Here is a 72,089-nt window from a genome sequence, read left to right as displayed (position 1 = left end):
GTGGTGAATGGGCAGGAGTGGATCATGACTGGGTATAGTGGTGAATGGGCAGGAGTGGATCAGGACTGGGTACAGTGGTGCATGGTCAGGAGTGGATCAGGACTGGGTACAGTGGTGAATGGGCAGGAGTGGATCAGGACTGGGTACATTGGTAAATCGGCAGGAGTTGATCAGGACTGGGTACAGTGGTGAATGTTCAGGAGTGGATCAGGACTGGGTACAGTGGTGAATGGGCAGGAGTGGATCATGACTGGGTACAGTGGTAAATGGTGAGGAGTGGATCAGGGCTGCGTACAGTGGTGAATGGGCAGGAGTGGATTAGGACTGAGTACAGTGGTGAATGGGCAGGACTGGATCAGGACTGGGTACAGTGGTTAATGGTCAGGAGTGAATCAGGACTGTGTACAGTGGTGAATGGGCAGGAGTTGATCAGGACTGGGTACAGTGGTGAATGGACAGGAGTGGATCAGGGCTGGGTACAGTGGTGAATGGTCAGGAGTGGATCAAGACTGGGTACAGTGTTGAAAGGGCAGGAGTGGATCAGGACTGGGTACAGTGGTGAATGGGCAGGAGTGGATCAGGACTGGGTACAGTGGTGAATGGGCTGGAGTGGATCAGGACTAGGTTCAGTGGTGAATGGACAGGAATGAATCAGGACTGGGTACAGTGGTGAATGGGCAGGAGTGGATCAGGTCTTGGTACAGTGGTGAATGGGACGGAGTGGATCAGGACTGGGTATAGTGGTGAATGGTCAGGAGTGGATCAGGGCTGGGTACAGTGGTGAATGTTCAGGAGTGGATCGGGGCTGGGTACAGTGGTGAATGGTCTGGAGTGGATCAGGGCTGGGTCTAGTGGTTAATTGGCAGGAGTGGATCAGGGCTGGGTACAGTGGTGAATGGGCATGAGTGGATCAGGACTGGGTACAGTGGTGAACGGGCAGGAGTGGATCAGGACTGGGTACAGTGGTGAATGGTTAGCTGGAGTTGATCAGGACTGGGTACAGTGGTAAATTGGCAGGAGTGAATCAGGACTGGGTACAGTGGTAAATGGGCAGGAGTGAATCAGGACTGGGTACAGTGATGAATGGGCCGGAGTGGATCAGGGCTGGGTACAGTGGGGAACGGGCAGGAGTGGATCAGGACTGGGTACAGTGGTGAATGGACAGGAGTGGATCAGGACTGGATACAATGGTGAATGGGCAGGAGTGGATCAGGACTGGATACAGTCGTGAATGGGCAGGAGTGGATCAGGACTGGGTACAGTGGTGAATGGTGAGGAGTGGATCAGGACTGGGTACAGTGGTGAATGGGCAGGGGTGGATCATGACTGGGTATAGTGGTGAATGGGCAGGAGTGGATCAGGACTGGGTACAGTGGTGAATGGTGAGGAGTGGATCACGACTGGGTACAGTAGTAAATGGGCAGGAGTGGATTAGGACTGGGTACAGTGGTGAATGGGCAGGACTGGATCAGGACTGGGTACAGTGGTGAATGGGCAGGAGTGGATCAGGACTGGGTACATTGGTAAATCGGCAGGAGTTGATCAGGACTGGGTACAGTGGTGAATGTTCAGGAGTGGATCAGGACTCGGTACAGTGGTGAATGGGCAGGAGTGGATCATGACTGGGTACAGTGGTAAATGGTGAGGAGTGGATCAGGGCTGGGTACAGTGGTGAATTGGCAGGAGTGGATTAGGACTGAGTACAGTGGTGAATGGGCAGGACTGGATCAGGACTGGGTACAGTGGTTAATGGTCAGGAGTGAATCAGGACTGTGTACAGTGGTGAATGGGCAGGAGTTGATCAGGACTGGGTACAGTGGTGAATGGGCAGGAGTGGATCAGGGCTGGGTACAGTGGTGAATGGGCAGGAGTGGATCAGGACTGGGTACAGTGGTGAATGGGCTGGAGTGGATCAGGACTAGGTTCAGTGGTGAATGGACAGGAATGAATCAGGACTGTGTACAGTGGTGAATGGGCAGGAGTGGATCAGGTCTTGGTACAGTGGTGAATGGGACGGAGTGGATCAGGACTGGGTACAGTGGTGAATGGTCAGGAGTGGATCAGGGCTGGGTACAGTGGTGAATGGTCAGGAGTGGATCGGGGCTGGGTACAGTGGTGAATGGTCTGGAGTGGATCAGGGCTGGGTCTAGTGGTTAATTGGCAGGAGTGGATCAGGGCTGGGTACAGTGGTGAATGGGCATGAGTGGATCAGGACTGGGTACAGTGGTGAACGGGCAGGAGTGGATCAGGACTGGGTACAGTGGTGAATGGTTAGCTGGAGTTGATCAGGACTGGGTACAGTGGTAAATTGGCAGGAGTGAATCAGGACTGGGTACAGTGGTAAATGGGCAGGAGTGAATCAGGACTGGGTACAGTGATGAATGGTTAGCTGGAGTTGATCAGGACTGGGTACAGTGGTAAATGGGCAGGAGTTAATCAGGACTGGGTACAGTGGTGAATGGGCTGGAATGGATCAGGACTGGATACAGTGTTGAATGGGGAGGCAGGAGTGAATCAGGACTGGGTACAGTGGTGGATGGGCAGGAGTGGATCAGGACTGGGTACAGTGGTGAATGGACAGGAGTGGATCAGGACTGGATACAATGGTGAATGGGCAGGAGTGGATCAGGACTGGATACAGTCGTGAATGGGCAGGAGTGGATCAGGACTGGGTACAGTGGTGAATGGTGAGGAGTGGATCAGGACTGGGTACAGTGGTGAATGGGCAGGAGTGGATCATGACTGGGTATAGTGGTGAATGGGCAGGAGTGGATCAGGACTGGGTACAGTGGTGAATGGTGAGGAGTGGATCACGACTGGGTACAGTAGTAAATGGGCAGGAGTGGATCAGGACTGGGTACAGTGGTGAATGGTCAGGAGTGGATCAGGACTGGGTACAGTGGTGAATGGGCAGGAGTGGATCAGGACTGGGTACATTGGTAAATCGGCAGGAGTGGATCAGGACTGGGTACAGTGGTGAATGTTCAGGAGTGGATCAGGACTCGGTACAGTGGTGAATGGGCAGGAGTGGATCATGACTGGGTACAGTGGTAAATGGTGAGGAGTGGATCAGGGCTGGGTACAGTGGTGAATGGGCAGGAGTGGATTAGGACTGAGTACAGTGGTGAATGGGCAGGACTGGATCAGGACTGGGTACAGTGGTTAATGGTCAGGAGTGAATCAGGACTGTGTACAGTGGTGAATGGGCAGGAGTTGATCAGGACTGGGTACAGTGGTGAATGGACAGGAGTGGATCAGGGCTGGGTACAGTGGTGAATGGGCAGGAGTGGATCAGGACTGGGTACAGTGGTGAATGGGCTGGAGTGGATCAGGACTAGGTTCAGTGGTGAATGGACAGGAATGAATCAGGACTGTGTACAGTGGTGAATGGGCAGGAGTGGATCAGGTCTTGGTACAGTGGTGAATGGGACGGAGTGGATCAGGACTGGGTACAGTGGTGAATGGTCAGGAGTGGATCAGGGCTGGGTACAGTGGTGAATGGTCAGGAGTGGATCAGGGCTGGGTACAGTGGTGAATGGTCTGGAGTGGATCAGGGCTGGGTCTAGTGGTTAATTGGCAGGAGTGGATCAGGGCTGGGTACAGTGGTGAATGGGCATGAGTGGATCAGGACTGGGTACAGTGGTGAACGGGCAGGAGTGGATCAGGACTGGGTACAGTGGTGAATGGTTAGCTGGAGTTGATCAGGACTGGGTACAGTGGTAAATTGGCAGGAGTGAATCAGGACTGGGTACAGTGGTAAATGGGCAGGAGTGAATCAGGACTGGGTACAGTGATGAATGGTTAGCTGGAGTTGATCAGGACTGGGTACAGTGGTAAATGGGCAGGAGTTAATCAGGACTGGGTACAGTGGTGAATGGGCTGGAATGGATCAGGACTGGATACAGTGTTGAATGGGGAGGCAGGAGTGAATCAGGACTGGGTACAGTGGTGGATGGGCAGGAGTGGATCAGGACTGGGTACAGTGGTGAATGGACAGGAGTGGATCAGGACTGGATACAATGGTGAATGGGCAGGAGTGGATCAGGACTGGATACAGTCGTGAATGGGCAGGAGTGGATCAGGACTGGGTACAGTGGTGAATGGTGAGGAGTGGATCAGGACTGGGTACAGTGGTGAATGGGCAGGAGTGGATCATGACTGGGTATAGTGGTGAATGGGCAGGAGTGGATCAGGACTGGGTACAGTGGTGAATGGTGAGGAGTGGATCACGACTGGGTACAGTAGTAAATGGGCAGGAGTGGATCAGGACTGGGTACAGTGGTGAATGGTCAGGAGTGGATCAGGACTGGGTACAGTGGTGAATGGGCAGGAGTGGATCAGGACTGGGTACATTGGTAAATCGGCAGGAGTGGATCAGGACTGGGTACAGTGGTGAATGTTCAGGAGTGGATCAGGACTCGGTACAGTGGTGAATGGGCAGGAGTGGATCATGACTGGGTACAGTGGTAAATGGTGAGGAGTGGATCAGGGCTGGGTACAGTAGTGAATGGGCAGGAGTGGATTAGGACTGGGTACAGTGGTGAATGGGCAGGACTGGATCAGGACTGGGTACGGTGGTTAATGGTCAGGAGTGAATCAGGACTGTGTACAGTGGTGAATGGGCAGGAGTTGATCAGGACTGGGTACAGTGGTGAATGGACAGGAGTGGATCAGGGCTGGGTACAGTCGTGAATGGTCAGGAGTGGATCAGGACTGGGTACAGTGGTGAATGGGCAGGAGTGGATCAGAACTGGGTACAGTGGTGAATGGGCAGGAGTGGATCAGGGCTGGGTACAGTGGGGAATGGTCAGGAGGTAGGCAGAAAGCAGGAAATTATAGGCCAGTGAGCTTAACTTCGGTAGTCGGGATGATGCTGGAATCTATCATCAAGGAAGAAATAGCGAGGCATCTGGATAGAAATTGTCCCATTGGGCAGACGCAGCATGGGTTCATAAAGGGCAGGTCATGCCTAACTAATTTCGTGGAATTTTTTGAGGACATTACCAGTGCAGTAGATAACGGGGTGCCGATGGATGTGGTATATCTGGATTTCCAGAGAGCCTTTGACAAGGTGCCACACAAAAGGTTGCTGCAAAAGATAAAGATGCATGGCATTCAGGGTAAAGTAGTAGCATGGATAGAGGATTGGTTAATTAATAGAAAGCAAAGAGTGGGGATTAATGGGTGTTTCTCTTGTTGGCAATCAGTAGCTAGTGGTGTTCCTCAGGGATCCGTGTTGGGCCCACAATTGTTCACAATTTACATAGATGATTTGGAGTTGGGGACCAAGGGCAATGTGTCCAAGTTTGCAGATGACACTAAGATGAGTGGTAAAGCGAAAAGTGCAGAGGATACTGGAAGTCTGCAGAGGGATTTGGATTGGTTAAGTGAATGGGTTAGGGTCTGGCAGATGGAATACAATGTTTACAAATGTTAGGTTATCCATTTTGGTGGGAATAACAGCAAACGGGATTGTTATTTAAACGATAAAATATTAAAGCATGCCGCTGTGCAGAGAGACTTGGGTGTGCTAGTGCATGAGTCACAGAAGGTTGGTTTACAGGTGCAACAGGTGATTAAGAAGGCAAATGGAATTTTGTCCTTCATTGCTAGAGGGATGGAGTTTAAGACTAGGGAGGTTATGTTGCAATTGTATAAGGTGTTAGTGAGGCCACACCTGGAGTATTGTGTTCAGTTTTGGTCTCTTTACTTGAGAAAGGACGTACTGGCGCTGGATGGTGTGCAGAGGAGATTCACTTGGTTAATCCCAGATCTGAAGGGGTTGGATTATGAGGAGAGGTTGAGTAGACTGGGACTGTACTCATTGGAATTTAGAAGGATGAGGGGGGATCTTATAGAAACATTTAAAATTATGAAGGGAATAGATAGGATAGATGCGGGCAGCTTGTTTCCACTGGTGGGTGAAAGCAGAACTAGGGGACATAGCCTCAAAATAAGGGGAAGTAGATTTAGGACTGAGTTTAGGAGGAACTTCTTCACCCAAAGGGTTGTGAATCTATGGAATTCCTTGCCCAGTGAAGCAGTTGAGGCTCCTTCATTACATGTTTTTAAGGTGAAGATAGATAGTTCTTTGAAGAATAAAGGGATTAAGGGTTATGGTGTTCGGGCCGGAAAGTGGAGCTGAGTCCACAAAAGATCAGCCAACATCTAATTGAATGGCGGAGCAGGCTCGAGGGGCCAGATGGCCTACTCCTGCTCCTAGTTCTTATGTTCTTATGTTCTTATGAGTGGATCAGGACTGTGCACAGTGGTGAATGGGCAGGAGTGGATCAGGACTGGGCACAGTGGTGAATGGGCAGGTGTGGGTTGTGGCTTTGTCCAACTGCTTTGATTCAATCATTAAGGAGAACTGTTACTGGTTTAGGAGAATATCACAGCTGTAAATGGTGGATACCTTGGAGGGCTTATTCAGCGAAGCAATATGTGTAGAGCTCAGGAATAGGAAGGGTGCAATCACAATGCTGTGGGTTTGCTACAGTCCTCCCAACAGTCAGTGGGCGATAGAGGAGCAGATATGTAGACAGATTTTGGAAAGGTGTAAAAGCAACTTTGTAGTTGATTTTAACTTCCCCTATATTGACTGGGACTCACTTAATGCTTGGATGGGGCAGAATTTGCAAGGAGCACCCAGGAGGGTTTCTTGAAACAATATGTAAATCGTGCAACCTGGGAAGGGACCATGCCTGAACTGATATTGGGCAATAAACCCAGCCAGGTGGTCGAAGTTTCAGTAGGGGAGCATTTCAGGATCAGTGACCATAATTCCATAAGTTTTAAGGTACTCTTTGACAAGGATAAGAGTTGTCCATGTGGCCGGAACAGAAGAATTTAGATTGGGGGTTATGTTTTTGGTAAATCAACATCTGACATGTGGGAGTCTTTCAAAAGTCAGATGATTAGAATTCAGGACCGGCATGTTCCTGTGAGGAAGGATAAGTATGGCAAGTTTCAGGAACCTTGGGTAACGAGGGATATTGTGAACCTAGCCAAAAAGAAAAAGGAAGCGTTTCTCAGGTCTAGAAGGCTGAGAACAGATAAAGCCCTTGAAGAATATAAAGGAAGTAGGAAGGAACTTAAGCAAGGAGTCAGGAGGGCCAAAGGAGACATGAAAAGTCGTTTGCAAACAGGATTAAGGAGAATCCCAAACCATTTTAAACATACATAAAGAGCAAGAGGGTGGCCAGGGAAAGCATTGGCCCACTCAAGGGCAGAGGAGGGAATCTATGTGGAGCCAGAGGAAATGGGCGAGGTACTAAATAAATACTTTGCATCAGTATTCACCAAAGAGAAGGACTTGGTGGATGATGAGTCTCGGGAAAGATGTGTAGATATTCTGGGTCATGTAGATATCAAATAAAAGGTATTGGGCGTCTTAAAATGTATTAAGGTAGATAAGTCCCCAGGGCCTGATAGGAGCTATCCCAGAATACTGAGTGAGGCAAGGGACAAAATTGCTGGGGTCTTGACAGAAATCTTTGTATCCTCATTGGCTACAGGTGATGTCCCAGAGGACCGGAGAGTAGCCAATCTTGTTCCTTTGCTTAAGAAGGGTACCAGGTATAATCTAGGAAATTATAGGCCAGTGAACATTACATCAGTGGGAGGGTAATTATTGGACAAGATTCTGAGGGACAGGATTTACTCACATTTGGAAACAAATGGACTTATTAGTGATAGGCAGCATGGTTTTGTGAAGGGGAGGTCGCGTCTCATTAACTTGATTGAGTTTTTTGAGGAAGCGACTAAGATGATTGATGTAGGAAAGGTGGTGGATGTTGTCTACATGGACTCCAGTAAAACCTTTGACATGATCCATCATGGCAGACTGGCACAAAAGGTGAGTTGACAAGTTGGATACAGAGCTGGCTCAGTCATAGAAGATAGTGGTGGAAGGGTGCTTTTCTGAATGGAAGACTGTGACTAGTGGGATTAATACTCGGACCTTTATTGTTCGGGGAATATATAAATGATTTGGAGGAAAATGTAGCTGGTCCGGGTAGTACGTTTGTGGACGGAAGATAGATTGGTGGAGTTGGGGATAGTGCAGAGATTGTCAGAGGATATAGCAGGATATAGATTGGTTGGAGACTTGGGCAGAGAAAGGACAGATGGAGTTTAATCTGGACAAATGTGAGGTAATACATTTTGGAAGGTCAAATACAGGTGGGCGTTATACAGTAAATGGCAGAACTCTTGAGTATTGACAGACAGAGATCTGGGTGTACAGGTGCACAGATCACTGAAAGTGGCAACGCAGGTGGAGAAGGTAGTCAAGAAGGCATTCAGCATGCTTGCCTTCATCAGTCAGGGTATTGAGTATAAAAATTGGCAAGTCATACTGCAACTGTACAGAATGTTAGTTAGGCCACATTTGGAATATTGCATACATTTCTGGTCGCGATTCAGAAGGATGTGGATGCTTTGGAGAGGGTGCAGCAGACGTTTACCAGGATGTTGCCTGGTCTGGATGGAGGTGGATAAACTGATTGTTTTCACTGGAACAACGGAGGTTAACGGGTGACCTGATAGAGGTTTATAAAATTATAAGTGGCATGGACAGAGTGGATAGTCAGACGCAGATGTGAGGGGGAAAGTTTAGAGGAGATATATTCGAGGCACGTTTTTTACATAGAGGGTAGTGAGTGCCAGGAATGCGCTGCCATGGGAGGTGGTGGAAGCAGATATGATAGTGACGTTTAAGAGGCATCTTGACAAATACATGAATAGGATGGGATTAGAGGGATATAGAAGGTTTTAGATGAGACAGGCATCATGATGGGCGCAGGCTTGGAAGGCCGAAGGGCCTGTTCCTGTGTTGTATTGTTCTTTTCTCTCCTCTCATGCTCAGTAGTCGGTTGTAGTAATTGTGCCTACAGCCTGCAGTCCATGTGTTACTCACAACTGAAAGATGGTAAGACTGCCTCCCAAATGAATTCGAAAGGAAGGAATTAAATCAGCCAAATGCTTATTTGTTTAATGCTCCCGGCTGTGATATGGAGGATGACAACCTGCAGCAGGAGAGGAGCTGGCCTCCTTAGCACAGACCTGAGGCAGTCGCTTTGATTGCTGACTGCAGATTGGTGAGCTTAATCCTTCAACTCAACATCGAGAACAATCAGGAATCTGTGTGAAAGGGCTGCAATAGATTAAATCCTCCAGTTTTTAATTACAAATATGTACATTTACCCGGCAACCTTGAATTCGAGCTTTCTTCCCCTCCCCCAATCCCTTCAGTAACTCCTTCCATTTTTCAAAATTAAATTGCATTCGCAATCTCATTGGCATTGTTTTATAATTGCAGGCATCTCCATTATGAGTGGCATCGTGACAGTGGGGTATTCAGACCCGCACGGCAATGAGATGAATTGCGTTGTCACTCACACTGATTCACTTCAACTTCAAACAGAAATTGCCTTCAGTCGGTGAGGGGGTTCTGAGCACTGTCACAAATAGCAGGCACATGGCTGCCGACTGGAACCTATCTTTAAATATCAGCAGCCCTCAGTATATAACCGACGGCTGCTGAAAGGGGGAAGCTTGTTATGCCGGTCAGGTTCCCGAGCGGGATAGAACTTGCACACCCAGCTGGGCTGTGTTTATTCAGTGATTCCTTCCTCATTGTTCCTGTGGGTCAAAGGACTCGTCTGTGGCAAATGATTGTTTTTATGTCATTGCTCTCCAGACCACGACCATCTGCTTTCTTGTTAATTTGCATGTTAAGACATCAGACACAAAGCGTCCTTGTGAATATTTCTCTGCATTTTAAGAGCAGCGGGAGGAGGAAGGCAAAATAATTTACCATTGGAATGAAAACGATCATCGAGTCAGTCGTCTCTGCTGGTTCGAAACGTCTGCACATTCAATGAAAATATTGCTGCACCCTCTCCAAAGCATCCACATCCCTCTGGTAGTGTGGCGACCAGAATTGTATGCAATATTCCACATGTGGCCTAACATTCTGTACAGTTGCAGTATGACTTGCCAATTTTTATACTCACTACCCCGACCGCTAAGTGCAGAAAGCAGCAGTAGGGAGATCGCCTCAATCTTTTTCAGAGTGTTCTTAATTCTTTTTTAATTGTCTGGTTATGCTGTCCTGGTTTAAACAGGGAGGAGGATGACAGATACCTTTCACCATGGGCGACACTTGATGTTCTTCTGTGTGATTTACCTCACTGCACCACAGAAACAAATAGGAATAAAGTTCATCGGGTATTTTTTAGTCATGATTTTAAAATCTTTTCTCATTCGTTTGATTTGTGAAACTTTAAAAAATAAATCGCTATCTTAATACTTTTAAAACAACAACCAGGTGGTAAATTCATGAAGCGTTTTTTCCAGCCCTTGGGACTGACCAGCTTTGGCCATAGACTGGGGAGCTCCTGTTGAACAGCAGCGGAATGAATGCATGATCTGTACTTACAGTTGGCCAATACTCACCAGAGCAAAGGAAAGAGCCGAATTGCTTGGGCACTGATTGCATCAATGATTAACAACTGCAGTTGGAGCTCTGTGATTGGGGTTAATCCTTGTAGGACTGTTTTGCATGTCACAAGCGAGCAAAGCAAAAGCGGTGAAGACAGCACTCTGACAGATGATGGATCAGCCAGGCTTGTGGCCTGAATATTGATGGTTTGTTTCGGCTATATTCCCAAAGGTGAGATGGTGGATAGATCGGATTTTCCCCACAGATTTGGAAGCTGCAGAATTCAAATGCACTAAACAGGTTGGGCAGAAGAGAGGGGAGATTCCATTGCACCAACCCAGCCTCTGAATAGAGCTCCAATAGTTCGCAAGGGAAAAGGTAACCTGCAACTGGACAGTCGGAAGTCATGTTCAGGAGACTGAAATGCTGAAGGGTTTTTAAACCACATCTCAAATAAAATGGGGAAACAGGCAATGGGAGGAGGAAATCAGCAAGCATGAATGGCAAAATGAGCAGGGAATAGGTGCATTTTGTAATATTTAAACTACTTGGCCTGAAGAGGGTACAGAAGAGGTTTACCAGGATGAGACCAGGGATGAGGAACTTCAGTTTGGTGGAAGGGTTGCAGAAGCTGAGATTGTCCTCATTCGGGCAGAGAAGGTGAAGGGGAGATCTGATAGACGTTTTTAGAATTGTGAGGGGTTTCAATCGAGCAAATAAGGAGCAATTGGGTCCTCACACACAAGTGAGTCAACAACTAAACATCGTCCGTAATTCGCCGGCTGTTGCGAATCTCTGATCCCATCGGCAGCCCTCCCCCACCCGTGGGTTTCTCGGTGGTATGGGGTGGCTTCAATGGGAAATCATTGACAAGCGGCGGGAGTAGAGTATCCCGTTGCCGGCAAATGGCACGCCGCTGAGTAACACAGAGCTGGGAGAACGGAGAATCCAGCCCGTCATAGATTTAAAATAATTGACTAAAGGGGAAGGGAACTAGTGATATCATGGGGGGTGGGGGGGGTTGAAACTAAGTTGGTAGGGGTGTTAGAACAAAGAGGTAATATCTAAGAGGAGTACTAAGATGTACCGAATACTGGGAGAGGTAGGCAGCAGAAGCATAGGGAATAGTATGGGAGAACAAAATAAAATTTAAATCAGGGTTACTGAATGTGAATGCACAAAGTCTAATAAATAAGAAGATGCTGGAAAATCTCAGCAGGTTTGGCAGCGTCTGTAGGGAGAGAAAAGAACTAACGTTTGAGTCTGATGACTCTTTGTCAAAGCTAAAGACAGAGAAAGTGGGAAATATTTATACTGTGGAGTGAGAATGAAAGATGAGTCATAGCCACAGAATCCCAGGAAAATGGGGTGTTAATAGCCACAGAAATCAAGGGAGCAGATGCTAATGGCAGTCCCCAGAGAGAGAAAAAAGAGTGAAAGGCCAAACAGCAGAGAAACTAAAATCAGAGGGTAAACTGTGACAGATGTAGATGTGGGGGGAGGGGAAGGGGGAAGCAAAGGGGAGAACGGGTAACGAAAGGTGGATAAGATGGGGGCAGTGGTGAATACATATAAAAAAAGACAAGAGAGAAATAAATGGTAAAAAACAGTTAAAATGAATTGGGATGAAAACAAAAGGGTTGAGGTGGGATAGAGCTAATCATCTGAAGTTGTTGAATTCGATGTTCAGACCGGACGGCTGTAGCGTGCCTAACCGGAAGATGAGATGTTGTTCCTCCAGTTTGCGTTGAGCTTCACTGGAACATTGCAGCAGGCCAAGGACAGACATGTGGGCATGGGAGCAGGGTCTTGTGTTAAAATGGCAAGCAACGGGAAGGTCAGGGTCCTGAATGCTTTTGGTCGCAGACTGGGTGATCGCTTTGCTGAGCACCTTCGGTCTGTGCGCATTCAGAACCCTGACCCTTCATGCCAGCTCAAGGACACCCATGTGTCCTTTCTAATCCCACCTTCCTGCACCCGCTCCTTAGCCCTGTAGCTTATTGCACTTAAGTTGCAGTTCCAGATACTTTAAAAAAGTGTCTAGGGTCTCTACCTCCACCACCAACTCGGGCAGTGAATTCCAGACTCCCACTACCCTCTGCATAAAAAAGTTCTTCCTCATGTCCCCTCTACACCTTCTGCCACTTATCTTGAATCTATGTCCGTTGGTTCTAGAATTCTCCACCAAGGGAAACAATTTATCCTGTCCACGCTCTCTCTTCCCCTCATAATTGTGTACACCTCAATTAAATCACCCCTCAGCCTTCTTTGTTCCAAGGAAAATAACCCAAATTTATTCAATCTCTCCTCGGAGGTACACTTTTCTAACCCTGGCAACACTCTTGTAAACCTCCTCTGCATTCTCTCCAGAATGATTACGTCCTTCCTGTAATGTGGCAACCAGAATCCCACACAATACTCCAGTTGTGGCTTTACCAGTGTTTTATACAATTCTAACATTATATCCTTACTTTTATATTCCATATTTCTGCCAATGAAAGAGAGCATTCCATATGCTTTCTTTACAACCTTGTCGAATTGAGCTGCTGCCTTTCGGGGCCTGTGTACTTGTACGCCAAGATCTCTGACTTCATCTATCTTTCTTAGGACATTCCCATTTATTGTGTACTCCCGACAACTGCTTTGTTATGATATGCATGTTGATTGGGATGTAAAGAGTTAACAAGTTAATGATAGTGCTTCTTACCACTAGAGGGAACCACAGAACAATCAAATATATATATATCTTGTGACTTCTGGGATTCTGGGTAGAAGATGGTTTGGCATGAGGGAGATCAGTTGTGTATTTGAGAGTTCTGTAGTTAGAGATAGCATAGCTTAGTATAGTAACCTTGTACTTTTGGAATAGGTACAAATCTTATTTAGTAGTGTTAATAAATTAGTTTTGTTTGTTAACAAAGCTTGTTGTTCTTTGTTCAACACTACGCATGCAAGCCATCCAGGTAAAGCAAAGCAGAGAACAACACATGCTACCAGGAGTCGACAGCTTTAAATTGGATTGGATTTGTTTAATGTCATGTGTACCGAAGTAGAGCGAGAAGTATTTTTCGGCAAGCAGCCCTCTTCCAGACCCTTCCATCAGGCAGAAGGTACAGAAGTCTGAAGACCCGCACATCCAAACATAGGAACAGCTTCTTCCCCACAGATAGTAGACTCCTCAACGACTCTCCCTCGGACTGATCTGTTCCCTGTAAGAACACTTTTTACGACGTCCTATGTTGCTCTTGATCATGTATTGCTTTGTTTGGCCCTTGTTCCGCACTGTAACCAGTCACTGTTTGTCGACAGTGGGTGGGATTCTCCAATCGGGCGGCTAAGTGCCACGCCGCTCCAGCTGCCGATCCCGGCCTGAACCCGGCGCCGCGGGGTCCACGCATGCGAAGTTGGGCCGGCGCCGACTACCACATGTGCAGTGGCCTTCTTCCCCACGCCGGCCCCGATGCCTAATGGGACAGGGCTACAGGAGCCGGCGGATAGGAAAGGAGGCCGGGGAACAGAGAGGCCGGCCCACCAATCGGTGGGCCCCAATCGCGGGCCAGGCCACTACGCCGACCCCTCCCGGGATCAGACGCCCCTCCCCCCACCACAGGCCACTCCCAGACCCTTCAACGGCGAGGTCCCGCCGGCTCAGAGGATGTTAGAACGCTGCCGGCGGGACTTGGCTTTTTGATGACGGCCGCTCGGCGCATCCGGGCCAGAGAATCGGCAGCCGCCTGGTGCCGCGCCGACCACGCCGGCCCCAATGGCGGAGAATCACGTCCCAGCATCTGGACGGCGTAGCACAATTCGTGCGGCCCGCCGGCGATTATTCAACCCAGCGGGGGGGGCGGCGAATCCCGCCCAAAGCTTCTCACCACTGGAGGGAACCACAGAACAGTCATATATATATATCATGTGACTTCTGGGATTCTGGGTAGAAGATGGGTAGACATGAGGGAGATCAGTTGTGTATTTGAGAGTTCTGTAGTTAGAGATAGCACAGTTTAGTACTGTAACATTGCATTTTAGGAATACATACAAATCTTATTTAGTAGTGTCAATAAATTAGTTTTGTTTGTGAAAAAAGCTTGTTGTTCTTTGTTCAATACTACACATGCAAGCCATCCAGGTAAAGCAAAGCAGTGAGTAACACATGCTTGACCTCCCTAAATGCATAACTTCAAACTTGTTAAATTCCACTTAATTGCCCACTGCACAAACCCATTATACACCATCAATAACACACGACGAGTGATAAATGTAACTGAGGCTTAATACACTAAACAGCAAGCCTCCTGCCTCTGTACCCGAACTGGGTCCGGAGGCGGAGACTTGCCACATAAGCCCGAGGGGAGGAGCCACAGGCGGAGCCATCCTGGACAAGCCCAGGCATGCACAATACAATACAATGCCATATAATGCAAATTGGTTTACCAAACCCATATATATTATTTTGGAGATCATGACTATCCTCTGCACTGTCCACCACTCGGCCAATCTTTGTGTGGTCTGCAAATTTCCCAATCGTGCCTGCAGTTGCATCACGTGATCATTGCTGACTAAGCACAGCAATTAATCTCCATAAATTAATCCACAACTCTCACAGGCATGATGCAAGGAAAACATTGAGCGTTACAAAGCTGTGAGAGTGATAGTTTCAAGATGCCATCAAGGTAACTAAGTTGCACAATACTCTTCAGGATATGTTCAACTATTTCATTTCCACTAGAACCAGGGTATTCAATTGTTTTGTACTGAGGAACCCTCTTGTTTATTTCTGATTAAACAATCTGCGTTGCTCTGCACTGTATTAGTTGGGTGGCCCTGCGGAGAGCCAGGGCTTCAGTAGCACAGCGAGTGAACTCACTGTGACAAGCTGCAATTCTTTGGAAGCTTCTGCCTCACAGGGTTAGTGATAGTCTTTCATGTATTTGTGGCTGTTAAAATTAGAGAGAAGGTCCTCATAAATCTGTGGCAGATGTTAACATGTGCTATCTGCGTCAGTGACATAATATCAGGGTCATGTTTAATATGCAGCCAGGGCTCCCGACCCTCACTGTACTGTCAGTGCCCAGACCGAGACCCTCAAAGTACGGTCTGTGCCCAGACCCAGACCCTCACTGTACTGTCAGTGCCCAGACCCAGACCCTCAATGTACTGTCTGTGCCCAGACCCAGACCCTCTCTGTACTGTCAGTGCCCAGACCCAGAACCTCACTGTACTGTCAGTGCCCAGACCCAGACCCTCACTGTACTGTCAGTGCCCAGACCCGACCCTCACTGTACTGTCAGTGTCCATGACCAGACCCTCACTGTACTGTCAGTGTCCAGACCCTGACCCTCACTGTACTGTCAGTGTCCGTGACCCAGACCCTCACTGTACTGTCAGTGTCCAGACCCAGACCCTCACTGTACTGTCAGTGTCCAGGACCCAGACCCTCACTGTACTGTCAGTGCCCAGACCCAGACCCTCACTGTACTGTCAGTGCCCAGACCCAGACCCTCACTGTACTGTCAGTGTCCGTGACCCAGACCCTCACTGTACTGTCAGTGTCCGTGACCCAGACCCTCACTGTACTGTCAGTGTCCGTGACCAGACCCTCACTGTACTGTCAGTGTCCATGACCCAGACCCTCACTGTACTGTCAGTGCCCAGACCCAGACCCTCACTGTACTGTCAGTGTCCAGACCCAGACCCTCACTGTACTGTCAGTGCCCAGACCCAGACCCTCACTGTACTGTCAGTGCCCAGACCCAGACCCTCACTGTACTGTCAGTGTCCGTGACCCAGACCCTCACTGTACTGTCAGTGTCCAGACCCAGACCCTCACTGTACTGTCAGTGTCCAGACCCAGACCCTCACTGTACTGTCAGTGTCCATGACCCAGACCCTCACTGTACTGTCAGTGTCCAGACCCAGACCCTCACTGTACTGTCAGTGTCCATGACCCAGACCCTCACTGTACTGTCAGTGTCCGGACCCAGACCCTCACTGTACTGTCAGTGTCCAGACCCAGACCCTCACTGTACTGTCAGTGTCCATGACCCAGACCCTCACTGTACTGTCAGTGTCCAGACCCAGACCCTCACTGTACTGTCAGTGTCCAGACCCAGACCCTCACTGTACTGTCAGTGTCCAGACCCAGACCCTCACTGTACTGTCAGTGTCCGAGACCCAGACCCTCACTGTACTGTCAGTGTCCAGGACCCAGACCCTCACTGTACTGTCAGTGTCCGGACCCAGACCCTCACTGTACTGTCAGTGTCCAGACCCAGACCCTCACTGTACTGTCAGTGTCCCGTGACCCAGACCCTCACTGTACTGTCAGTGTCCAGACCCAGACCCTCACTGTACTGTCAGTGTCCGTGACCCAGACCCTCACTGTACTGTCAGTGTCCGTGACCCAGACCCTCACTGTACTGTCAGTGTCCAGACCCAGACCCTCACTGTACTGTCAGTGTCCATGACCCAGACCCTCACTGTACTGTCAGTGTCCAGACCCAGACCCTCACTGTACTGTCAGTGTCCGTGACCCAGACCCTCACTGTACTGTCAGTGTCCAGGACCCAGACCCTCACTGTACTGTCAGTGTCCAGACCCAGACCCTCACTGTACTGTCAGTGTCCGTGACCCAGACCCTCACTGTACTGTCAGTGTCCAGACCCAGACCCTCACTGTACTGTCAGTGACTGACCAGACCCTCACTGTACTGTCAGTGTCCGTGACCCAGACCCTCACTGTACTGTCAGTGTCCCAGACCCAGACCCTCACTGTACTGTCAGTGTCCAGGACCCAGACCCTCACTGTACTGTCAGTGTCCAGACCCAGACCCTCACTGTACTGTCAGTGTCCAGACCCAGACCCTCACTGTACTGTCAGTGCCCAGACCCAGACCCTCACTGTACTGTCAGTGTCCCGACCCAGACCCTCACTGTACTGTCAGTGTCCAGACCCAGACCCTCACTGTACTGTCAGTGTCCGGACCCAGACCCTCACTGTACTGTCAGTGTCCAGTGACCCAGACCCTCACTGTACTGTCAGTGTCCAGACCCAGACCCTCACTGTACTGTCAGTGTCCAGACCCAGACCCTCACTGTACTGTCAGTGTCCTGACCCAGACCCTCACTGTACTGTCAGTGTCCAGGACCCAGACCCTCACTGTACTGTCAGTGTCCAGTGACCCAGACCCTCACTGTACTGTCAGTGTCCGAGACCCAGACCCTCACTGTACTGTCAGTGTCCAGACCCAGACCCTCACTGTACTGTCAGTGTCCAGACCCAGACCCTCACTGTACTGTCAGTGTCCGGGACCCAGACCCTCACTGTACTGTCAGTGTCCCGACACCAGACCCCTCACTGTACTGTCAGTGTCGTGACCCAGACCCTCACTGTACTGTCAGTGTGCAGACCCAGACCCTCACTGTACTGTCAGTGTCCAGACCCAGACCCTCACTGTACTGTCAGTGTCCAGACCCAGACCCTCACTGTACTGTCAGTGTCCAGAACCAGACCCTCACTGTGCTGTCAGTGTCCAGACCCAGACCCTCACTGTACTGTCAGTGTCCAGACCCAGACCCTCACTGTACTGTCAGTGTCCAGACCCAGACCCTCACTGTACTGTCAGTGCCCAGACCCAAGACCCTCACTGTACTGTCAGTGTCCAGACCCAGACCCTCACTGTACTGTCAGTGTCCTGACCCCAGACCCTCACTGTACTGTCAGTGTCCAGGACCCAGACCCTCACTGTACTGTCAGTGTCCCGACCCAGACCCTCACTGTACTGTCAGTGTCCATGACCCAGACCCTCACTGTACTGTCAGTGTCCATGACCCAGACCCTCACTGTACTGTCAGTGTCCAGACCCAGACCCTCACTGTACTGTCAGTGTCCAGACCCAGACCCTCACTGTACTGTCAGTGTCCAGACCCAGACCCTCACTGTACTGTCAGTGTCCATGACCCAGACCCTCACTGTACTGTCAGTGTCCTGACCCAGACCCTCACTGTACTGTCAGTGTCCGTGACCCAGACCCTCACTGTACTGTCAGTGTCCAGACCCAGACCCTCACTGTACTGTCAGTGTCCAGACCCAGACCCTCACTGTACTGTCAGTGTCCCGGACCCAGACCCTCACTGTACTGTCAGTGTCCATGACCCAGACCCTCACTGTACTGTCAGTGTCCGTGACCCAGACCCTCACTGTACTGTCAGTGTCCAGACCCAGACCCTCACTGTACTGTCAGTGTCCGTGACCCAGACCCTCACTGTACTGTCAGTGTCCAGGACCCAGACCCTCACTGTACTGTCAGTGTCCAGACCCAGACCCTCACTGTACTGTCAGTGTCCAGACCCAGACCCTCACTGTACTGTCAGTGTCCAGACCCAGACCCTCACTGTACTGTCAGTGTCCGTGACCCAGACCCTCACTGTACTGTCAGTGTCCGTGACCCAGACCCTCACTGTACTGTCAGTGTCCGTGACCCAGACCCTCACTGTACTGTCAGTGCCCAGACCCAGACCCTCACTGTACTGTCAGTGTCCAGACCCAGACCCTCACTGTACTGTCAGTGTCCAGACCCAGACCCTCACTGTACTGTCAGTGTCCGTGACCCAGACCCTCACTGTACTGTCAGTGTCCAGACCCAGACCCTCACTGTACTGTCAGTGTCCAGACCCAGACCCTCACTGTACTGTCAGTGTCCGTGACCCAGACCCTCACTGTACTGTCAGTGTCCAGACCCAGACCCTCACTGTACTGTCAGTGTCCCAGACCCAGACCCTCACTGTACTGTCAGTGTCCAGACCCAGACCCTCACTGTACTGTCAGTGTCCAGACCCAGACCCTCACTGTACTGTCAGTGTCCGTGACCCAGACCCTCACTGTACTGTCAGTGTCCAGACCCAGACCCTCACTGTACTGTCAGTGTCCGTGACCCAGACCCTCACTGTACTGTCAGTGTCCAGACCCAGACCCTCACTGTACTGTCAGTGTACCAGACCCAGACCCTCACTGTACTGTCAGTGTCCATGACCCAGACCCTCACTGTACTGTCAGTGTCCAGACCCGACCCTCACTGTACTGTCAGTGTCCGACCCAGACCCTCACTGTACTGTCAGTGTCCAGACCCAGACCCTCACTGTACTGTCAGTGCCCAGACCCAGACCCTCACTGTACTGTCAGTGTCCAGACCCAGACCCTCACTGTACTGTCAGTGTCCCAGACCCAGACCCTCACTGTACTGTCAGTGTCCCAGACCCAGACCCTCACTGTACTGTCAGTGTCCGTGACCCAGACCCTCACTGTACTGTCAGTGTCCTAGACCCAGACCCTCACTGTACTGTCAGTGTCCGTGACCCAGACCCTCACTGTACTGTCAGTGTCCAGGACCCAGACCCTCACTGTACTGTCAGTGTCCAGACCCAGACCCTCACTGTACTGTCAGTGCCCAGACCCAGACCCTCACTGTACTGTCAGTGTCCAGACCCAGACCCTCACTGTACTGTCAGTGTCCAGACCCAGACCCTCACTGTACTGTCAGTGTCCAGACCCAGACCCTCACTGTACTGTCAGTGTCCAGGACCCAGACCCTCACTGTACTGTCAGTGTCCAGGACCCAGACCCTCACTGTACTGTCAGTGTCCAGACCCAGACCCTCACTGTACTGTCAGTGTCCAGACCCAGACCCTCACTGTACTGTCAGTGTCCGTGACCCAGACCCTCACTGTACTGTCAGTGTCCAGACCCAGACCCTCACTGTACTGTCAGTGTCCAGACCCAGACCCTCACTGTACTGTCAGTGTCCAGACCCAGACCCTCACTGTACTGTCAGTGTCCAGACCCAGACCCTCACTGTACTGTCAGGTCCATGACCCAGACCCTCACTGTACTGTCAGTGTCCAGACCCAGACCCTCACTGTACTGTCAGTGTCCAGGACCCCAGACCCTCACTGTACTGTCAGTGTCGTGCCCAGACCCTCACTGTATGTCAGTGTCCGGACCCAGACCCTCACTGTCTGTCAGTGTCCGTGACCCAGACCCTCACTGTACTGTCAGTGTCCAGACCCAGACCCTCACTGTACTGTCCCAGTGCCAGACCCAGACCCTCACTGTACTGTCAGGCCCCAGACCCAGACCCTCACTGTACTGTCAGTGTACCAGACCAGAACCCTCACTGTACTGTCAGTGTCCGGGACCCCGACCCTCACTGTACTGTCAGTGTCCAGACCCCGACCTCACTGTACTGTCAGGTCCAGACCCAGACCCTCACTGTACTGTCGTGTCCGGACCCCAGACCCTCACTGTACTGTCAGTGTCCAGACCCAGACCCTCACTGTACTGTCAGTGCCCAGCCCCAGACCCTACTGTCAGTGCCCAGACCCAGACCCTCACTGTACTGTCAGTGTCCAGACCCAGACCCTCACTGTACTGTCAGTGTCCAGACCCAGACCCTCACTGTACTGTCAGTGCCCAGACCCAGACCCTCACTGTACTGTCAGTGTCCGTGACCCAGACCCTCACTGTACTGTCAGTGTCCATGACCCAGACCCTCACTGTACTGTCAGTGTCCGGACCCAGACCCTCACTGTACTGTCAGTGTCCGTGACCAGACCCTCACTGTACTGTCAGTGCCCAGACCCAGACCCTCACTGTTCTGTCAGTGTCCGTGACCCAGACCCTCACTGTACTGTCAGTGTCCATGACCCAGACCCTCACTGTACTGTCAGTGTCCAGGACCCAGACCCTCACTGTACTGTCAGTGTCCGGACCCAGACCCTCACTGTACTGTCAGTGCCCAGACCCAGACCCTCACTGTACTGTCAGTGTCCAGGACCCAGACCCTCACTGTACTGTCAGTGTCTAGACCCAGACCCTCACTGTACTGTCAGTGCCCAGACCCAGACCCTCACTGTACTGTCAGTGTCCAGACCCAGACCCTCACTGTACTGTCAGTGTCCAGACCCAGACCCTCACTGTACTGTCAGTGCCCAGACCCAGACCCTCACTGTACTGTCAGTGTCCAGACCCAGACCCTCACTGTACTGTCAGTGTCCGTGACCCAGACCCTCACTGTACTGTCAGTGCCCAGACCCAGACCCTCACTGTACTGTCAGTGCCCAGACCCAGACCCTCACTGTACTGTCAGTGTCCAGACCCAGACCCTCACTGTACTGTCAGTGCCCAGACCCAGACCCTCACTGTACTGTCAGTGCCCAGACCCAGACCCTCACTGTACTGTCAGTGCCCAGACCCAGACCCTCACTGTACTGTCAGTGTCCGTGACCCAGACCCTCACTGTACTGTCAGTGTGCCAGACCCAGACCCTCACTGTACTGTCTGTGTCCGACACCCAGACCCTCACTGTACTGTCAGTGACCGACACCCAGCCCCTCACTGTACTGTCAGTGTCTGTGACCCAGACCCTCACTGTACTGTCAGTGCCCAGACTCAGACCCTCACTGTACTGTCAGTGTCCAGACCCAGACCCTCACTGCACTGTCAGTGTCCGTGTCCCAGACCCTCACTGTACTGTCAGTGACCGACACACAGACCCTCACTGTACTGTCAGTGTACAGACCCAGACCCTCACTGTACTGTCAGTGCCCAGACCCTCACTGTACTGTCAATGCACAGGCCCAGACCCTCACTGTACTGTTAGTTTACAGACCCAGACCCTCACTGTACTGTCAGTGTCCGACACCCAGACCCTCACTGTACTGTCAGTGTCCAGACCCAGACCCTCACTGTACTGTCAGTGTCCGTGACCCAGACCCTCACTGTACTGTCAGTGTCCGTGACCCAGACCCTCACAGTACTGTCAGTGTCCGTGACCCAGACCCTCACTGTACTGTCAGTGTCCAGACCCGGACCCTCACTGTACTGTCACAGCCCAGACCCTGACCCTCACTGTGCTGTCAGTGTCCAAACCCAGACCCTCACTGTACTGTCAGTGTCCGTGACCTAAACCCTCACTGTACTGTCGGTGTCCGTGACCCAGACCCTCACTGTCCTGTCAGTGCCCAGACCCAGACCCTCACTATACTGTCAGTGTCCAAACCCAGACCCTCACTGTACTGTCAGTGTCCGTGACCCAGACCCTCACTGTCCTGTCAGTGCCCAGACCCAGACCCTCACTGTACTGTCAGTGTCCAGACCCAGACCCTCACTGTACTGTCAGTGTCCAGACCGAGTCCCTCACTGTACTGTCAGTGCCCAGAACCAGACCCTCACTGTACTGTCAGTGTCCGTGACCCAGACCCTCACTGTACTGTCAGTACCCAGACCCAGACCCTCACTGTACTGTCAGTGTCCAGACACAGACCCTCACTGTACTGTCAGTGTGCGTGACCCACACCCTCACCGTACTGTCAGTGTCCGTTACCCAGACCCTCACTGTACTGTCAGTGTCCGTGACCCAGACCCTCACTGTACTGTCAGTGTCCGTGACCCAGACCCTCACTGTTCTGTCAGTGTCCAGACCCAGACCCTCACTGTACTGTCAGTGCCCAGACCCCGACCCTCACTGTGCTGTCTGTGTCCAGACCCAGACCCTCACTGTACTGTCAGTGTCCATGACCCAGACCCTCACTGTACTGTCATCGACCGACACCCAGACCCTCACTGTACTGTCAGTGTCTGTGACCCAGACCCTCACTGTACTGTCAGTGCCCAGACTCAGACCCTGACTGTACTGTCAGTGTCCAGACCCAGACCCTCACTGTACTGTCAGTGTCTAGACCCAGACCCTCACTGTATTGTCAGTGCCCAGACCCAGACCCTCACTGTACTGTCAGTGTCCAGACCCAGACCCTCACTGTACTGTCAATGTCCAGACCCAGACCCTCACTGTACTGTCAGTGCCCAGACCCCGACCCTCACTGTGCTGTCTGTGTCCAGACCCAGACCCTCACTGTACTGTCTGTGTACGTGACCCAGACCCTCACTGTACTGTCAGTGCCCAGACCCAGACCCTCACTGTACTGTCAGTGCCCAGACCCAGACCCTCACTGTACTGTCAGTGTCCAGAACCAGACCCTCACTGTACTGTCAGTGTCCAGACCCAGACCCTCACTGTACTGTCAGTGCCCAGACCCAGACCCTCACTGTACTGTCAGTGTCCTTGACCCAGACCCTCACTGTACTGTCAGTGTGCAGACCCAGACCCTCACTGTACTCTCTGTGTCCGACACCCAGACCCTCACTGTACTGTCAGTGACCGACACCCAGCCCCTCACTGTACTGTCAGTGTCTGTGACCCAGACCCTCACTGTACTGTCAGTGCCCAGACTCAGACCCTCACTGTACTGTCAGTGTCCAGACCCAGACCCTCACTGCACTGTCAGTGTCCGTGACCCAGACCCTCACTGTACTGTCAGTGTCGAGACCCAAACCCTCACTGTACTGTCTGTGTCCAGACCCAGACCCTCACTGTACTGTCAGTGTGCAGACCCAGACCCTCACTGTACTCTCTGTGTCCGACACCCAGACCCTCACTGTACTGTCAGTATCCGTGACCCAGACCCTCACTGTACTGTCAGTGTCCAGACCCAGACCCTCACTGTACTGTCAGTGTCCAGACCCTGACCCTCACTGTGCTGTCAGTGCCCAGACACAGACCCTCACTGTACTGTCAGTGTCCAGACCAGACCCTCACTGTACTGTCAGTGTCCGTGACCCAGACCCTCACTGTACTGTCAGTGTCCGTGACCCAGACCCTCACAGTACTGTCTGTGTCCAGACCCAGACCCTCACTGTACTGTCAGTGTCCGTGACCCAGACCCTCACTGTACTGTCAGTGACCGACACCCAGACCCTCACTGTAATGTCAGTGTCCGAGACCCAGACCCTCACTGTACTGTCAGTGTCCAGACCCAGCCCCTCACTGTACTGTCAGTGTCCAGACCCAGACCCTCACAGTACTGTCAGTGTCCAGACCCAGACCCTCACTGTACTGTCAGTGTCCGTGACCCAGACCCTCACTGTACTGTCAGTGCCCAGACCCAGACCCTCACTGTACTGTCAGTGCCCAGACCCAGACCCTCACTGTGCTGTCAGTGTCCGTGACCCAGACCCTCACTGTACTGTCAGTGTCCGTGACCCACTACCTCACGGTGCTGTCAGTGCCCAGACCCAGAACCTCACTGTACTGTCTGTGTCCAGACCCAGACCCTCACTGTACTGTCAGTGTCCAGACCCAGACCCTCACTGTACTGTCAGTGCCCAGACCCAGTCCCTCACAGTACTGTCAGTGTCCAGACCCAGACCCTCACTGTACTGTCAGTGTCCAGACCCAGACCCTCACTGTACTGTCAGTGTCCGAGACCCAGACCCTGACTGTACTGTCAGTGACCGACACCCAGACCCTCACTGTACTGTCAGTGTCCAGACCCAGACCCTCACTGGACTGTCAGTGTCCGAGACCCAGACCCTCACTGTACTGTCAGTGCCCAGACCAATATCCTCACTGTACTGTCAGTGCCCAGACCCAGCCCCTCACTGTACTGTCAGTGTCTGTGACCCAGACCCTCACTGTACTGTCAGTGCCCAGACCCAGACCCTCACTGTACTGTCAGTGTCCGTGACCCAGACCCTCACTGTGCTGTCAGTGTCCGTGACCCAAACCCTCACTGCACTGTCAGTGTCCGAGGCCGAGACCCTCACTGTACTGTCAGTGTCTGTCACCCAGACCCTCACTGTACTGTCAGTGACCGACACCCAGTACCTCACTGTACTGTCAGTGTACAGACCCAGACACTCACTGTACTGTCAGTGTCCGTGGCCCAGACCCTCACTGTCCTGTCGGTGCCCAGACCCAGCCCTTCACTGTACTGTCAGTGTCCAGACCCAGACCCTCACTGTACTGTCAGTGTCTGTCACCCAGACCCTCACTGTACTGTCAGTGTCCAGACCCAGACCCTCACTGTACTGTCAGTGTCCAGACCCAGTCCCTCACTGTACTGTCAGTGTCCGTGACCCGGACCCTCACTGTACTGTCAGTGTCTGTGACCCAGACCCTCACTGTACTGTCAGTGTCCGTGTCCCAGACCCTCACTGTACTGTCAGTGCCCAGACCCAGACCCTCACTGTACTGTCAGTGTACAGACCCACACCCTCACTGTACTGTCAGTTTACAGACCCAGACCCTCACTGTACTGTCAGTGTCCGTGACCCCGACCCTCACTGTACTGTCAGTGTCCGTGACCCCGACCCTCACTGTACTGTCAGTGTCCGTGTCCCAGACCCTCACTGTACTGTCAGTGACCGACACCCAGACCCTCACTGTACTGTCAGTGTACAGACCCAGACCCTCACTGTACTGTCAGTGCCCAGACCCTCACTGTACTGTCAGTGTACAGACCCAGACCCTCACTGTACTGTCAGTGTCCGACACCCAGACCCTCACTGTACTGTCAGTGTCCAGACCCAGACCCTCACTGTACTGTCAGTGTCCGTGACCCAGACCCTCACTGTACTGTCAGTGTCCGTGACCCAGACCCTCACAGTACTGTCAGTGTCCGTGACCCAGACCCTCACTGTACTGTCAGTGTCCAGACCCGGACCCTCACTGTACTGTCACAGCCCAGACCCTGACCCTCACTGTACTGTCAGTGCCCAGACCCAGACCCTCACTGTGCTGTCAGTGTCCAAACCCAGACCCTCACTGTACTGTCAGTGTCCGTGACCTAAACCCTCACTGTACTGTCGGTGTCCGTGACCCAGACCCTCACTGTCCTGTCAGTGCCCAGAGTCAGACCCTCACTATACTGTCAGTGCCCAGACCCAGACCCTCACTATACTGTCAGTGTCCAAACCCAGACCCTCACTGTACTGTCAGTGTCCGTGACCCAGACCCTCACTGTCCTGTCAGTGCCCAGACCCAGACCCTCACTGTACTGTCAGTGCCCAGACCGAGTCCCTCACTGTACTGTCAGTGCCCAGAACCAGACCCTCACTGTACTGTCAGTGTCCGTGACCCAGACCCTCACTGTACTGTCAGTGTCCAGACACAGACCCTCACTGTACTGTCAGTGTGCGTGACCCACACCCTCACCGTACTGTCAGTGTCCGTTACCCAGACCCTCACTGTACTGTCAGTGTCCGTGACCCAGACCCTCACTGTACTGTCAGTGTCCGTGACCCAGACCCTCACTGTTCTGTCAGTGTCCAGACCCAGACCCTCACTGTACTGTCAGTGCCCAGACCCCGACCCTCACTGTGCTGTCTGTGTCCAGACCCAGACCCTCACTGTACTGTCAGTGTCCATGACCCAGACCCTCACTGTACTGTCAGTGACCGACACCCAGACCCTCACTGTACTGTCAGTGTCTGTGACCCAGACCCTCACTGTACTGTCAGAGCCCAGACTCAGACCCTGACTGTACTGTCAGTGTCCAGACCCAGACCCTCACTGTACTGTCAGTGTCTAGACCCAGACCCTCACTGTATTGTCAGTGCCCAGACCCAGACCCTCACTGTACTGTCAGTGTCCAGACCCAGACCCTCACTGTACTGTCAATGTCCAGACCCAGACCCTCACTGTACTGTCAGTGCCCAGACCCCGACCCTCACTGTGCTGTCTGTGTCCAGACCCAGACCCTCACTGTACTGTCTGTGTACGTGACCCAGACCCTCACTGTACTGTCAGTGCCCAGACCCAGACCCTCACTGTACTGTCAGTGCCCAGACCAAGACCCTCACTGTACTGTCAGTGTCCAGAACCAGACCCTCACTGTACTGTCAGTGTCCAGACCCAGACCCTCACTGTACTGTCAGTGCCCAGACCCAGACCCTCACTGTATTGTCAGTGCCCAGACCCAGACCCTCACTGTACTGTCTGTGTCCAGACCCAGACCCTCACTGTACTGTCAGTGTCCAGACCCAGACCCTCACTGTACTGTCAGTGACCGACACCCAGCCCCTCACTGTACTGTCAGTGTCTGTGACCCAGACCCTCACTGTACTGTCAGTGCCCAGACTCAGACCCTCACTGTACTGTCAGTGTCCAGACCCAGACCCTCACTGCACTGTCAGTGTCCGTGACCCAGACCCTCACTGTACTGTCAGTGTCGAGACCCAAACCCTCACTGTACTGTCTGTGTCCAGACCCAGACCCTCACTGTACTGTCAGTGTGCAGACCCAGACCCTCACTGTACTCTCTGTGTCCGACACCCAGACCCTCACTGTACTGTCAGTGTCCGACACCCAGACCCTCACTGTACTGTCAGTATCCGTGACCCAGACCCTCACTGTACTGTCAGTGTCCAGACCCAGACCCTCACTGTACTGTCAGTGTCCAGACCCAGACTCTCACTGTGCTGTCAGTGCCCAGACCCAGACCCTCACTGTACTGTCAGTGTCCAGACCCAGACCCTCACTGTACTGTCAGTGTCCGTGACCCAGACCCTCACTGTACTGTCAGTGTCCAGACCCAGACTCTCACTGTGCTGTCAGTGCCCAGACCCAGACCCTCACTGTACTGTCAGTGTCCAGACCCAGACTCTCACTGTGCTGTGAATGTCCAGACCCAGATCCTCTTTTTATATTCCATGTTCCAGGCCACCATGATACTGGCAGATGTTGAGAATGAAGATTATGAAATTACTCGAAGCAAACAATGTTCAGTGTTAAAGGATGTGCACTTGTTTGCTTATTGTCCAGAGGGAAGTCTGCAGGCTGTGTACAGCTGTGGAAGGAATCATGCGCGATTCCTGCTTTCTGCTGACTTTGCTGACCTTCAGTCAGCCGCAGCAAAAATCAGACAGTTTTACATTCCTCAGACGTAAATGGGGAACATTGGATAAGGTTTTGCCTCCTGACAGTGAACAGTTGAGTCGTGCAGCAGGGGGCAGTGCAGCTACAATGTACAGGAGTCCCTGCCGGGGAGGGGAATGAGGTGGATTTTGGGGAACAGGGAAAATTGTCGGATTCTTCAGAGTGTCACATTCAGCCACTGTGTTCGTCTGATGATTATTGTAAAATCCAAGAAGCAACTAAAATATTCGATCATTTTCCCAATAACAAACTTTCAAACTGAAACACCAAGCAGTAAATCTTTCACACGCACACACCCAGACATTTTTCACAGTAATTGGCACTGTTGTTCTGTGGAGATTTTGATCAGATTGTCTATTAAGAAATGGGATGCAGATTCATTGCAACCAGTGTGATGGAATTAATGTTTTGTCCTGGCAGTATAGACAGCCGCATTGCAATATAATTGTTGATCTGTCAACTTGTGCGAGTGTGGAGGGGAAAATGATCAGCTCTCGTCATCATTTCACCTCCTGAGCTGTGAGCTTCACAGTCTTAATCTGAATTTAAAAAAAAATGTTTTGGTTGATGAATAAACAGCACACTTCGAATTCTGAATCTTCCAGTGAAGTGATAACAGGGGTAATAGAAATGGATTAAGATTCACATGGCAGCGGTTCCATTCTGCACGGCTCAAAGTTATTACCTTACCCATCAATTGATGAGAAGGCATTTCCTCAATGGAGTGCACATGCCTGGTGCTCGGCGAGCAAGTTACACCAGCTTCCAGAGACACGTGAAGTTTTATGGGACTTTTCATGCCAAAGATTTTAGCAGACAGTAATTCAATAGAAAATGGTTAACGCTGTGACAAGCAATTCAACTCAGAAACTCTAATAACATCACAAAGTGAGGGAGAGTTTGCTTCACTGGAGCTACAGATTGGGGGATTATAAATTAATTTTCTGAGCTCGGGATTTGAGTAGGTGGCAGTGACTCGCAGACCGCTGAATGGACGTTGTGCTGATTTTTGAATGGCGAGTTTGAAAGTTAACATGACGCGCTTGTGAATGTGTACCTCACAATCACAGTGTAGCGTGGAGCTTTGCATTGTACAATGGTGGCACAGTGGTCGTCATTTCTGCCTTACAGCTCCAGGGATCTGGGTTCAAATCCAGCCTCGGGTGACTGTGTAGAGCTTGCACTTTCTCCCTGTATGTAAGTGGGTTTCCTCCAGGTGCTCCGGTTTCCTCCAACAGTCCAATGAAATGCAGGTTAGATAGATTGGCCATGCTAAATTGCCCCTGAGTGTCCAAAAGGTTAGGTGAGATTACAGGGGTAGGGTGGAGGCATGGCCTTAAGTAGAATGTTCTTTCCAAGGGCTGGTGCCAACACGATGGGCTGAATGGCTTCCTTCTGCACTGTATAGATTCTATTCTATTCTAACAGGATATTAAATACAGATCCCTTGCGGTGTGGGGTGGCACTGGATTGGTAAGCAGGAGGAAGAGAAGATGTTGAGCGTACACAACTGATCATTCAGCATCTGTAAATGTCACGGTCAGTTCCTGTAATTCCAAGAGCCATTCTGCACCCCTCTGTGCACTATCTAGGCACCGCATACTGTACATTACACGCTTGAGGTAAACCTACTCTTAAATTTTTAAGAGCAAGTGAACCCATTTGCAGTGAGAGGTGATCAGCTCCAATGGCGCTTAAGTGTAGATTGCTTTTATAATGCTTTCTCAGAAGGTGAAAATTCGAGAATTTAAAATAATTTAAGAACTAGCGAGGTAATTATTGAAATCTAACATAATTTACCTCAGGCGAAGACATCCTCCATGGACAGATCTCGGTTCACGCTGGTACAGTTTTCGACTGCAACTATTTTAATCAATTTTTCTTACCAGAAGGGACAGCGTTTTGGAAGCATTGATTAACTGTCAAGGGTCACGACACATTTCCATTCATTGAATGCAGTACAGGGGAAAAGGGGGCCTTTCCATGGACTGAAAGCAATCTTCACAGCAGATAACAGGGAAAGGGCTCAAACTGCCTATTTTCACACGGGATCCGATCTCTATTTGACAAGATAAATAACAATAAAAGATGTAATTGATTTTTATGGTTTTGTGATATTTTGGAGATGAAGCCAGATCACTGTGGCTTCAGGCAAACTTCATTGTGCAACTAAATAAAACCATTAAATGGGATCAGAGCGCCGGAGTGGAAATTGGGAGGTTACCCAATGGGTGGCTAATTCATTCCACTGCCCAGGCAGTGGAGATGAAAATATACATCATATATCACTATTGTTTAGGCTCGCATATGCCCTTTCTTTGATGACAATCCTATCTCCTATGCCCCTGAAGATATTGGCTCACACTAGGGTACAGTTCTATGGGGGCTGGCCATCGTTCAGTGTGGTGCCTAGGGTGTGGGTGTCAGTAGGCTAATGTACTGTGGGAAGCATCACAGCCAGACCTGCCCCGTCCTCATTTACCATCCAAGCTGCACTTTTACAACAAGGCTGCCTTAGCAATAAAAGAGAGACATGGAAACCTTGGCTTGTGTTCACTTTCTGTGACTCAGGAATGCTGAGGCCGATGGCAATGTGCTCGTCTGAGATCATTGAACTGATCACATGCCAGGAATTAAACATGGGATCTTCCTGGTCAGTGTGATACATGTTTGCACCAAGCAACTTAATGTGTCTCCTTAATGGACTGGTCGTCATGGTGACTTACTATAGGAAAAGGTAATTAAAGGTCTGATCATTACTTTTGTTTAACGTGGTGAAAATATAGATCACTGATTTCATCCTATTAATAAATGTAAGTCCTGTAGTGACGATAGTGACCCACCGTACATAGTTTGTTAGATCAATCCAGCACTTTAAGTTGATAGAAACATTGATGTGCCATCAATGAACACAAGACGAGTAGTGAACGTAACTGCGGCTTTAATAAACTAAACAGAAAGCCTCCTGGCCTTGGATCCCGAAATGGGGCAGCGGCGGAGACAGGCCACCTTTATACCGAGCCGGAGGGGAGGCGGAGCCAGCAGGCAGTAGTTTACCATATTACATATAATACAGTGGCAGTTTACCACAATACACATATTATATACTACAGAGGCTCGGAGACAGCAGGGACAAGCCCAGGCATGTAGCAATACAACAGTACAATACAATACAGTGGTTTACCACAAACATAAACATAGAAACATAGAAAATAGGAGCAGAAGGAGGCCATTTGGCCCTTCGAGCCTGCTCTGCCATTCATTATGATCATGGCTGACCACCCAACTCAGTATCCTCTTCCCATTTTCTTCCCATATCCTTTGATTCCCTTCACACCACACAATATGTCTAACTGCTTCTTGAAAACAACCAATATTTTGGACTCAACCTTTTCCTGTGGTAATGAGTTCCACCGGCTCACCACTCTCTGTGTGAAGAAATTTCTCCTCATTTCACTGCATCCTCAGACTTGATAGTCCCAACATTCTTTCTGCATCAACCCTGTCTAGTCATGTTAGAATTTTATAGATTTCTATGAGAACACTCTCATTCTTCTGAACTCCAGCGAGTATAACCCTAACCAATTCAATCTCGCCTCGTACATCCATCCTGCCATAGAGTTTTCATAGAATTTACAGTGCAGAAGGAGGCCATTCAGCCCATCGAGACTGCACCGGCTCCTGGAAAGAGCACCCCACCCATGGTCAACATCTCTACCCTATCCCCATAACCCAGTAACCCCACCCAACACTAAGAGCAATTTTGGACACTAAGGACAATTTATCATGGCCAATCCACCTAACCTGCACATCTTTGGACTGTGGGAGGAAACGGGAGCACCCGGAGGAAACCCACGCACACACGGGGAAGATGTGCAGACTCCGCACAGACAGTGACCCAAGCCGGAATCGAAGGGACCCTGGAGCTGTGAAGCAATTGCGCTATCCACAATGCTACCATGCTGCCAGTTACCATCCCAGTAATCAGTCTGGTAAACCTTCTGTGCACTCCCTCTATAGCAACAACATCCTACCTCAAATAAGGAGACCAAAACTGCACACAATGTTCCAGGTGTGGTCTCACCAAAGTCTGTTTGATTGCAGCAAAACACCCCTGCGCCTGTACTCAATTCCTCTTGCTATGAAGACCAACATACCCTTTGCCTTCTTCACTGCCTGCTGTAGCTGCATGCTTACCTTCAGTGACCGGTATATAAGGACAACAGATCTCATCGCACACTCCCCTCTCCCAATCGATAACCATTCAGATAATAATCTACATTGTGCCATCTGCAATTTTGGGGATATTACATTTACTCCCCTCATCCAACTCATTAATGTATATTATGAATAGCTGGGGTGCGGGCACTGATCCCTGTGGTACCCCACTAGTCACTGCCTACCATTTGGAAAAAGTCCCGGTAATTCCTACTCGTTGTTTCTTGTCTGCCAACCAGTTTTCTATCCATCTCTGCCCCCCATTCCCATGCATTTTGATTTTACGCAGTAATCTTTTCTGTGGGACCTTATTGAAAGATTTCTGAAAGTCCAAATAAACCACATTCACTGGCTCCCCCTTATCAGCTCTACTACCTTCATCTTCAAAGAATTCCAGTGGCTTTGTCAAACATGATTTTCCTTTTTTTAAATCCATGCTGCCTCTGTCTGATCCTGCCACTGTTTTCCAAGGGCGCTGCTGTTAAATCTTTTATAATTGTAAGGAAAGCAAAGGTAGTCTTAAGGAAATTAGATTTGTATTGCTAAACATTAGAAATCAGTATTGTTCTAATTTTTGTTTAATTCAATGTTTCTGTGTAAGGAAGGGTAAAACCTATAGTTCAATACATGCTGGACAAAGGTGTTTGTAAGTGTGGGGGTTGATTAAGTTCCAACTGTGTTTCTATTGTTCTTAAAGAGGGCAACGGTGTGAAGAATACATAAAAGACATAAGCATATGGGTGTTGCTGAGCAACTGGTGCCTTGCAAGTTTTAGTTCAGCTAATTTGATAGCAGCTGGAGATCAGTAATGGGAGAGCAAGCATCTCTCATAGCTCTGCTAGAAGCATTGTTCGAAGGCTAGAGTGGGAACATCTTTCTCAACTCTGCAAGAAGAAAAGACATACCATGGAATGATGGTCAAGAAAACAAGTGTAGAGATCGGAACAGCATCTAGTTAAGGAAAGCAGAGAAATGAAGAGAAATTTCCAAGAAGTCTGTGGTTAAAGGTGCTAGAGCAAAGAAAGATGGACAGAGCTGTGACAACAGAAAGGTATGTGAAATGACTTTAGATTTAAAGGTTTTATTACAGCCTGTAGAACCTGAGTTGAAATAACCAGGGAAATCGATGTCTGGATCACAGAGTTTATGTAAAAGCAGGAAATCTGAAAGCGACGGTGTAAAATCCTGGACTAGATTCACTGTTAAAAATGGAGCAGAATCTTGGGTTAGAAGAGTAGTTTGTAAAACCTGGACGAGATCTCAGAATGCAAATGGCTAGGAGAAAACATTATTATGAGAAAATAATTTGGAGTACGTTTTTGGGAGCGGGGTTTGGAAACTCTCATGTGACAATCATCTGGAAGGATTCTGAGGAGAAATCCACAGACATTCACTTGAGGTACAGAAAGGAGTGTGTGTATTTGACCACAGTCAACTTGTGTGCTTAAAAAGACCTTTATTTGTTAATGAGTCCATTGTAGCTTAAGCTGTACTTTGTAATCCGTGTTAATCCTAAATTCTTTGTGTAATTGTTGAACTAAAAGGGGAGCAAAAGAGCATCATAATCCAATTTTTTCCTGTTTAATACATTTTTGTTCTTGTTGATAAAACTAATTAACGGTCTCGTGACTCTGCTCCCCCACGCATTACAAAATAAAGTAAAAGCTACAGCATTTTGAGCCAATGTTCCATTCTGGGATCATCTCGTCCAGTTATAACATCAACTGAGATTGCAACAAGGAAGCACTCGAGCATTTTCCCCACTACCGATGTCTGGCTGACTGGTCTATAATTCCCTGTTTATTCTCTACCTCCCTTTTTAAAATAGTGGGGCTACATTGGCTACCCTCCAACTTGTAGGAACTGATCCAGAGTCTACAGAATCTTGGAAGATGACCACCAATTCATCCAATAGTTCAAGGGACACTTCCTAGAGTACTATGTGATCAATCTGCTCAGTGGAAAGCACCTAAGTTATTTAGAAGGTGTGACACTTCACAAGCACCAAGGGAAATGATGAATGGAGTTGTAAAGATCAACCTCACTGTAATCTGAGTGCAATAACCAGCAGGGGGGACATATGATTTGGGGATGATTGTTTTTCCCATGCTCCTCGAGGAGGACGAGCTCCCCCGCTAGGGGCGGGGCAGATTACCTCTACTTGTATAATGGGACGGCCATCTTGGAACTGAACAGCAGAGACAGAATACCCGGTGAGGTTGAACCAGGCCTCATGTATATATTTGTAGTTTAAATAAATGTCTTTTACTTTCACTCATTTGGCTCCCTGTGCCTTATTAGACTGACATAATTGGGTCTTGTTTCCATTTCTATTGCACAATTGATTTTAGCTCGGTACAGGCCAGCCAGTTTAATCTCCATGGTGGGAAGCTTCTAGAAGTGATACGTCAGGATGAAATTAATAGCTACGTGACAGGTGAATTAAGGAAAACCAGGATAGATTTGTCAAGGACAAGCGATGTTGAACTAGCATGCTGGATATTTTTGAAGAGGTTGATGTAGATAATAATGTTGACGTGATGCACAGGGACTTCCAAAAGGAATTGATGAACCTTGCTGCACAGGACACAGTTTCAAAATTCTGAAACATTTGTGAACTGTGAGGACAGAGTAAAACCTGCGAATGACATTGACAGAATTGGCAAATGATTGGCAGATGGAACTTAATGCAGTGAAGTGGGAAGTGGTTCATTTTGGTAGGTTAAAATAATTTGGTTAAAATTCAACCTGCGTGTAGACATGAACATTATTGAGGGTTGTAGGGCAGATTGAGAGAGCAGTTAATAAAACATTCACTATCAACATAACCCAATAATGGAATGCAAACTTTTCTCATTCGTGTGCGCAACTGAGTTGTTATTCCAGGCCTCGGTGATGGCAAGTTACTGAGACCCTGAACAATCGGGTCGCTGTCACCTGGTCAAAGTGTTGCAAACTCGTGTGCAGCTTTTGTCAGCAGCTCAGCGCATCAGTGAATGCTTGAGTGCAAAACTATGACCAGTGCCAGCTGGAAGGCTTTGAATCCTGTAGATGTTAAAGGCTGTTGTGACTTTCACAGTAACAGGCGACACTGTGAGAGAGCGACACTGTCGGTCAAAGTCCTGTCTATGGCCGCACTGAGCTCCCTGGTGTACAGAGGCTGGCTCAGATACACCCGAGCGGTGTATTTGGCTTTTAGCCCACGAGCCAATTGCAAGATTGCCCCACCCACACACCTGAAGCACAAACAAGCTGCCATTGCTTTACCTGACCATCCTCGTCCAGCAATCAAATGAGTTCGTCGGGCAGTCTGCTGGATCTCATGTTGACAGGAAGAAGATCTTTTACACGCAGAGGGTAGTGGGAGTCTGGAATTCGCTGCCTGAGTTGAAGGCAGAGACCCTAAAATCTTTTTAAAAATACCTGGATCAGCACCTTAAGTGTTGTAAACTACAGGGCTATGGACTGTGTGCAGGAAAATGGGATTGGAAAGGGCACCTGGATGTCTTTGCGCTGGCATGGACAAGGTGGGCCAAATGGCCTCCTTTTCTATGGTTCTAAAGGGAGTTCTGCACAGCAAGAAAGCAAATGCCAGGAGAAAACTGGGCTGTGCATTTTTTTCTGGATCCTCCCAGCAGTCATGATTGACAGTCTGCAGTGAACAATTTGGGCCTATTTTATCTGGACAGAGTACAAGGAGTTGGCAGGCAATGCAGCCTCAAAAAGTCCTCACCCATTCAACTGAAATAAATTTACATGATTTTTTGATGTGACAGTGAAGGCCTCATATTTGAAGTGCAGTTCCCAAACTGCAGAGCAAAGGGATTACCCGAATGTGTCCATTTTATCTCTTGTTTGTAAAGGAAACAATGTGAAATGATTCAGTCTTTTGGTAAGGCATGCTGCTCTAATTTTCTACTCTGTAGGTTGGGCAGACTCCTCTACCCCTCACCTTACCCCATTGTCCAACACATCTAATAAATAATTTCACCCCCTCGTGATTTAAGATAAGTTCTATCCTTTGCAGCAGATGATCAAAAGTTCCATGTTTGCGACAGCCTCCAACCTCTTCACGCAGACACTGCTGGGCAGGACTGTGATTGCTCACAAAGGAACAGCAGTAGGTAATGAACATCAACAACCCAACCCTGGCCCATCCCTGCCACAGACCCCCAGCCAAAAAATCTAAATGCCACCTCTTCATGTTAGATTAGATGTTTCGACATGCATAGAGTGCTTTCCTGCTCCGTGCCTTTTGTCCATGTGTTGTCTTAGCCTTAGAAACAGAAAGCAGTTAGTCGTGAGCCACTCAAACATCACCCTGTGTCCCAGCCATCACCCAGCCTTAGGAAATGTGCTTCTGTTCATTCTCAGGCTTGGGCAACACCAGAGCTCAGGAGGAGGGAGGTGCAGATGGTGTCAAACATCAGGGCCCAGGGACTTGGGCTCTTTGCTCCAAATGGAGTTTCTTATTGTCCTTCTGCCTGAGCAAACAGAGGCAGAGCTGAAAAATGGATTTGAATCGAATCAGATCGTTCAGGTTGCCCCTGGATTTTTTGTAAAGTTGGTCAGGTTAGTTTCACTGAGTTTCTGCCGCTTCCCACCTTCACGCAGTCTTGTGGTTCTAATTTTCTTGAAAGGCGTCAGAAAACCACAAAGCTACCCAAAGGTCAACAGGAGCAGCAGCACAGTAACGGAGAATGTTCTTGATTGAAAAATGGTCAGTGAAATCTCTATCTTAGAGCCAATTTGGTGCGAAGGTTAGGAAGAGGAGAGATGGTCGAGGTAGTTGGAGGGTGGTAGAGGAGGCAGTGGGGCTCTTGGCATGCTGGGGAGGTCGAGGCAGGCAAGGATGGGTAAATTCTGGGGTGTTGGAGAGGTGTGAAGCAGGTTGGAGACTCTTGGAGAGATGAAGTGATAGGTTGGGGGCTTTTTGAGGGGTGGGGGAAGTTGCGCTTTTTTTGGAGAGGTGGGAGTCGTTTGGAAGAGTGTTGGATAGGTGGAAACTGGTTTGGGGTGCTGGAGAGTTGGGGTAAGATTGGGCTGTTAGAAAGGTAGGTGGCGGGGTGGCGTGGAGTGGGCAGTGCCACTCTTTGTTTACTGTTGGAGTTTCTTATACATTTTCCCATTTGAGGCTGTCAAATTCACAGTGCAAGAGGAAGCAATCCAATTATTGAGCTGAGGCTGCATTGAATTTATGTACCTTGTATCATTCTTCTCTGAAAAAACAAATCAACAGTTTAATCTACTGTGCATCTTCTTAAGCCGCTTAAGCCGATCGACAAATTCTGGGGAGAGTGTCATTGGCACAAAATGGGCAGATATAATTGAAGGTGTATTGTAGGTTGGTGCCAGAGAAGTCAAAATGGTATGGTTGTATTAGCTACAGAATTGGTTGGTTTATAAATGTAGAAATTGTTTTGTAGCCACTTTCCTAACATCACCTGATTATCCTGCATTTAGCTATCCTTAGAAAATCACCATTGAGCCTGCAATTACATCACTGCTACAGTCACTCAGCCTACTGCATGCAGAGGTAATGAAAGACAAAACAATTGTATTAATTCAGACGGACCCAGCAAAGGTGACGACACAGTGGTCTACAATCGGGAGGGATTTGCCCTGGAAGTTCTTAACATTGACTCCGGACCACATGAACTTTTGTGGCATCAGGTCAAATTTGGGGAAGGAAACCTTCTGCTCATTACCGCATATCACCCCTTCCCCCACACCCTGCCTCAGCAGGCGAACACCACTTTGAGGAAGCATCATGGGTGATGAAGGTGCAGTGCAGGGTATGGGTGGCTTCAATGTCCATCACCAAGAATGGCTCAGTAGCAGCACTGCAGATCAATGTCGCTGATGGCTAAAGGACACAGTATCTAGACTGGATCTGTGGCATGTGCTGAGCGTACCTACAAGAGGGAAAAAGATATTTGGTCACATCCTCATCAACCTGCCTGTGGCAGACCGATCTGTCCATGACAGAATCATTAGGGGTGACCACTGCACAGTCCTTTTAGATCCCCAGCTCAACACAACAATGTGTATCATCTCAGGTACCGTCCAATAGACTTAATGCCCCTGGCTCCCAGCGCTGAGCAACATCCTGCCCCCCTTCAAATAACCAGGGAGATTGCAGCAAGAAAGCCCCTGGAAAAGGTTTACATGAACCCAAGCCTTCCGCTACACAAGGAACTTACCAATCCACCAGCTGCTCACCTCCCATCACGCTAGCCTGTACGGCTAAGACCACAGTGACAAAGGATAATAGCAGAGGCCATGTGGCAGCAGGAATGGAACCAACACACCACCACTAAAAAAACACTTGCTCATCACAGATCCCATCTGCCGTCAACCTGCCATGCGAACATTGGGAACTCCTCAACCTTTTCCACAATGGCCAAGGCCTTTGTGCAGCAAATTGGTACAAATTGGGCCTTGCAGGGAACCCAGACTTCAGCTGTGGTGCCCCCCAATCGATCACTCACGTCACTGAAAACTGCCTCCTGACAATATTCAGCGGCAGGCTCAGAGAGCTCCCTTAAGCCACAGCGGAAGCTATTGCCTGCTCACGCAGGAAAAAAATTCCTCTGAAGACCAAGTTCACATTGATGATACCCTCAATCATGTTGTGCAGCTCTACCACTGTGCTAAATCAATTCCAAACAGATCTAGCATCTCAACACTGGGCATTGATGAGGCCCTGTGGGCCATCAGCAGCAGCAGAATTGTATTCAACCACAATCTGCAACCTCATGACCTGGCATATCCTACACTCTACCATTACCACAAGGCAAGGGATCAACCCTGGTTCAATGAAGAGTACAGGAGGTCATGCCAGGAACAACGCCAGGAATAACTTAAAATGAGGTGTCAGCCTGGTGAAACTACAGTACAGGACCAGTAAAAAAATAAAGTCACCATAATCCCAGATGACCTTTTTTCCCCTATGAGAGTGAGAGATGACTGGTGCTGATTTAACCTGTGGGTCACCACACCTCAGGTGAAGGGCAAGGTTGAGAAGACAGGACCTTCATGAATAACCTCAGCTGGTACGGCAATTAAACCTACACTTTTGACCATGCTCTGCATCACAAACCAGTTGTCCAGCGAACTGAGCTAAGTTCGAGGACATTTTTGATTGGGTTCGGCCCGGTATGGAACCGACAGGGCAGACCCGGATGAGATCAGGTGTATATTATAAGTATAATTGCTATGCAATAAACATCATTTTTTTGTACCAACTCAATCCGGACCCGCCTGTGGCGACGAGGATAAAACTGGATTGCTGTTGATGTTGTTACACCATCGGATGAACAACCACCTCCTTTCTACTGTTGGACTTAGATTGGAGTAATTTTGTTTCTCTTGCAAAAATGCTTTTGTTCAGAAAATTGGACGTGTTCGATGGGAGCATAGAGGATTGGACACAGTACGCAGAACACAGGCGTTAATTTTTCTCGGCGAACACTATCAGAGATGATGATCGACAGACAGTAATATTGCCGACTGCCTGAGGAGCACATACTTATGGAGTGATAAAAAGCCTTACATATCCTGCAGCTCCGGACACTGAGACATTAGAAGAATTGATGGCACTATTGGCGCACCATTTCAACCCGAAACAGTCCATTATAGTGCAGAGGTATTGTTTTAACACAGCAGAGAGGACCCCAGGAGAGTCTGCAACCAAGTTTCTGAAGAGGCTATAAAACTAGCCGAATATTGTGAATATGGAACTACTCTTTTTGAAATGCTGTCCAACCACTTGGTCTGCAGCATAAATGACATAGCTACTCAAAGGGAGTTGCTAGCCGAACCATCCTTAGACCTGCAGCAGGCTGTTCAAATTTTGCTTTCCCACGAAGGCATTGAGAGAGAAGTGCAAGAGATCCAGGGGATGGAGGTAAACTCCCTAGGATGTGACCCTCCTGGCGAGTAGCCCCTCATTCAAGAGGCTTGGAAAGCCCTGGCAGCAGGGTAGCATGGTGGTTAGCATAAATGCTTCACAGCTCCAGTGCCCCAGGTTCGATTCCCGGCTGGGTCACTGTCTGTGTGGAGTCTGCACGTCCTCCCCCTGTGTGCGTGGGTTTCCTCCGGGTGCTCCGGTTTCCTCCCACAGTCCAAATATGTGCGGGTTAGGTGGATTGGCCATGCTAAATTGCCCGTAGTGTCCTAATAAAAGTAAGGTTAAGGGGGGGGTTGTTGGGTTACGGGTATAGGGTGGATACGTGGGTTTGAGTAGGGTGATCATGGCTCGGCACAACATTGAGGGCCGAAGGGCCTGTTCTGTGCTGTACTGTTCTATGTTCTATGTTCTAAAGTGGATGACTTCTCATGATTTCTCTCCCTGACCTTGGAGTCACTGGCTGGTTGCCATGAAGTTTCATATGGTGAGGGGCTTTCTCGATCATTTCAGAGGGTGACTTAAAGTCAACCCTTAATGTTACTGGACGCAATCGCATACAAGCCTGACCAGGTAAGAGGGACAGATTGCCTTCTCTTAAGGGCATTAGATAACACGTTGGTTTTGTTACAATGACTTTGTGGCCTGTTTTACTGAGGCCACCTTTTTATGTCCACATCTTTTTCAACTGATTTGAAATTCCTAGGCGGCATGGTGGAAGTCGAACTCGTGCTCTCTCCATTATTCATCAAACCTCTGGATTATAAGACCAAAAAATGAAACACCCTGTCACTGTCCACCAAGTGGCGTTCCTGTTATCATCGCTCATTTGGAGCTGAATTTTATGTAAGGTTTCACTGTCCCCTTCACCTGTTGTTACAGTGAGAGATGATTACATTGTCTCTCTGGGCCCTCACTCAGGGAACACGCTCAAAACCATGACATCAACGTTGCACAAATTGACACTTCTTGTACTCGTAACTCCCAGCTGAAGCGAACCTGGCAGATTGCAATGATTTGCTCTAAAAATTCAGCCCCAGAGTTTTGGATTGTGACCAAGGGATCCAAAATGATTCACTTCCTTCAATGGCTCTGTTCTGCTGGATCTTCGAAGAATTGGGGACGAATGTCAAAGTCTCGACTGTTATAAAAATATGTTAATAAGTGACCTCCAACCACCTATTGCTTTCTGATCCTGAACTTTCCTTCAGTGGGGAGCAGCAGTCCTTTCAGAACACCTTGCTCATCTAATTTTACACTTCCCTGTTAAATAACATGCAGGGTTAGTTCATGCTTACCTTCCGCATACACTGTAATCATTTAGTAGTGAAGAGGAGACAACTTGCCTCATGGATCCAACAAGATGTAAACTCTCTGCTTCTCGAAGGCAGGACACGGGGTAACACATGGGGGGGGGGGCAGGAGAATGGGGATGGGAAACCTATCAGCCGTGATTGAATGGCGGAGCAGACTCGATGGGCTGAATGGCCTAATTCTGCTCCTATGTCTTATGGTCTTATGCCTGATCTTACAAGGACTATTAAATCGCGAGGTCAACCTTGAAGGGTTTCTGTCGTGTTGGCAGAGTTAAAATCACACCCCAAATCTTTGGAGACAAGCAGAAATTTTCCAGACTTTTCTAACAGCATTTTCAAGTGCTCCTTAAGGACTCAGTAATCAAAGAAGATTCTATGAGTGCAAGGATTTCAGACAATCTGCTGGGAGATGTTGAATGGTGCCTGAATGTCCTCCTTTGGTTCAGTACTTCGCTCATGTCCCTAATGAGCATTTTTATTCGATGTAAAATGGGTTTTGTCTTTTCACACACTTGCTGTAAATGGATCTGTACAATCTGCTGACAACCTTTACCCCGTGCAGGATATGAAACTGTGTGTGGCAGTCTCCGAATTACCGCTTATCCATCACTGACGCTCAACCTAAACAAATTCCTCTGGATCGCCTGAGATCATATTTCAGGGAAGATAAATGGAAAGCAATAACACTCTAACAAGAACAATTAAGACAATAAATAGTAAATTAAATAATTAAGCATTCACAACAGGACAGTAATACAAAATAACGTCAACCTAATATTAGTGCAAATAGAATTTTTTAAAAAATCAATAATTTGCGTGGTGGACAATTAAACCAGAGCATCTGTATAAAATAAAGATGTGTTTTCTGCATGTAAAGTGAATGTAAACAGGAATCTGTCAGTCTGGCAGATTAACCTACACAATGTACACGTTGTTTAACTCAAATGGTTAGGATTTGCTTTGTTTTCTATCAAATAAATGTTCCATTGTCTAGAATTTGGTGACTGATGTTATTATCTGTGCCCATCGACTGATTGCTGAATGGAATACAGACCAGACTTTGGCCCGGAATCAGGTTAAGCCTCTCTGCTGAGTTGTTGGCACAAAGTGAGGGCAGCGCTGCAGAGAGATGACTGCTCATTCGAATAATTATTCATAGTCCAGGCTGTGTGCAGGCAGCTAGCTTAATCAGGGATGTGCAAATACAAGCCTTCAGTTCAAAATTAAAAGGATGCATGAGCTTAAAGGTAAGTGGCTGCCTATGGGGGGAATATTCCTCAATTTCAACATGAATTTTAAATACGCGTCAATCACCGGAAGGTTGGGGGAAGGGTGAGAAGAGCCTTGAAAGCCTGGAATTAGTGGAAAATCTGTGCTGTGACACAAAGGATGTGGGTAAATACCAGAGATCATTGATGTTCTCAGCCCTGCCACCTCATTTCAAAGGATAGCAACTGATGGTAATGCAGTGTGCTTATCCTTCGTGAGGTTCTGCTTACCCTGAACTATCTGTCCTTGCAATCCCATGGCCAAGGACACAGCCATAAAAACAAACAAAGGACTGAATGTCTGCGGGGGCTGGGAGTTGGGGCCACTGACCCAGAGGATACATCTTCACCTGCCTCTTCCATAATCTCCACAACGGGCAAACATTGACACAGGTCGCGTCGGGTTCATGGTTAGATTCTGCAGCTGAAGGACTGCCGGAAGCTCAGGTGCGGCCTCTAGTCACAGCCACAAGATGCCTGTTGGAGATGCAGCTCAGGGTAGGACAGCATTTGGTGGATATCCTTGATGTAATGCACAGCTTTGCACAGGCAATGGGGAGGTCCAGGTGTCTCAGGCATATGAGTGCATGACTTCCTTCATGAAGAGGTTGGTAACTGCCTTGGGGAGCCAGATCCTGCCTATGACCAATATGCACTCTGCCCTACATTCTACTACTCTGACAATGGGCACCAGGCAGCAGTGGCGAGGGAGGAGAGGGCAAGGAGGGGGAATGGCGAGGGAGGAGAGGGCAAGGAGGGGGAATGGCGAGGGAGGAGAGGACGAGTAGGGGGAATAATGAGGGAGGAGATGGATAAGGAGGGGGAATGTTCCTCCTTCTCTTCAGGGATACAGGGAGTTGCTATTTTGCACCGGGATGGAGGAGGAGGGTGTTCCTGCTGCCACGGTCTCTTCCTGTCAGGAAACCCATCGGGTGAGTGGCCTATCCCGCTCCCCTCTGCCTTTTTGACGCTGGTCTAGTCCAATGTAGGAGACCCCGAATTGGCCGGAACCCTCAAAACATTGAACCTCAGAGGCCCAGTGCCGCAGTCATAAAAGGGGCAATGAACTGAGCAAGCTGCCTTCAGCTTAGCTGTGGAGTCAGGGTTACATTGTGAGGAAACACAGGAGACTGTGAAAGCATAAAAGTGGCACTGGGTGTTTTAAAGAAGTTCAATTTGTCACATATAAATATAGCAAATTATATTAGTTTTACCTCAATCATGTGTGCATGTCGTTGTTTGTCGGCACTAGTTTAGTTAGAGAGCTAGACATATTAGTAAACATTAATAGTTACATTGATAGAGTGCTGCTCCTCCTCCTCATCATTGGTCACCTCCTTTAGGCTCCTGAGTCGCAGCCTGAGAAATGTCGCACATATCGCACATATAGCCAACATGTAATGGTTCTCCGAGTTGCATTGCCAGGTTGGGCAGTGCACAGCATACCACAACTTTGTGCTTCACACTGCAGAGCCCCTCCAGACTAGTCAATGTAGCAGAAGTGCATTTTAAGCAAGCTAACGGTTTGCTGTTTGATGGCTCTGCTGACTCTTCCACTGCCCTGTGAGGAGGCCTCCCCACTGTCAACACCTGGTAGTACCCAGGATCCAGCTGTCAACCTGGGCTGGGATCTGCAGGGTGCACAACATGTCGGAGTCATGAGAGGTCCCTGGGAAAAAAAGCCAAACATTCACATTCTTTTCCTGTGGTCACAGATCATTGAACATTCAAAAAGTGAAAGCCTTTATGGGCCACAGTGCCACGGGCTAGTCCCAGGGAGCTCCATATGGCCACATGAATGCAGGTCAATGATCGCTTGCACGATATGGAAACAAGCAATGAGACTGAAGCTCGGTGCCCTTGCTACTTGGCTGTCATCACCTGCAGTGAACCCGATGGACTCATTCGTATGAATGTATGTTCACACAACTGAAGGATGGTATTGATCACCTCCTTTAGGCTCCTGAGGGGCAGCCTGAGAAATGTCGCACATATGGCTGGTGGACTCCAACAAAGAACCATTGGTGAAATAATTGAGTGTGGCAACCACCTTGAGGGCCATTGGCATGGGATTCCAAACACACGTGGCTGCAAGTCTTGCTATAGCATTCCACATATCTCTCTGACAACTTCCTTCCTTGGACAGCCCCATCGCCAACAATGTCTTCCCAAGATGCTCACTGAAGTGACCATTCAGATATTGTTTGACATCCCAAGTAGCAGTCAGCTGACTTCATTTGTCATCAATTGACATAAACACATTCAATCAATACCATTTTAAAAATTTTTTTTTAGTGTATCCAATTTTTCCCATTTTACGTTTGTGCCAGACAGAAATAAACAATTGTTGCAGTTCTCCCATGCACTCTTTGAATGTTTGCCATTGCCTATCCACTGTCATCCCTTCAAGTAACTGTTCCCCATTTGTCCATAGCCAACTTGTGCCTCATATCATTGTAGTTCTGTTTTTTAAGATTCAGGACCCTAGACTCAGAATCACCTACGTCATTCTCCATCTTGATAAAAAAATTCTATTATATCATGGTCACTCATCCCCGCATCATCCGATTACCTTCAAAGTCCTCGGAAGCATTCAACTGACATCCAAAGTGATAGAAGTTGTATCTAAGGCAGAATGTTAAGTTCCAGCAATCACAACCAAACAGACATCGGGGAACATCAGCAATACTGTTCCATGGATTTTTCAAAGACCCAGCAAATGCAACATGTTCTGCATGCACTGCACAGATTGTTTAATATTGGGTCTGAGAATAAACCACAAATGGGACTGCAGACGGGCACCTGTGAGTTTAAGAAAACCTTTTTCTTTCCAATGAAAAATGCTTTGATTAATCTTATCTATGCCGATCAGAGCCTTCCGCACCCTCAAGGCTGCCTTGACTAATCATGTCTCTCAGGCAATGGTCCGCTGGACTCTTGGCAAAGCCATTTCACATCCCCCTTTCCAGATCCCCACCAGTTGTATTGAGCCTAACATACATGTAAGATTAAGTTTTATGGAATAATTAGGAAATATGGAGGGAACACAAATTAAACAGTTTTATTTATTATTTTATTCGTAATGGAATGGATATCATGTTGGTTAATATCTTTACTTTTTAACAGTCGAGGTTAATACCTCGACCGCTAAAAATTAAAGATAAGATGGTTTGTTGTGTAAAGCCATTTTTCGAATTCCTCAACATAAGTGACTGTAAATGTAAATTTAGTTAGAATCTCTCATTCCATTCCACACAGAGAAAGCACACTGGGAAGTAAATGGTTAAGCACTTGGAGTTAAATTGTTCCAGTTTCTTTGTATTTTATCACAAGCAATTTGATTCAGGACCCACACATATTCTCTCACTGGGGTACGGGTTCCACAGATACAGACCTCACTGGGGTACGGGTTCCACACACACTGACTCATATTGGGGTGCTCTTTCCACACACACTGACTCTCACTGGGGTACGGGTTCCACACACACTGATCCTCACTGGGGTATGGGTTCCACACACACTGGCTCTCATTAGGATACGTGTTCGACACACACTGACCCTCACTGGGGTACGGGTTCCACACACACTGACTTTCACTGGGGTATGGGTTCCACACACACTGACCCTCACTGGGGTACGGGTTCCACACACACTGACTTATATTGGCGTGCTCTTTCCACACACACTGACCCTCACTGGGGTACGGGTTCCACACACACTGACTCTCACTGGGGTACGGGTTCCACACACACTGACTCTCACTGGGGTACGGGTTCCACACACACTGACCCTCACTGGGGTACGGGTTCCACACACACTGACTCTCACTGGGGTATGGGTTCCACACACACTGGCCCTCACTGGGGTACGGGTTCCACACACACTGACTCATATTGGCGTGCTCTTTCCACACACACTGACCCTCACTGGGGTACGGGTTCCACACACACTGACTCTCACTGGGGTACTGGCTCTACACACACTGACTCTCACTGGGGTATGGGTTCCACACACACTGACTCTCACTGGGGTACGGGTTCCACACACACTGACTCTCACTGGGGTACGGGTTCCACACACACTGACCCTCACTGGGGTATGGGTTCCACACACACTGACTCTCACTGGGGTATGGGTTCCACACACACTGACTCTCACTGGGGTACGGGCTCCACACACACGGGCTCTCATTAGGATATGTGTTCCACACACACTGACTCTCACTGGGGTACGGGTTCCACACACGCGGGCTCACACTGGGGTACGGGTTCCACACACACTGACCCTCACTGGGGTATGGGTTCCACACACACTGACTCTCACTGGGGTATGGGTTCCACACACACTGACTCTCACTGGGGTATGGGCTCCACACACACGGGCTCTCATTAGGATATGTGTTCCACACACACTGACTCTCACTGGGGTACGGGTTCCACACACGCGGGCTCACATTGGGGTACGGGTTCAACACACACTGACCCTCACTGGGGTATGGGTTCCACACACACTGACTCTCACTGGGGTACGGGTTCCACACACACTGACTCTCACTGGGGTACTGGCTCTACACACACTGACTCTCACTGGGGTACGGGTTCCACACACACTGACTCTCACTGGGGTACGGGTTCCACACACACTGACTCTCACTGGGGTATGGGTTCCACACACACTGACTCTCACTGGGGTATGGGTTCCACACACACTGACTCTCACTGGGGTACGGGCTCCACACACACGGGCTCTCATTAGGATATGTGTTCCACACACACTGACTCTCACTGGGGTACGGGTTCCACACACACTGACCCTCACTGGGGTACGGGTTCCACACACACTGACTCTCACTGGGGTATGGGTTCCACACACACTGGCCCTCACTGGGGTACGGGTTCCACACACACTGACTCATATTGGCGTGCTCTTTCCACACACACTGACCCTCACTGGGGTACGGGTTCCACACACACTGACTCTCACTGGGGTACTGGCTCTACACACACTGACTCTCACTGGGGTATGGGTTCCACACACACTGACTCTCACTGGGGTACGGGTTCCACACACACTGACTCTCACTGGGGTACGGGTTCCACACACACTGACCCTCACTGGGGTATGGGTTCCACACACACTGACTCTCACTGGGGTACGGGCTCCACACACACGGGCTCTCATTAGGATATGTGTTCCACACACACTGGCTCTCACTGGGGTACAGGTTCCACACACGCGGGCTCACACTGGGGTACGGGTTCCACACACACTGACCCTCACTGGGGTATGCGTTCCACACACACTGACTCTCACTGGGGTATGGGTTCCACACACACTGACTCTCACTGGGGTACGGGCTCCACACACACGGGCTCTCATTAGGATATGTGTTCCACACACACTGACTCTCACTGGGGTACGGGTTCCACACACGCGGGCTCACACTGGGGTACGGGTTCAACACACACTGACCCTCACTGGGGTACGGGTTCCACACACACTGACTCTCACTGGGGTACGGGTTCCACACACACTGACTCTCACTGGGGTACTGGCTCTACACACACTGACTCTCACTGGGGTATGGGTTCCACACACACTGACTCTCACTGGGGTACGGGTTCCACACACACTGACTCTCACTGGGGTACGGGTTCCACACACACTGACTCTCACTGGGGTACTGGCTCTACACACACTGACTCTCACTGGGGTACGGGTTCCACACACACTGACTCTCACTGGGGTACGGGTTCCACATACACTGACCCTCACTGGGGTACGGGTTCCACACACACTGACTCTCACTGGGGTACTGGCTCTACACACACTGACTCTCACTGGGGTATGGGTTCCACACACACTGACTCTCACTGGGGTACGGGTTCCACACACACTGACCCTCACTGGGGTATGGGTTCCACACACACTGACTCTCACTGGGGTACGGGCTCCACACACACGGGCTCTCATTAGGATATGTGTTCCACACACACTGGCTCTCACTGGGGTACAGGTTCCACACACGCGGGCTCACACTGGGGTACGGGTTCCACACACACTGACCCTCACTGGGGTATGGGTTCCACACACACTGACTCTCACTGGGGTATGGGTTCCACACACACTGACTCTCACTGGGGTACGGGCTCCACACACACGGGCTCTCATTAGGATATGTGTTCCACACACACTGACTCTCACTGGGGTACGGGTTCCACACACGCGGGCTCACACTGGGGTACGGGTTCAACACACACTGACCCTCACTGGGGTACGGGTTCCACACACACTGACTCTCACTGGGGTACGGGTTCCACACACACTGACTCTCACTGGGGTACTGGCTCTACACACACTGACTCTCACTGGGGTATGGGTTCCACACACACTGACTCTCACTGGGGTACGGGTTCCACACACACTGACTCTCACTGGGGTACGGGTTCCACACACACTGACTCTCACTGGGGTACTGGCTCTACACACACTGACTCTCACTGGGGTACGGGTTCCACACACACTGACTCTCACTGGGGTACGGGTTCCACACACACTGACTCTCACTGGGGTACGGGTTCCACACACACTGACCCTCACTGGTGTACGGGTTCCACACACACTGACTCTCACTGGGGTACGGGTTCCACACACACTGACCCTCACTGGGGTATGGGTTCCACACACACTGACTCTCACTGGGGTATGGGTTCCACACACACTGACTCTCACTGGGGTACGGGCTCCACACACACGGGCTCTCATTAGGATATGTGTTCCACACACACTGACTCTCACTGGGGTACGGGTTCCACACACGCGGGCTCACACTGGGGTACGGGTTCCACACACACTGACCCTCACTGGGGTATGGGTTCCACACACACTGACCCTCACTGGGGTACGGGTTCCACACACACTGACTCTCACTGGGGTACGGGTTCCACACACACTGACTCTCACTGGGGTACTGGCTCTACACACACTGACTCTCACTGGGGTATGGGTTCCACACACACTGACTCTCACTGGGGTACGGGTTCCACACACACTGACTCTCACTGGGGTACGGGTTCCACACACACTGACTCTCACTGGGGTACTGGCTCTACACACACTGACTCTCACTGGGGTACGGGTTCCACACACACTGACTCTCACTGGGGTACGGGTTCCACATACACTGACCCTCACTGGGGTACGGGTTCCACACACACTGACTCTCACTGGGGTACTGGCTCTACACACACTGACTCTCACTGGGGTATGGGTTCCACACACACTGACTCTCACTGGGGTACGGGTTCCACACACACTGACTCTCACTGGGGTACGGGTTCCACACACACTGACCCTCACTGGGGTATGGGTTCCACACACACTGACTCTCACTGGGGTACGGGCTCCACACACACGGGCTCTCATTAGGATATGTGTTCCACACACACTGGCTCTCACTGGGGTACAGGTTCCACACACGCGGGCTCACACTGGGGTACGGGTTCCACACACACTGACCCTCACTGGGGTATGGGTTCCACACACACTGACTCTCACTGGGGTATGGGTTCCACACACACTGACTCTCACTGGGGTACGGGCTCCACACACACGGGCTCTCATTAGGATATGTGTTCCACACACACTGACTCTCACTGGGGTACGGGTTCCACACACGCGGGCTCACACTGGGGTACGGGTTCAACACACACTGACCCTCACTGGGGTACGGGTTCCACACACACTGACTCTCACTGGGGTACGGGTTCCACACACACTGACTCTCACTGGGGTACTGGCTCTACACACACTGACTCTCACTGGGGTATGGGTTCCACACACACTGACTCTCACTGGGGTACGGGTTCCACACACACTGACTCTCACTGGTGTACGGGTTCCACACACACTGACTCTCACTGGGGTACTGGCTCTACACACACTGACTCTCACTGGGATACGGGTCCCACACACACTGACTCTCACTGGGGTACGGGTTCCACACACACTGACTCTCACTGGGGTACGGGTTCCACACACACTGACCCTCACTGGTGTACGGGTTCCACACACACTGACTCTCACTGGGGTACGGGTTCCACACACACTGACCCTCACTGGGGTATGGGTTCCACACACACTGACTCTCACTGGGGTATGGGTTCCACACACACTGACTCTCACTGGGGTACGGGCTCCACACACACTGACTCTCACTGGGGTACGGGTTCCACACACGCGGGCTCACACTGGGGTACGGGTTCCACGCACACTGACTCTCACTGGGGTACGGGTTCCACACACACTGACCCTCACTGGGGTACGGGTTCCACACACACTGACTCTCACTGGGGTACGGGTTCCACACACACTGACCCTCACTGGGGTACGGGTTCCACACACACTGACTCTCACTGGGGTACGGGTTCCACACACACTGACCCTCACTGGGGTACGGGTTCCACACACACTGACTCCCACTGGGGTACGGGTTCCACACACACTGACCCTCACTGGGATGTGGGTTACACACACTGACTCTCACTGGGGTACTGGCTCTACACACACTGACTCTCACTGGGGTACGTGTTCCAACACACGGGCTCTCATTAGGATATGCGTTGCACCCACACTGACTCTCACTAGGGTATGGGTTACACACAGACTGATTCTCACTAGGGCATGGGTTCCACATACACTGACTCTCACGAGGGTACCAGATCCACAGATACTGACTCTCACTAGGGTACAGGTTCCACACAAACTGACTCCCACTGGGCTCGTGCATGGTTAATTTCAGCTCTTGGTATAGTACAGAATTTACAGTACAGAAGGAGGCCATTCGGCCCATCGAGTCTGCACCAGCTCTTGGAAAGAGCACCCTACCCAGGCCCACATCTCCACCCTATCCCATAACCCAGTAACCCCACCCAACACAAAGGGCAGTTTTGGACGCTAAGGGCAATTTAGCATGGCCAATCTACCTAACCTGCACATCTTTGGACTGTGGGAGGAAACCAGAGCACCCGGGTGAAACCCACGCACACACGGGGAGAACATGCAGACTCCGCACAGGCAGTGACCCAGCGGGGAATCGAACCTGGGACCCTGGAGCTGTGAAACAATTGTGCTAAGCACTATGCTACCGTGCTGTCCATAAATTTACAGTACCCAATTATTTTTTCCAATTAAGGGGCAATTTAGCCTGGCCAATCCACCTATCCTGCACATCTTTTGGGTTGTGGGGGTGAAACCCACGCAGACACGGGGAGAATGTGCAAACTCCACACGGACAGTGACCCAGGGCCAGGATTCGAACCCTGATCCACAGCGCCGTAGGCAGCAATGCTAACCACTGTGCCACCGTGCTGCCCTTTTTGTTCCAGATTTGAGCCCAATTTGACCCAGATTCCCAACACAAGTGAATTAACTAATAATTCTTAGAAAAATTCCGAAATATTTGGCCCTTGGCTGCCCAATAATTACAGTCAGCTGGTTTGTAAATGTAAACACAATTACTGTTTTTTCATAATAAGGACTATAATAGAATAAGAAATGGAGATGGAAGTAAGGTGGTTAGAATTACAGAAAGGGAAGAGAGCAAAATGGAGGCGTTCCTTTAAGGCACTTGAAATTATAGGGGAGCTGCTAGAAATTAGAGGGGAGCTTAATTTTAAAATGAAATACAAATAGGCTTCCAAAAATTCAAAGAGAAGGAGGTAGAAATGTTATTTTAGGGCTTTTGAGAAAATAGCAACCCAAATGGAGTGGCCATGAGAAAAGTGGACATTACTCATGCAGTGTAGATGGAAGGGTTGGCAATCCCCTTCTGAGTGATTGTACATGTAAACGCAGTGAGAATATCTCATTCCATTCCACACAGCGAAAATGCACTGGGAAGTAAATGGTTAAGCACTTGGAGTTAAATTGTCTGGAGGTCTGTATATTCCCTGTCAGAGGGGGTGTTTAAGAATTGTGATGTGGTGAAAAAGGGTCTGTTTAGCACAGGGCTAAATCGCTGGCTTTGAAAGCAGACCAAGCAGGCCAGCAGCACGGTTCGATTCCCGTAACAGCCTCCCCGAACAGGCGCCGGAATGTGGCGACTAGGGGCTTTTTACAGTAACTTCATTGAAGCCTACTCGTGACAATAAGCGATTTTCATTTCATTTTCATTTCATTTAAAGGTCTATTCTGGGTATATATGAATTGGTTCCCGAAGTATATGGGCAAAAGTTGCGGAATTTAAGAAGACAACTGGAACAGACATATGCTGAATGCAAAAACGTTCAGCAGGACAATTTTGACAGATGGGTACGAGCATTGGGAATTGCAACTACCTATGAGGCTCGGAAAGAGGTCCTTTTCTTGGAGGAATTTAAGAATTTCCTACTTTCTATAATGAGAATTCATGTTTAAAACCAGAGGATGTAAACTGCGAGGCAAGCAGGAATTGAATTTGATTTATTGTCACGTGTACCGAGATACAGTGAAAAGGTATTGCTCTGCGTACAGTCCAGACATGAAAAAACATAGGATATGAATAAATACACAATGTAAATACATAGGCACAGGCTATGGCTGATGATTATGAGGTGATTCCATAAATTCAAACCTTTGTTTCACAAACCCCATAATTTTGAAAAGGATAGGAAGTGGGAAAGTGAAAAGAAGGCAGGTAGCCAAGGTAAAGAATGGATAGCTGGGAATGCTCCGTGATCTCCTCCTCAGACCAGGAAGGACGGTGCTGAGGGTGAAGGTGAGTTTCGAAAATCTAGGTGTTACCATTGTAACAAGGTGGGACACGTTCATTCAGCACGTTGGAAGTTGCAGGGAAAACCCGTGTGATTTATGGGAATTCATAAGCAGGATTCAGAAAAGGGAACAAAAGCAGAGAATACTCCAGTGCAGACTGTAGCTTTAACTGGACTAAAGAGATCTGAGGTAAACACTGCTGTGGGATTAGGTGTGATGAATGAGGTAAATGAGAGATAAATAAGATTTTGTCCAAGGGGAAGATCACTCCATTTTCCTCAAATGAGGAAGCCAAACCCAGAACTAACTGGGGGCTACTCAATCTCTCTTACTGGAGAAGGATTTGATTTTCTCTCCTGAGAGCTCAATGAAAGGTAAGGTATTAGTGAATGGGATAGGTGGGGATTATATCCCAGTTCCACTCCATAAAGTATAATTGGAGTGTTAGTGAGTGTCAGGTCCAGTAGTAATCGGGGTGGTTAAGAAATTCCCAGTGGAGGGAATAACCTTGCTTTTGGGGAATGATTTGGCAGGAGTGAAGGTTGTAGCTTCACCCATGATTACAGAGAGTCCAAGGGAAGTACTGCAGATAGCACATGAGATGCCAACGGTAGGGCATGCGTGAACTGCAAAAACGCTTCCGGCATTAAATGACTCAAAGAAAGAAATGTTGAAATATGCTGATCACATACCAAATGACAATGATCTGATTCTGCTGACACTGATGAAATTATCTCCATGAGAATGATTCCTCACAAAAACTTGTCAAAGATAAAATCTAGCAGAGAACCAGACTCTGAGAACTCCGAGACCAAAGGTGACCACAAGAAAGAGGAGTCCGAATCTAATAGCAATGACAGTGATGAAATTTCAGACGAGAGTTCTGAATTCGATTTCGGTTCTGATTATCAAGTAATGAAAAGTAGAACAGACGTGTCACCAACTGATCTTGAACAAATGGCAAGTAATTCTTCCAGGGATAGGAAAGAAGGCAGAAAATCAGAAGAAGAAAGTGACTTGGACTTTGCTAAAAGTTATTTTTTTACCTCTTCTTGCAGTAAACATGTTGCCATCCATTTCCTGTGCAAATACTTCCCAGAGCATGCCTGTTTAGAAGGACAATGTCCATAATAGCATGGCATCAGTTATTCAAGTGCCTCAGAAAGTCCTGGGGTTCAGGTGTTTTCATTCTCTAATAGATGTCTGGGCTCTCAGCCAAAAATACATAATGAGGCTTTACTGGAGGCCCAGGCATCCATTACTCTGATAAACCACCTGAGCCTGAAAGGAAAGATTTCCTGATCGACAGCTCTGGCCTTCTGATCTCCAGTTATTAATTTCACAATGTTTATTTTGCACAAGATGAAGAGACTTCACCCGGGGTGGGATTCTCCGACCCCCCGCTGGGACTGAGAATCCCCGGGGCGCGGCACGAATCCCGCCCCACCGCTCTGACGGTGGCTGCCGTATTCTGCGACCCGCAAATAAGTCCGCCGACTGGAATTGCGCCGCGAACCTTGCAGAATGGCGAGAATCGGCGCAATGTGAGGGACGCTGCAAATCTCCAGCCCAGATGGGCCGAAGTCCCGCCGGTGTGACCACCACGTCACACCGGCGTAAATCGAAGTAGGTCTGAAACGGCGTCAAACAGTCGTGCTGGCTAACACCGCCGAACGAGGAGGTAGGGGTTGGCGTGGGGCGGCCGCCGGTTAGAGACAGCACAGCCGGGTCGGGGGGGGGGCTGCGGGTGCCGGTGGAGGATGCGACCCAGGGCCAGGGATGGGGGTGCCGGGGATGGGGGTGCCGGGGATGGGGGTGCCGGGGATGGGAGTACGGTGGATGGGGGTGCTGGGGCCGGGGGTGCCGGGAATGGGGGTGCCGGGGATGGAGGTGCTGGGGATGGGGGTGCCGGGGATGGAGGTGCTGGGGATGGGAGTGCCGGGGATGTGGATGCCGGGGATGGGGGTGCCGGGGAGGGGGTGCTGGGGATGGAAATGCCGGGGTTGGGGGTGCCGGGAATCGGGGTGCCGGGGATGGGGATGCTGGGCATGGGGGTGCAGGGAGTGGGGGTGCCGGGGATGGGGGTGCCAGGGTTGGAAGTGCCAGGGATGGGGGTGCCGGGGATGGGAGTGCCAGGGTGGGGGTGCTGGGGATGGAAGTGCCGGGGATGGGGGTGCCGGCAATCGAGGTGCCGGGGATGGGGGTGCCGGGGATGGGGGTGCCGGGAATGGAAGTGCCGGGGATGGGGGTGCCGGCAATCGAGGTGCCGGGGATGGGGGTGCCGGGTATCGGGGTGCCAAGGTTGGGAGTGCCGGGGATGGGGGTGCTGGGGATTGGACTGCTGGGGATGGGAGTGCCGGGGATGGGAGTGCCGGGGATGGGAGTTCTGGGGATGGGGGTGCCGGGGATCGGACAGCTGGGCAGGGGGTGCCGGGGATGAGGGTGCCGGGGATGAGGGTGCCGGGGATGGGAGTGCCGGGGACGGGGGTGACGGGGATTAGGGTGCCGGGGATGGGGGTGCTGGGCATGGGGGTGCCGGGGATGGGAGTTCTGGGGATGGGGGTGCCAGGGATGGGGCTGCCAGGGATGGGGGTGCCGGGGATGGGGGTACCGGGGATGGGGGTGCTGGGCATGGGGGTGCCGGGGATGGGAGTTCTGGGGATGGGGGTGCCAGGGATGGGGCTGCCAGGGATGGAGGTGCCGGGGATGGGGTGCCGGGGATGGGGGTGCCGGGGATATGGGTGCGGTCGATGGGGATGCCGGCAATCGGGGTGCCAGGGATGGGGCTGCCAGGGATGGGGGTGCCGGGGATGGGGGTGCCGGGGATGAGGGTGCCAGGGATGGGGGTGTCGGGGATGGGGGTGTCGTGGATGAGAGTACCGGGGATGGGGGTGCCGGGGCTGGGGGTGTCGGGGATGGGGGCGTCGTGGATGAGAGTACCGGGGATGGGGGTGCCGGGGATGGGGGTGTCGGGGATGGGGGTGTCGGGGATGGGGGTGTCGTGGATGAGAGTACCGGGGATGGGGGTGCCGGGGATGGGATTGCCGGGGATGGGGGTGCCGGGGATGGGATTGCCGTGGATGGGAGTGCCAGGGATGGGGGTGCCGGCAATCGGGTTGCCAGGGATGGGGGTGCCAGGGATGGGTGTGCCGGGGATGGGGGTGCCGGAGATGGGAGTGCCGAGGATTGGGGTGCCGGGAATCGGTGTGCCGGTGATGGGGGTGCCGGGGATGGGGGTTCCGGAGATGGGAATGCCGAGGAATGGGGTGCTGGCGATGGGGGTGCCAGGGATGGGGGTGCCAGGGATGGGTGTGCCGGGGATGGGGGTGCCGGAGATGGGAGTGCCGAGGATTGGGGTGCCGGCAATCGGTGTGCCGGTGATGGGGGTGCCGGGGATGGGGGTTCCGGAGATGGGAATGCCGAGGATTGGGGTGCCGGCGATGGGGGTGCCAGGGATGGGGTTGCCGGGGATGGGGGTGCCGGGGACGGGGATTCTGGGGATCGGACTGCTGGGTCTTGGGATGCCGGGGATGGGGGGTGCCGGGGATGGGGGTGCCGGGGATGGGGGTGCCGGGGATGGGGGTGCCGGGAATGGGGGGTGCCGGGGATCGGGGTTCAGGGGATCGGGGTTCCGGGGATGGGGGTGCCGAGGGTCGGGGTTCCGGGGATGAGGGTGCCGGGAACATAGAACAGTACAGCACAGAACAGACCCTTCGGCCCTCGATGTTGTGCCGAGCCATGATCACCCTACTCAAACCCACGTATCCACCCTATACCCGTAACCCAACAACCCCCCCCCAACCTTACTTTTGAGGACACTACGAGCAATTTAGCACGGCCAATCCACCTAACCCGCACATCTTTGGACTGTGGGAGGAAACCGGAGCACCCGGAGGAAACCCACGCACACACGGGGAGGACGTGCAGACTCCACACAGACAGTGACCCAGCCGGGAATCGAACCTGGGACCCTGGAGCTGTGAAGCATTTATGCTAACCACCATGCTACCGTGCTGCCCCGGGATGCCGGGGATGGCGGTGCCGGGGATGGGGGTGCCGGGGATGGGGGTGCCGGGGATCGGGGTGCCGGGGTTGGAAGTGCCGGGGATGGGGGTGCCGGGGATGGGGATGCCGGCGATGGGAGTGCCGTGGATGGGGGTGTTGGCAATCGGGGGTGCCGGGGATGGGGGTGCCGGGGATGGGGATGCCGGCGATGGGAGTGCCGGGGATGGGGGTGTTGGCAATCGGGGTGCAGGGGATGGGGGTGCCGGGGATGGGGGTGCCAGGGATGGGGGTGCCGGGGATGGGGGTGCCAGGGATTGAGGATTCCGGGGATGGGGGTGCCGGGGATGGGGGTGCTGGGGATGGGGGTGCCGGGGATGGGGGTGCCAGGGATTGAGGATTCCGGGGATGGGGGTGCCGGGGATGGGGGTGCCGGGGATGGGGGTGCCGGGGATGGGGGTGCCGGGGATGGGGGTGTCGGGGTTGGAAGTGCCGGGGATGGAGGATACCGGGGATGGGGGTGCTGGGGATTGGGGTGCCGGGGATGGGGGTGCCGGGGATGGGGGTGCCGGGAATGCGGGTGCCGGGGATGGGGGTGCCGGGCATGGGGGTGCCGGGGATGGGGGTGCCGGGGATGGGGGTGCCGGGGATGGAGGTGCCGGGGATCGGGGTTCCAGGGATGGGGGTGCCGGGAATGCGGGTGCCGGGGATGGGGTGCCGGAGATGGAGGTGCCGGGGATGGGGGTGCCGGGGATGGGGGTGCCGGGGATGGAGGTGCCGGGGATCGGGGTGCCGGGGATGGGGGTGCCGGGAATGCGGGTACCGGGGATTGGGTGCCGGGGATGGAGGTGCCGGGGATGGGGGTGCCGGGGATGGGGGTGCCGGGGATGGGGATGCCGGGGATGGGGATGCCGGGGATGGGGGTGCCGGGGTTGCGGGTGCCGGGGATGGGGGTGCCGGGGATGGAGGTGCCGGGGATGGGGGTGCCGGGGATGGGGATGGTGGGGATGGGGGTGCCGTTTATGGGGGTGCCAGGGATGGGGCTCCCGGGGATGGGTGCCGGGGATGTGGGTGCCGGGGATGGGGGTGCCAGGGGTGGGGGGTGCCGGGGTTGCGGGTGCCGGGGATGGGGGTGCCGGGGATGGAGGTGCCGGGGATGGGGGTGCCGTGGATGGGGGTGCCGGGAATGCGGGTGCCGGGGATGGAGGTGCCGGGGATGGGGGTGCCGGGGATGGGGGTGCCGGGGATCGGGGTGCCGGAGATGGGGGTGCCGGGGATGGAGATGGTGGGGATGGGGGTGCCTTTTATGGGGGTGCCAGGGATGGGGGCTCCCGGGGATGGGTGCCGGGGATGTGGGTGCCGGGGATGGGGGTGCCGGGGATGGGAGTGCCGGGGATGGGTGTGCCGGGGATCGGGGTTCCGGGGATGAGGGTGCCGGGGATCGGGGTGCCGGGGTTGGAAGTGCCGGGGATGGGGATGCCGGGGATGGGGATGCCGGCGATGGGAGTGCCGGGGATGGGGGTGTTGGCAATCGGGGTGCCGGGGATGGGGGGTGCCGGGGATGGGTATGCCGGCGATGGGAGTGCCGGGGATGGGGGTGTTGGCAATCGGGGTGCCGGGGATGGGGGTGCCGGGGATGGGGGTGCCAGGGATGGAGGATTCCGGGGATGGGGGTGCCGGGGATGGGGGTGCCGGGGATGGGGGTGCCAGGGATTGAGGATTCCGGGGATGGGGGTGCCGGGGATGGGGGTGCCGGGGATGGGGGTGCCGGGGATGGGGGTGTCGGGGTTGGAAGTGCCGGGGATGGGGGTGCCGGGTACCGGGGTCCCGGGGTTCGGGGTCCCGGGGATGGGGGTGCCGGGGATGTGGATGCCGGGGATGGGGGTGCCGGGGACGGGGGTGCCGTGGATGGGAGTTCTGGGGTTGTGGGTACCGGGGATGGGGGTGCCGGGGATGGGGGTGCCGGGGATGGGGGTGCCGGGGATCGGGGTGCCGGAGATGGGGGTGCCGGGGATGGGGATGGTGGGGATGGGGGTGCCGTTGATGGGGGTGCCAGGGATGGGGCTCCCGGGGATGGGTGCCGGGGATGTGGGTGCCGGGGATGGGGGTGCCGGGGATGGGAATGCCGGGGATGGGTGTGCCGGGGATCAGGGTTCTGGGGATGGGGGTGCCGGGGATGGGGGTGCCGGGGATGGAGGTGCCGGGGATGGGGGTGCCGGGGATGGGGGTGCCGGGGATGGGGGTGCTGGGAATGCGGGTGCCGGGGATGGGGTGCCGGGGATGGAGGTGCCGGGGATGGGGGTGCCGGGGATGGGGGTGTCAGGGATGGGGAGTACTGGGGATGGGGGTGCCGGGGATGGGGGTGCCGGGGATGGGGATGCCGGGGATGGGGGTGCCGGGGATGGGGGTGCCGGGGTTGCGGGTGCCGGGGATGGGGGTCGGGGTTGGGGGTGCCGGGAATGCGGGTGCCGGGGATGGAGGTGCCGGGGATGGGGGTGCCGGGGATGGGGGTGCCGGGGATGCGGGTGCCGGGGATGGAGGTGCCGGGGATGGGGGTGCCGGGGATGGGGGTGCCGGGGATCGGGGTGCCGGAGATGGGGGTGCCGGGGATGGGGATGGTGGGGATGGGGGTGCCGTTTATGGGGGTGCCAGGGATGGGGCTCCCGGGGATGGGTGCCGGGGATGTGGGTGCCGGGGATGGGGGTGCCGGGGATGGGAGTGCCGGGGATGGGTGTGCCGGGGGTCGGGGTGCCGGGGGTGAGGGTGCCGGGGATCGGGGTGCCGGGGTTGGAAGTGCCGGGGATGGGGGTGCCGGGGATGGGGATGCCGGCGATGGGAGTGCCGGGGATGGGGGTGTTGGCAATCGGGGTGCCGGGGATGGGGGTGCCGGGGATGGGTATGCCGGCGATGGGAGTGCCGGGGATGGGGGTGTTGGCAATCGGGGTGCCGGGGATGGGGGTGCCGGGGATGGGGGTGCCAGGGATGGAGGATTCCGGGGATGGGGGTGCCGGGTATGGGGGTGCCGGGGATAGGGGTGCCGGGGATGGGGGTGTCGGGGTTGGAAGTGCCGGGGATGGGGGTGCCGGGGATGGGGGTGCCGGGGATGGGGGTGCCAGGGATTGAGGATTCCGGGGATGGGGGTGCCGGGGATGGGGGGTGCCGGGGATGGGGGTGCCGGGGATGGGGGTGCCGGGTACCGGGGTCCCGGGGTTCGGGGTCCCGGGGATGGGGGTGCCGGGGATGTGGATGCCGGGGATGGGGGTGCCGGGGACGGGGGTGCCGTGGATGGGAGTTCCGGGGTTGTGGGTACCGGGGATGGGGGTGCCGGGGATGGGGGTGCTGGGGATGGGGGTGCCGGGGATGGGGGTGCCAGGGATTGAGGATTCCGGGGATGGGGGTGCCGGGGATGGGGGTGCCGGGGATGGGGGTGCCGGGGATGGGGGTGTCGGGGTTGGAAGTGCCGGGGATGGGGGTGCCGCGTACCGGGGTCCCGGGGTTCTGGGTCCCGTGGATGGGGGTGCCGGGGATGTGGATGCCGGGGATGGGAGTGCCGGGGATGGAGTTGCCGGGGATGTGGATGCCGGGGATGGGGGTGCCGGGGACGGGGGTGCCGTGGATGGGAGTTCCGGGGTTGTGGGTACCGGGGATGGGGGTGCCGGGGATGGGGGTGCCGGGGATGGGGGTGCCGGGGATCGGGGTGCCGGAGATGGGGGTGCCGGGGATGGGGATGGTGGGGATGGGGGTGCCGTTGATGGGGGTGCCAGGGATGGGGCTCCCGGGGATGGGTGCCGGGGATGTGGGTGCCGGGGATGGGGGTGCCGGGGATGGGAGTGCCGGGGATGGGTGTGCCGGGGATCGGGGTTCTGGGGATGGGGGTGCCGGAGATGGGGGTTCCAGTGTTGGAAGTGCCGGGGATGGCTGTGCCGGGGATGGGGGTGCCGGCGATGGGGGTGCTGGGGATCAGGGTGCCAGGGATGGGAGTACCGGAGATGGGGGTGCCTGGTATGGGAGTGCCGGGTATGAGGTTGCCGGGGATGCGGGTGCCGGGGATGGGGGTGCCGGCAATGGGGGTGCCGGGAATGCGGGTGCCGGGGATGGGGGTGCTGGGGATGGGGGTGCCGGGGATGGGGGTGCCGGGAATGGAGGTGCCGGGGATGGGGGTGCCGGGGATGGGGGTGCCGGGGATGGGGGTGCCGGGGATGGGGGTGCCGGGGATGGAGGTGCCGGGGATGGGGGTGCCGGGGATGGGGGTGCCGGGAATGCGGGTGCCGGGGATGGGGTGCCGGGGATGGAGGTGCCGGGGATGGGGGTGCCGGGGATGGGGGTGCCGGGGATGGGGGTGCCGGGGATGGGGGTGCCGGGGATGGTGGTGCCGGGGATGGGGGTGCCGGGGATGGGGGTGCCGGGAATGCGGGTGCCGGGGATGGAGGTGCCGGGGATGCGGGTGCCGGGGATGGGGGTGCCGGGGATGGAGGTGCCGGGGATGGGGGTGCCGGGGATGAGGGTGCAGGGGATGAGGGTGCCGGGGATGGGGGTGCCGTGGATGGGGGTGCCGGGAATGCGGGTGCCGGGGATGGAGGTGCCGGGGACGCGGGTGCCGGGGATGGGGGTGCCGGGGATGGGGGTTCCAGGGATGGAGTTGCCTGGGATGGGGGTGCCGGGGCTGGGGGTAGCGGGGTTGGAGGTGCTGGGGATGGGGGTGCCGTGGATGGGGGTGCCGGGGATGGAGTTGCCTGGGATGGGGGTGCCGGGGATGGAGTTGCCTGGGATGGGGGTGCCAGGGCTGGGGGTAGCGGGGTTGGAGGTGCTGGGGATGGGGGTGCCGTGGATGGGGGTGCCCCGGATGGAGTTGCCTGGGATGGGGGTGCCGGGGATGGAGTTGCCTGGGATGGGGGTGCCGGGGATGGAGTTGCCTGGGATGGGGGTGCCGGGGCTGGGGGTAGCGGGGTTGGAGGTGCTGGGGATGGGGGTGCCGTGGATGGGTGGGGGTTTGCCTGGCCAGGTGTCTGCTGGCAACAGTGGCGACCATGCAGCTCATGGCAGCTGGCTGCGGAGGGGGGTATGTGCAATGTCGTCTACCCCTACCCCCTGCAGACTGTTATGTTTGGGCATCACCCAGCGATCGTGGCCGCCATAGCGGGAGCCGCCCTTCTACATGTTGCCTGATGGGATCTGGAGCAGGGATGTGCCAGGGAGGTGGTGAAGGCTCCTGGTGTGGCAACGTGTGTACCGGCGCCGCTCGTCGTACCAGGACCTCACGGACCGGGCATGCAGGAGGTGACCCAGGATGAGGCAGGAAACCGTCGCCCATATCTGCCACCTGATGGCACACCTGGCACCGCGTGGGACTGGGGATGGACACCCTCAAGACGACGGTGGCCCTGAATGTCTACGCGACGGGGTCGTTCCCGTCGCCGAGTGGGGACCTGTCCGGCATCGCCCAGGCACGGGTGCACCGCTGTGTCCGTGCAGTGACTGACACCCTGTACGACAGCGCGGAGCGCTACATCCAGTTCCCTGTGGACCGTACACACCAGGAAGCCCGGACAGCCGTCTCTGCTTCCGTGGCCAGGATGCCCATGGTCCAGGGTGCGATCGATGGGGTGCACATCGCCATGCGGCCACCTGTGGATAACAGGGCCATATTCATGAACAGGAAGGGGGCCTACTCCATGATCATTCATGGTCCGCAAGATCCAGCATGACTCGTTCATATTGGCACAATCGTTCATCCCCACCACGCTCGAGGGTAACCACACCCCCCCCCCCCGGCTGAGGGGCTGGTTGCTGGGCGACAGGGGTTACGCATTGCGGGCGTGGCTGATGACGCATATAGGGAGGCCACAGAGCGACGCGCAGACCCGCTACAATGATGCCTTTGCAGGGACTAGGGGTGTGGCTGAGAGGTGCTTTGGGCTGCTAAAGAAGCGCTTCAGGTGCCTGGCCTGCTCTGTAGGGGCCCTCCAGTACCAAGGTCGGCCTCATCGTTGTCTGCTGCGTCCTCCACAATATAGCCCAGCAGAGAGGCGATGTGCTGGGGGCAGAGGAGGAGGAGGAAGAACACGACGAAGGGCAGGCCTCCCCAGGTGAGGAGGATGAGGGAAATGTACGGGACAGATGGGCTGGTCAGGGACGGGAGGCTGCCCACCGCATGGGACGGGTAGATTGCCGCACCGTCCACAGACTGGGGGGGGGAGGGGGGGGGAAATCGCAGTGTATGGGCACGGATAGCACAGTACGCCACCCCGCTCCCGAGGTATCGCGGTGTTCTGCAGGAGGACCCAGAACGGGCCCTAGCACCTCCTCCTCCCTCGGGTGCCCGATGGCCCCCGGGTCTCTCCATGGGTCGGAGATGCGAACGTATCCAGCACCTGACGCACCCCCGGTACCTGATGCTGCCAGTCCTGGAGTCCTGCCCTGGTATCAACAAGGATCTGCAGGTTTGCAGCCATGGAGCTCAGGGAGTTGGCCATCCCTGCCTGTATTCGGTCGACGCCGGCCAGCACTTGTGCAATGGCGCCGATGCCCTCAGCGATGGCCTGCTGGGACTGGGCCATGGCCTGTTGAGACTGGGCCATGGCCTGCTGGGACTGGGCCATGGCCTGCTGGGACTGGGCCATGGCCTGTTGAGACTGGGCCATGGCCTGCTGAGACTGGCCCATGGACTGCCGGGACCGGGCCACGGCGTTGAGCGCCTCTGCAATCTGCAGCTGGCTCTGGCTCATGGCTTCCTGTGAGAGGGCAGCCATGTCCTGGCCACGGACGCTGCCTGCATGGCAAGCCCCAGGCCTTACATACTGCGACCCATGTCGGACACCGTCGAACCCATTGCCTCCATCGCTGACGCCACCCGTGGGGTTTTGGCCTGGGTGGCACACATGACCGGCACCACTACCTGATCCTGTACGCGGGGGGACTCCTCCACCTGCGTCTGCAGCTGCTGCAAGTCGGCCGTCACCCTCTTCGATCGTCCCTTGGTTCGTGACTGCATCGGGTCTATGGGTGGGGTGGTAACTCCAGGAACCTGGGACCAGTCTGGGCGGCAGATGGCTGCCTGCGCCGGGCTGCCCTCTGACCTCCCAGCCCGTCGGCTGCTCCTGCCTCCACCTGCTGTACCGGTACGGCTGTGTTGTGCGCACCAGTCAGTGTCCCAGAAGCCTCATCGCTAAAGTGCCCAACCGAGGTGAGTGTCTCTGCGATGGTGGAGGGTGTCGGAGATAGCAGTGGCGTAATGTCGAGGTCCTCATCCGACCTGAAATCCAGGGTCCCCTGGGGTGCTGTGTCCTGTCAGTCCCTCCCCTGTCTTTGGGTGTCCTGGGTGGGTGTGTCCTGTGTGTCACTGTCATGCACGGTAGGGCAGCACGGTAGCATTGTGGATAGCACAATTGCTTGACAGCTCCAGGGTCCCAGGTTCGATTCCAGCTGGGTTACTTTCTGTGTGGAGTCTGCACATCCTCCCCGTGTGTGCATGGGTTTCCTCCGGGTGCTTCGGTTTCCCCCCACAGTCCAAAGATGTGCAGGTTAGGTGGATTGGCCATGCTAAATTGCCCTTAATGTCCAAATTTCCCTTAGTGTTGGGTGGGGTTACTGGGTTACGGGGATAGGGTGGAGGTGTTAACCTTGGGTAGGGTGCTCTTTCCAAGAGCCGGTGCAGACTCGATGGGCCGAATGGCCTCCTTCTGCACTGCAAATTCTATGATATCTATGGGTTGGTGTGTCCTGGGTGGTGGTGTGCTGAGCGTCAGTGTCCTGTGTGTGGGTGTCCTGGGTGGGCGTGTCCTGTGTGTGGGTGTCCTGGGTGGGTGTGTCCTGGGCTGACTGGGACGGGGGTCTGGTGGTGTGGCTGCGTTCCCCGCCGCTGGGTGTGGCCCTACGGCGTCGCCACAATGGCATCAGATGGGGGTGGCAGACGCCTGACGGTCCGGGTCAATCTCTGGCCCGTGGGCGTCCCGGCACTGGGTGGGGGCGTCGTATGCCTTACGGCCCTGGTCGTTCCATGTCTTGTGGGTGCCCTGGCACGTCCTGGCATCCGTAGGGACGGGCGGGTCGGTGTTTGGTCCTGCAATACACAATACAGCATGCATGGTAAGACACGCAGGTGGGGGAGCGAAGGGGAGCAGGGGGGAAGGGGGGATGGGGGAAGGGGGAGGGGAGAAGGAGGGATAGGGGAACAGGGGAAGGGGGATGGGAGAAGGGGGGATGGGGGAAGGGGGAAGAGATTAGATTTGCTTAGTGTCCCGTGTACCGGGGTACAGTGAAAAGTATTTTTCTGCGAGCACCTCAACAGATCTTTAAGTACATGGGAAGAAAAGGGAAGAAAAGAAAATACATAATAGGGCAACACAAGATATACACTGTAACTACATAAGCACTAGCATTGGATGAAGCATACAAGGTGTAGTGTGAATGAGTCCATAAGAGGGTCATTTAGGAGTCTGGTGATAGTAGGGAAGAAGCTGTTTTTGAATCTGTTCGTGTGCGTCCTCAGACTTCTGTATCTCCTGCCCGATGGAAGAAGTTGGAAGAGTGAGTAAGCCGGGTGGGGGGGGGGGGGTCTTTGATTATGCTGCCCACTTTCGCCCGGCAGCGGGAGGTGTAGATGGAGTCAATGGATGGGAGGCAGGTTCCTGTGATGGACTGGGCGGTATTCACGACTCTCTAAAGTTCCTTGCGGTCCTGGGATGAGCAGTTGCCATACCAGGCTGTGATGCAGCCCGATAGGATGCTTTCTATGGTGCATCTGTAAAAGTTGGTAAGGGTTAATGTGGACATGCCGAATTTCCTCAGTTTCCTGAGGAAGTATAGGCGCTGTTGTGCTTTCTTGGAGGTAGCGTCGATGTGGGTGGACCAGGACAGATTTTTGGAGATGTGGGGCGCGATTCTCCGCTCCCCAGGCCGGGTGGGAGAATCGCGGGAGGGCCGCGCTGTTTTTCACGGCGACCGGCGATTCTCCGGCCCGGATGGGCCGAGCAGCCTGACGGCCCCGACCTGTTCACACTGGTGTCAACCACACCCGGTCGCTGCCGGTGTGAACAGCGCGCGACAGGTAAGTGTGGGTCCTGTGGGGGGCGGAGAGAGGATCGAGCACCACGGGCATGCTCGTGAGGGGACTGGCCCGCGATCGGTGCCCACCGATCGTCGGGCCGGCGTCTCTAAGTGACACACTCTTTCCCCTCCACCGCCCCGCAAGATCAAGCCGCCACGTCTTGCGGGGCAGCAGAGGAGAAGACGGCAACCGCGCATGCGGGGGTTGGAGCCGGCCAACCTGCACATGCGCGGCTGACGTCACTTAGGCGCCACCGGCAGTGTCATTCTCGGCGCGCCGCCTTGACGTGGGCATCAATGCCTGGCAGCCGAGTTTCCCGCAACACCGCTCCTAGTCCCCCGCGGGGGGAGAATAGGGGGTAAGGAGTGGCCTCCGACGCCAGCGTGAAACACGTTTCATGCCGGCGTCGGCAGTTGCGGAGAATCGCGCCCGTGATGTAGGGGGGAGGGGGGAAGGGGGAAAGGGGGACCGGCAGTGGGGGGGGGGGGGGTCTCAGTTGGTGCTGCACCCCCGACCTCTGCATCCGCAACCTCCCGGTCCTCGGGTCCACCTGCAAGGTCCAGGGCCCTCTCTTCATGAACGGTGAGGGGGCGCAATTCAAGTTGACCCCCTCCGGTCCTCTCATGCTCCCGGTTGTTATGAACGTGCTTCTCCTGGGGGGGGGGGGGGGGGGGGGGGGGGGGCCGCGACCGGCAGGGTGAAGGGGTGACAGAGACAAAGGGCAACAGTGTTAGGCGGACATATACTTGCAGACCAGCGGTTGTGTGTATGTTGGCATAGGTTCACAGCCCATCCTGCCAATGCAGCCGACATGGGTGGGTGCAGCCATGACGGTTTCAGCTAGGGCTGTGCCGCCCATCCTGGGGGAGGGGGGAATGGTGGGGGGGGGGTATTCACCCTGGCTGCCCTCACTTGGTCATTGACCTTCTTGTGGCACTGGGTGCCTGTCCTGGCTGTTACGACCACAGAACTGACGGCCTCTGCCACGTCCCTCCACAAGCGCCGGCTGACATGTGGTGAGACCCTGCGGCCATGTCCGGGGTACAGGGCCTTCCTCCTCTGCTCCACTGCATCCAGGAGCGCATCGATATCCAGCTCCTGGAACCTTGGCGCTGCATGGTGGGCGGCCATTTTGCCAAGTCTCTGCGGTGGCGTCTTTTGTGCAGCAACGGCACGTGATTGGCATCACATCGCTGCTAGCCCCTTCCGGGGCGGAGGATTTTGGGCGGCCCAATGCCGGAGTGGGTCGTGCCGATTTTTATGCCGGCGTCGGGCTATCGTGCCGATTAGGGAGAATCCTGGCCTTGTTTCGCAGTTCTGGCTGTTGAAACTTTAAAGGGCCTGAATGATTTCATTGAGCTTCAGTAAAGGGCTTTTTTTTTTCCGCGTAGATTGGTCTGGAAATGGTACCAATTTTGCTGTCATAGAAGTCCGCCGATTCTGTCCCTGCGTCCTCACTTAGTTTCTGAATTGGAGAATCCCACTCCTGGTTTTGTTTCAGTCAGAGGTGTAGGGGCCCAACATAGATGTGAGACCAGGAATGAACTTTCAATTGGAGTTTACTAATCCTAGGATGGAATGCAGTTCAGTCGTGTTCTCCAGTGTAGGAGCTTCTTTGGATAGCCCACACTTTGTCCATGACAGGGTGGTGTCCTTCCAAGTCCACACAGTAACCAGATAAGCTACCCACTTTGCGTGGCGCACACATTTTTCCTTTCCTAGGCGAATGCCCGTCTCCGAGAATCGGCGGAGACCCTCATCCAAATTGCTTAGATGTTCCTGTTCTGACATCCCAGTGACCAAAACGTCGTTGAGTTAAATCACCACAATTGGCAATCTCGGCAGGCCCTCTGGAAAATTGCACAAACCAATGATACGTCAAAGGGCAGTCTAGTATATTCATAAAGGCCTCTATGGGTATTGATAGTGACATATTACTGCGATGCCCGGTCCAATTCATGCTGTAAATGTGCATGGCTCATGAACGGTGTTTCTCCTCTGTGGATTTATTCATTCGTTCACGTTCTCTGTAGTTTAGAAATGCAGTACACACAGCTTTTCTGGGGAGGCACATTACTTCTCTTCAAACTTTTCTATCAGTTTGTGCTTTGTATTCAGGCCCCTGAAGTTTCAAGAATGCAACACTCACAGGCTTTCTGGATAGAGATAGCACTCACAGTAATCTACAGCAGGCTCATGCCTCTCTGCTTCCAGGATCAAAACTGAAAAGCAGTCCACTGGGATAGGATCCAATCACCACCTGTCACCAGGCAGTGTATCACCTTTTGGGCCAATTCATTGACCACCACAGCATCAATCAAACTAAGTCCCACCCTTCTCTCTCTCAAGACAAGTCTGCAACTCCTGTTTAAACCAGGACAGACTAGCAGAATTATCTCTCCCCTAACTTCTGGATTCTTCTGCTTGAATTAAAGATACAGGCTACCTTAAAGAGACATGTCCATTAATCATCCATGGATCAATATAAGAAAGGCAAAATAAGAGAAAGGGGAAGTAAGGGAACAAGCAGAAAGGACTCTTACACATTGATCTGCCTCCCTTGACATAGTGTTGGGAAAGAGAGATAGTGCAAGTTAGTTATTTTTGTATTTATTTATTTTTAAATACATTTAGAGTACCCAATTCATTTTACCCAATTAAGGGTTCAATTTAGCATGGCCAATCCACCTACCCTGCACATCTTTGGGTTGTTGGGGTGAAACCCACGCAAATGCAGGGAGAATGTGCAAACTCCACACGGACAGTGACCCAGAGCCGGGATCGAACCTGGGACCTCGGCGCCGCGAGGCAGCAGTGCTAACCACTACGCCACCGTGCTGCCCTATATTTTTGTATTTGTGAGTGTTAGGCATAACATATAGCTTTCTTTTTAAGTTCAATTTATATTTCTGCTGTTTGTATGTTAAGAAACTGCAATTTTACTTTCACTTTAATAGATGCCTGCGATTTAATGAGATTTTATAACTCTGAAGCAAACAGAGGGTATAAAAAACTGGGCAACATGAAGAGACCATCAGGGAACATAAAGCAGTTTGAGGTTTAGTTGGTGATTATGCTTGACAGTGAAGGGATCAGTTTAAATCTCTCTCCAGCAGGACATGAAGGGAGACTAGAGATAGCAGGCCCCAAACTAAGCAGAAAGATCCCAAAATCAGGGAAAGGGACGGAGGAAGTTCCAAGACGGCTTTCTAGTCAACATGAAAGAGCAAGAATCTGTTAAAGGTGATGTTCAGTGAGAATAAGAGTGAGGAGCAGGTGATTAAAAAAACAGGGCTGCAAGGTGCAGACCTGGGATAACGTTGGTGACTCCTAACTATGGGCCTGTGAGGCAGTGGTGTTGGGATGGCATAGCTGGGTGTCTGAGACACTGCACGGAAGGCGAAACTTGAATGCATTTGACGATCAAACAGAGGAAGGGGAGGTTGAGATCCTAGAGGTGGGTCCTTGGTCTCAAAGACTTTAAACTAGCAAGTGGGTGAGGGAAGGGAAGGGTAAGGGGAAGTAAAATGGTTAAAGGGAAGCATAGCAGCAGGTTATCATGTGGGAAGGTGGGTTCAACTATTTGGAAAGTTATGAAAAAGTTAAAGGGAAGAAAAACTCAGGAGTTATTAATAGATGTGTTGACGGTGCAAATCACAAATGAGTATGATTTAGTGGCCATTACAGAGACATGGTTGCAGGATGGTCACGACTGGGAGTTAAATATCCAGGGCCATCAGACTATTCTGAACGACAGACAGGAAGGTAAGGAGGTGGGATAGCTCTGATATTTAAGGATGACATCAGGGCGGTAGTGAGAGATAATATGGATTCTATGGAGAAAAAGGTTGAATCCATTTGGGTGGAAATTAGAAATAGTAAGGAGAAAAGGTCACTGATAGGAGTAGTCTATAGGCCACCAAACACTGACATCATGGTGGGGCGGGCAATAAACAAAGAAATAATAATAATAATAGTATGAAGTTACTGTGAAAAGCCCCTAGTCATCACATTCCGGCACTTGTTCAGATGCACACAAAAATGGTACAGCAATTATCATGGGGGATTTTATTCTACATGTCGATTGGTCAAACCAGGTCGGTCAAGGCAGCCTTGAGGAGGAGTTCATAAAATGTATTTGCGATAGTTTCCTCGAACAGTATGTAATGGAACCTACGAGGGAGCACAGTATGATTGAATTTAAAATACAGATGGAGGATGAGAAGGTAAAATCCAATACCAGTGGCTTGTGCTTAAACAAAGGAGACAATAATGGTATAAGGGAGTTGTTGGCTAGGGTAGTTTGGGAGCAAAGACTTTGTGGTGGGACAATTGAGGAAAGTGGAGGACTTTCAAAGCGACTTTTTACAGTGCTCAGAAAAAGTATATACCAGTGAAACGGAAGGACTGACTGACAGAAATAAAAGAGTATATCAAATTGAAACAAAATGCATATAAGGTGGCAAAGATTAATGGGAAACTAGAGGATTGGGAAATCTTTAAATGTCAACAGAAAGCCACAAAAAACAACTGTGAAGAAAAGTAAGATAGATTATGAGAGTAAATATCTCAGTATATAAAAACAGAAATCAAATGTTTCTACAAATATATAAAACGATAAAGAGTAGCTAAGGTAAGTATTGGTCCTTTAGAGGATGAGATGGGGTATTTAATAATGGGAAATGTGGAAATGGCCAAGGCATTGAGCAGATATTTTGTGTAGGTCTTCACAGTGGAAGAGACAAATGGCATGACAATAATTGTTGGCAAGGAGGCTATGGCAGGAGAGGACCTAGAAACGATCATTATCACTCAGGAGGTAGTGTTGGGCAAGTTAATGGGGTTTAAAGATAGACATGTCTCCTGGCCCTGGTGGAATGCATCCCATGCTACTAAAAGAGGTGGTGGGGAAAATAACAAATGCGCTCGTGGTAATTTATCAAAATTCGCTGGACTCAGGCGGTTCCGGCAGATTCGAAAACAGCAAGTATGACACCACTGTTTAAAAGAGGAGGTAGACAAAAGGTGGGTAACTATAGGTTGGTTAGCTTAATGAAAATACTGGGGGAAATGCTTGAAGCGATCATCAAGGAAGAAATAGTGTGACATCTGGATAGAAACTGTCCCATTGGGCAGACGCAGCATGGGTTCATGAAAGGCAAGTCATATTTGACTAATTTAGGGGAATTCTTTGAATACATTACGAGCGTGGTGGATAACGGGGAACCGGTGGATGTGGTGTATCTGGATTTCCAGAAGGCATTCGACAAGGTGCTGCACAAAAGTCTGCTGCATAAGAAAAAGGTACATGGCATTACAGGTAATGTATTAGCATGGATAGAGGATTGGTTAACTGACAGA

The 72,089-nt window shown here is 52.4% G+C and overlaps 1 long non-coding RNA gene across 1 annotated transcript; it reads left to right on the top strand.

Moving 5' to 3' along the window:
- Positions 1-42,764: 42,764 nt before the first annotated feature.
- On the top strand, positions 42,765-53,493 carry LOC119950629. The gene is made up of 2 exons (XR_005457377.1): positions 42,765-42,907; positions 53,113-53,493. It is a non-coding gene; the product is annotated as an uncharacterized LOC119950629 (long non-coding RNA).
- Positions 53,494-72,089: the final 18,596 nt, after the last annotated feature.

This window comes from Scyliorhinus canicula, chromosome 16 (genome assembly GCF_902713615.1).
Source record: "Scyliorhinus canicula chromosome 16, sScyCan1.1, whole genome shotgun sequence".
Classification (NCBI taxonomy): Eukaryota; Metazoa; Chordata; class Chondrichthyes; order Carcharhiniformes; family Scyliorhinidae; genus Scyliorhinus; species Scyliorhinus canicula.
Note: the sequence above shows the minus strand (reverse complement) of the source record. Positions and strands in the feature narration are given on the sequence as shown.